At 35.3% G+C, this 72089-nt stretch overlaps 2 long non-coding RNA genes across 2 annotated transcripts in view; both read right to left on the reverse strand.

Annotated features, from left to right (window-relative positions):
• LOC104875728 overlaps positions 1-5020 on the reverse strand; it is a 6368-nt gene extending 1348 nt beyond the window's left edge. The window contains exons 1-3 of the long non-coding RNA XR_784153.2: positions 4900-5020; positions 3015-3243; positions 1351-1415 (exon numbers count right to left, since the gene is read on the reverse strand). This is a non-coding gene — a long non-coding RNA (uncharacterized LOC104875728). The remainder of the gene's footprint in view (positions 1-1350; positions 1416-3014; positions 3244-4899) is intronic.
• A 20043-nt stretch (positions 5021-25063) lies between these two features.
• Positions 25064-40145, reverse strand: LOC104875725. Its single transcript, XR_784152.1, has 5 exons — positions 40109-40145; positions 39470-39533; positions 26470-26484; positions 25861-25982; positions 25064-25480 (listed from the first exon to the last, which is right to left on the reverse strand). It is a non-coding gene; the product is annotated as an uncharacterized LOC104875725 (long non-coding RNA).
• Positions 40146-72089: the final 31944 nt, after the last annotated feature.

Consider the following 72089-nt stretch of genomic DNA (forward strand, 5'->3'; position numbering starts at 1 on the left):
CTATATTGACTTCAAAAGTGTAACAGTATATGCTGGATTAGTCAGGTTTTCATTATTATGAAAAATATCTAAGATAATCATCTAAAAAGGAGAAAAGATTTATTCTGTCTCATGGCCTTTGAGATTTTTAGTTAATGGTTGGCTTGTTGTTGTTGTCTTTGGACCAGTAGTAGCATACTACAGCACACAGGATCATCGTGGTGGAGGATGGTGACAGGGAAACAGAGAGCACACACTTAATGCCCAGCTCCATCCCCTAGGCCTCCCTAAATATTCTACCATCTCCCCATGGGGCTACAGCTGGCAAGCAAGCTATTAGCGTGTAAGTCTTTGGAAGACATTTAGGGTCCAAACCATAACAGATAGCTACACGTTGGGTCACATTGTAACATGTTATTCTGCCATTCTGTATGAAGATATTTTAAAATAGAACCAAGCTACAGATAAAAAGTGAAATTGTTGAAGCTGGGCCCTATAGCTGAGCTAATATAAATATTAGCTTCTGAAAAAATGTATAAACAACATCTACACATGATTGCGTATATGATGAGGGTTGTGGGGAGAAGGGTTCCCTTCTCCCTTGGTGGGAGTGCAGAAAAGAATGGCTTCTATCAAGAAATCAATAACAAATGTTGGTGGGGTTGTGGGGAGAAAGGAACCCTTCTCCATTGTTGGTGGGAGTGTGGACTGGTGCAGCCACTGTGGAAATCAATATGGAGATGCCTCAAACAACTAGGATTAGAGGTTCCATTTGGCTCTGCTATTCCTCTTCTGGGTATCTTCCCAAAAGAATTAAAAGTATCATACCACAGTGGTATATGCTCACCCTTGTTTATTGTGGCATAGTCTATAACAGCTAAAATTTAGAAACAAACCAATTGCCCATCAACTGAAGACTGGATAAGGAAGATGTGTTTTTTTCTATAAAATGGAGCACTACTCCAGCCATAGAGAATGAGAAACTAGAGACATTTATAGCTCAGTGGATGCACATTGAGGCCATACTTTTAAGTGAAAAAAATAAGTCACATGTGTAAATACCAAAGTTTCTCTGGTACAAACACTAAAAGTGTAAATAAGGATCAAAATGTATAATTAATATTGTGTAATAGGAAAAAAGGTCTAGAAGAGTAGAGGAAGTGGGAAGGGTAGGGGAAAGATGAAGATTTTCTTAAAAGTGTTTTTACTTTTACTTTTTGTGACACTGAGGAGCAAACCCGGGGCTTCACATCTTCTAGGCAAGTCCTCCCTCACCGAGCTACTCCCTCCACCTTGCTCATCATATGCGATTGAGGGTCTCCACTCCCCACACAAGTTGTGACTATCATTAGTAAAAAAGACTATACTTACCTATTAGCAAAATGTGTCCATATGCAGGTAACAGAACATGTGTGATGTTTTCATGTTTTAGTGAGCTTTTGAATAAAACAAAATGTTAGTATTTTAATGACTCTTCTTACAGCAGACTTTAGGTATGTTTTTATGATGCCTTTTGGATAGCTGTGACATTTTGTAATAGATGAAAAGATTCACCCCCACTACATGGAACAGCAGATATATTAACGTGGTCCTGTTTCTTTCCACATGCAATCTATCATCTAAAGTAAAATAAATGGCTTTCAACAAGGGATTTAAATAAGCTAAAGAGAAATGGAAGCTTTGTAGACAAGATTTACACACAAAGAATGAAGCCATCACTGGAGTCGGAGGTGGGGAATGCTGAATGTAATGTATCCATCCTGATTATACAGGGTTAGACTTTCCCCACCGAGATGGAGATCTGATGATCAAAGAAATGATCGGTATTTACTACTCAGCTGGTTAAACTCAAATCCACTTGGGGCACTGAGTCTCTTCTTTAACTAGTGGCTCCCTAGAAGGTGACAAGGTTTATAGGGCAATGAAAAGTAAACATCAGCTGGCCAAACTACTAAATCCTTGTGAGTGAAAGAAGGAAAGAGCCATGGGTCATGGTAGGAATAAAGAGACACTCCATTATATTTTATAATAATTCAGGAATAACCCAGTTAAAAAGCAAAATATGTGATTACCCAAGCATATCTACAATCTTCCAATCCATACTCTCTCTCCCCCTACTATCCCTAGGAGAAATATAAGGGCTTAAAATTACTTTGACTATTTCCTTTTACTTCTCTGAGGATGTTCTATTTTTGATTTTAAAAATCTTTAATAAAGTTTAAAGAACCCAAATGTTTTATAAATAATGCATAAAAGTCTAATAATCATGTCTACTTATCTTCTCTTATATAGTGTATTACTGTTCATTTTAATTAGAATTTTTCTGATCACTTAAAAGTTAAATTTGAAGCACAATACAGAGGTCAATTTATACCATCAGAATATATCGTTATACACCCTACTTTTCCAACAGGTGCTCCACAGGCCAGGAAAGAAGACAATAATCCCATATGATTTTCTCTCCCAAATTATCCTGGCCACTGCTAGCCAAATGCTCTGTCATAAACGATCTGATTATAAAATATTCATTAGAGCTGGAAAATAAAAAAATGTGAGATAATGAAAAGATGAAAATAAAGTGTTTATAGATGGGGAGGGAGGAGGGGGTGAAGGGAGGGCAGAGGTAAGGGGAAAAAATGAGAATCAAGACTTGCCATGTAGAGGTACAAGATCCCAACAATGAATGTAACTGTACTGTATCCCTAAAATGTACCAATAAACTCAATTAAAGCTGAAAAAAATAAAATAAAATATTCATTAGAGCGTTTCCCCTTTATCTGCGATTTCTGTATAAATCAGTATGGAAATGCTAAACAGAAAATCCTAGAAATAAACAATAAATTGCAAAATTAAATAAACTCATAAAGCTGAAAAAAATAAAATAAAATATTCATTAGAGCGTTTCCCCTTTATCTGCGATTTCTGTATAAATCAGTATGGAAATGCTAAACAGAAAATCCTAGAAATAAACAATAAATTGCAAAATTGTTCACCATTCTGATGAGTGCGATGGAGTTTTGCGACATCCCACTCACCCAGGAAATGAGTCTTTCCAGTTTCTCCACGCTGCATGCTGACCTGTACATTAATCCAGTAATATTCTACTCTGATGCCAGGTGGGCTCTCCCGGTATGGCTTATGTTCTGGTAATCCTTGCATAGTAGCCTAACACTAGGCCCAGTGCCTTGGCCCTTCCTCCAACCTCATCAGGTCACTTGGGCACCTTAGCTTTCCACATCATCACAAGATGTTGATGACAGCACCCTAATAAGATATTCGAGAAAGACACCATATTCACGTAGCTTTCATTACAGTGTAGTGTTATAATTATTCCACTATTTTAATTTTCACTATTAATCCTACTCTGTAAGTTAAATTTTGTCCTAATAATGTATGTATAGGAAAAGCTCAGCACATATAGGATTTGGTACTATCTAAGGATTCAGGTATGCACTAGGGGTCTTGGGTAAAAGAGAACTACTGTACATTGTTCCATACCCTTCCTTTAGCAAACTATGAAGAATATTCTTACATGAATGGTTTATAATATCTTTTCTGAAGAACCTTACATATCTTGAAATTCAATTAAATTGTTTAACTTTTTGAAAGGCTGCTGCTAAAACCGCAAACCCATATGTAAAGGTGAAAGGCCGCTTCAACCTTCTACTGTGCCAATTAAGTTAATGAATGCAAAAGAAAAACTCCCCCTAAAAAACATGGCTAAAATATGATATAATTAGATTTTCCTAAAGATGCATGAATTTTAACAAGATACTGACAGTTTCGCCTTAGGTCTTCTATTTTTTTCTTCCTTTCTTTTTTAAACCATGAAAAGTTTCTTTATCTTTTCCACAGCCTGTTGGTATTAAATCAACATATGTGGATTTTAAGAACTGTGAACTCATAGGGGAAAGACCCAGGTTAAACTGGATATATCTGTCAAGTGAAATTCATGTGGTACAAAATAATTTGACTAGAAAAATGCACCAAACCAGTTACTGTAACTTCTGAATGGACAGCAATATTTACTACAAATGTGGTATTTGATGGCAATAATGGCAATATATTACCATATGCTGGAGTACATATTTTATTGGAACTTTTTTGGTACCAGGGATCGAATTCTGGATCTTGCACTTACTAGACAGACTGTGGAACCACTGAGTTAAATCCCCGGCCCTCATTGGATCTTTTATGTAGTACAGTTTTGTGAGTTTCAAATCCCTAACCTTGCATAATACAGGGAAACTAACAGTCATAGTAATCTTTACGAAGAGTTTTTTTCTGTTTCATAGCTTCCAGATAAGAGTTTCCATCTGCTACAAAAAGTCTCTGTCAACAGAATTCATTTGATCAAAGAGTTTTTGCCAGTTAATAAAGGACAAATCACCAACTTGTGATTCTGTGTCATCTCTTCCATTTTCTATTTGTAGTTTATACAATTTTCATGCTTTCAAACTGCAACAATAGTTTAATTTTTTAAATACATTTTTGGGCACATTTTTGTGAAAGCATTAGAGGATGTTTGCATTTTTTTCTGTTCCTTTGAGGTTCATAAGTGATTTTACCACCTTCAACTCTCTAAAGGAAATGTAGCAATGCCTTTGCCTATACAGTAATTTATCATCTCTAAATTTTTTACCTAGGTCCAAAGGATTTACTCAATGGGGTTATGCAATGCTCTGCTTAGTCCCTCCCCACTCCCTGAAGAGAAGACAGTACTGCTGCTGTTAGGCAAGGGTCGTTCCTCTTTTAAAGATTCTGCAAGCCGTGACACAGTAGAAATAAAATCCCTTTTCTGTAAGTCAACGTGATATTTGAAAGAGTATGATATTGGACAAGGATCCAAACGTTTTCCTTATCACTTCTTTATAAAGTAACTCTAGAAAGCTTCTAGGTGAAGAAAATAAAAATAATCACCTGCGAAAAATGTATTTCTTCAAATGCTCCTCTTTTTCTTTTTTTTTCCTGTTTGATCCTGAAAGCATTGTGGTAAAATCTAATCACATCGATAGTCATCCACATCACAATAAAGTAAATCTTAATGCAGTAATGTATGACTTACTTGTGCATTATATTTAAATGTCTCAATTTCTGTTAATGTTATTACAAATACGAGAGATAGCTCAGCATCAAAAAGTGGACCTTTTGGACTGGGGGTGTATTCAAGTGATAGGGCACTCATGTAGCTCCACACTGAGCCCTGAGTTTGATCCCTGGCCCAGAAAAGGAAAAAGAAAACCCCAAGAATGCAAAGCATCTCTCCCTCTAGAATCTATCACTCCTGTAAAACTAAATCTGCTCGGTGTAAAATCTGACCTATCTAACAGCTCCCCATCTGTTCTGTACCGTTCTCTGTCTATTCACTAGTCACGCCCCAACTTTCTGTTCTGTCCTATTCAAGCTATTTCGGTTAGCAAAATTAACTGTACCCATCAACTTGCCTCATTTGTATACATGACCACTCTGTAAAACAAGCTCTGCCTTCCACTGGCTAGTTGAACACATTGCTATTATTATTTTAATATAGATTTTCATTCCCCGCAAAGCAATCTGTATATATATATATCTCACTTTAAAAATCTCTTGGAATTGCATGGAAAACACACGTACTGCCTTTCCCCACCTATGGCACCCACTCGATTCATAGGTCAGCATCATTACTGAGGGGCCCCAGAGAAAAATGAAAATGAAGGAACTTTCTGCTAATAGAAAAAAATGCTGTCATGGAAGATTAAATATATTTTTATTTCTTTTATGGTCTTTTAAAACTTATTTTGGCATTTTGTTTTTATTTGTTATTTGACGGTTTTTTTGTGTCAAGAAAAATTAAAAACAAATTCTTAGCATAAATTTTGCCATTCATTTTGGTGCTATACATAAAAGTATTAAATGCAAATATATATTCATTTACATATTAGTATAATGAGAAGAATTTTGTGAAATTAGTGATCAGTGTTCATATTATAAACTTTAAAATCTTTTTAAAAATTAATGTATTAGTAAGCTTTAAGTGTACAGCAAAATGCTATTCATCATTGGAGATTTGTGCCTTTAAACAATATATCTTGATTCTTATCTCTGCCCTCCCTCCCTTCAACCTCTCTACCCCTATTTTTAAAGGCTTTGTTTCCATTTCTTCATTTTCTCACACTAAATCCATTCCCTTCTTTCCTATAACCCACCCCTCCCACTTCCTCTTGCCCTTTGAATGTTTCTTCCTATCTCATATTATCTATTATACATTTTGACCCTTATTTACACTTTCAGTTTCTCACATCAGAGAAACTATTTGGTATTTACATATGTGTGTCCTATTTATTTCACTTAAGAATATGGCCTCAATGTGTATCCATTTAGCTACAAATGTCTCTAATTTCTCATTCTTTATGGCTGAGTAGTATTCCATTTTTTTAAAATGCATTTTCTTTTTCCAGTCACCACTTAATAGGCAATTGGGCTGTTTCCAAGTTTTAGCTATTACAAACAGTGCCACTATGAACATGGATGTACATATATCGCTGTGGTATGATTCTTTTAATTCTTTTGGGAAGATACCCAGCAGGGGTATAACTGGGTCAAACGCAACCTCTAATTCCAGTTCTTTGAGGTTTCTTCATACTGATTTCCAAAGTGGTTGCACCAGTCTGCAGTCCAACCAACAGTAGAGAAGTGTTCCTTTTTCCCCACAATATTACCATCATTTATTTTTGGTCTATTTCTTCATAGCAGCCATTCTTTCTGGGGTGAGGTAAAATTTCAGTGTTGTTTTCATTTGCATCTCTCAAAGGACCAATGATGTTGAACAGTATCTCATATATTTATTTGCTATTTACACTTCTTTGTCTGAGAAATGTCTGTTCATTTCAGATTCCCCTTTTTGGATTGGGTCTTTAAATTTGGTAAGTCTGATTTTTTTAAAGCTGAATATGTATTCTAAATAGTAGATCTTTGTCTGAGGAACAGCTGGTAAAAATTTTCTCCCTCATTGTGGGATGTCTCTACACTGTTGCTGGTTTCTCTTGTGCAGAAGCTTTTTAATGAGAAGAGATCCCACTTATTGATTCTTTGTGCTAGTTCTTGTGCAACTGAGGTTTTCTGAAATCTTTTCCTATTCCAATGTAGGACTTTAAAATCTTATAATGAAAAAAGGTAGTATTACAACTATATACTTAATTCTTGTATAACTGCTGTCATTTTTTTCCACTAGATGTAGTAACTGGCTTATTTTCTTTGTTTTTTCTTAATTTAATGTTCACATATTCAGTATAATTTTATGAACTTGAAATAATTGTGTTTCTTTTTGATGGACCTCAATTAGCAATTCTCTAAGCTTGTTATATGCATTCACTAGGACTTGGTTTTACATTACCCTGGAAGTTTCATCTTTCTTCCATGTTGAATCATCTGATTCCTGAGTGTACTTTCTCTTCGTTTTTTACCTTCTTATATCTTCAAGTTTACTAATCTCTGATTCTATAATGTATAATCTGTTCGTCTCTCTGAATATATAATTTCATCCTAGATATTTTGTTTTTCATTTTAAAAAATATGATTTCGATTTTTTTTATATCTTCCCTGCCTGTCCATAACTTTACAAATATGTGGATACAGTTGGCATGTATTTTAATGTCTTTGTCTTTGTCTATTCTAAAGTCTAAGTCAGTTAGTTCTGAGTCAATTTTGAATGCTTTTTTTTAACCACAGTAAGAATCTTTTTCTTCCTCTTTCTTTTCATGACCATTTTTAATTCATTGTATTGTTGACTGCTGGCTATGCTTTTATTGCTATAAAAGACTGTGTTCTTTTTTTTATTGAGTTTAGTGGTACATTTTAGGTATACAGTACAGTTACATTCATCATTGGGATCTTGTAAAACGACTATGTTCTTAGTCTTTCTTCTGTGATGAGGGAAAGTTATTTTTCTCCTTAGGGGGTGGTAGTGAGGATCAAACCCAGGCCTCACCCACACTAAACAACATTTTATCACTGAGTTACACCCTCAAGCCATGTGTTTGGTTACTTACAAAAATGATTCAGTCCTTTTGTTCTTGTTTTTAAGGGTTGCTAATTAGAACCAGAGCAAACTCAGTCTAGGACTAATTTATACTCATAACTAAAGCCAAATAGTTGTGTGTACTCTGCTGAGTTCACTACAGATCCGGAGGTTTCCTAGATAATGGGAGCAGGCACGCGGCCCAGTGGTGTGTGTGTGCGAGCACAGGGCACTGTCACATCTGATGTGCTTGGTGACTCTTTCCCGGCTTCACACTGCCTCGTGCAGATGCTTTAACCAGCCCTCAGCGGAAGACTTGATGAACCTTACAGATTCCCAAAGTGTTCCTCTGCGCTTCTGTTACCTCTTCAGAACCCTGTCCTCAAATCTGTCTGGATTATTCTATCCAGATCCTTGGTTCCTTTCATCTAGTCATCCTGTCTCCCAGGTTCTACCTGAGTCCCTCATCCCTTTGTTCCTCTTTGCATGGTGTGCGTTATCTTATCTTTCGTTGATACATGCTTTCAGATATTTTGTCCTTGTGCCTGTGGTTTGAAGGAAGAAGGTCAAATTTTGTTTACCTTCTGGACCATTCTGGACCATTCTGGAATGTTGGACCGTTCTAACAAAATCTAGAAATCTTACCTAGCATCACTCATGTGTTTTTTATTCATTAAGTTTATTGGTATATTTAAGTATACAGTGTGATAACATTCATCATTGGGGATTTGCACCTTTACGTGATATATTTGGTTCATATTTTCCCCCATACCCCTTTCCTCCCTGCACCCCTCCCTATTTATAAACATGTTGTTTCCATTTTTTTCATTTTCTCGTGTTAATTCCATTCCCTTCTTTCCTTTCCCCTACTCCTCCCACTTCCCCTTCCCTTTACCCTTTGGACCTTTTCTTACTATTTCACATTATCTTACATTTCACATTATTTTACCTTTTAATGCTCATTTACACTTTCAGTTTCTCATACCAGATAAACTATTCAGTATTCCAGATAATCTTTCTTTCTTTCTTTCTGATTGAACCCAGAGACTCACACACGTTCAGCACTTGTATCATTATTGTACCACTGAGCAATACCCCTACCAAGGGCTTTATTTTTCCCCCATAAAATTGGTGCCTTATATGTCTGAGAATCAATTTGCCTTTGTTTCTTATTTTTTCATTTCTTCCAGTAGGCAAAAAAAATTTAATTTATTGTTTTGATATTTTCCCTTCATCCTGAAATCATTCATAGTCACAATTCTCGATTCATATCGCAGGATTTGACTTCAAAGTCAAAATCCTTGAAGCTCTCTGGGAGCGTGCTATGAAAACCAGTTAGCTCCTTAGTTTTCCATTCCTGTCTTAGTCTTAGCTTTCTTTGGTAAGCTAAGTCAGTTAATAATCCAAGTAAATCCCAGAATTTTTTTTCCCCCGATTCTGGTGCCTGCAGGCCAAGAAATATGTTTTCTAATTTGACACCAGCTGAGAGCTCTGATGATTAATGTTGATTGTCAGCTTACCTGAGAGATTACTACAGCACACTTCAGGATGTGTCTGGGTGGATTTCTTTGTTACTTTTCTTGTAACAAAGACAAAACACCAGACTCCCAAAGTTAAGGGAGGAAACGGTTACTTAGCTCACATTTCATAGAGGTTTTAGTTCATAGTTGGCTGGCTCCAAGACAGGGTGGCATGGCACACACGTATTACGGAGGAGAAACAGTTCATGCAAATCAGGGCAGACAGATGGCAGCAAGTGGCAAGCAAGTGACAAGAGACTAGTGACAAGTGGCAATAGCAGCTTCTTTCTGTCCCTTATATTTCATCAAGGCTACCAACTCAGAGAACAGACAGCACTTACAACCAAGGGTGGGGTACCCTTAATCCTACCCAGAACTATGCCAAACCAATCGATGGGCTAATTTAGTAATCACACATCTTGGATCCCAGCATCACATACTCCAAATCCAGCCACTGAGGACCGCATGAGGCTTTAACAGTAGTCGTGGGTATTTGACTTTGGGACCACGTCTTGTCCTTGGCCCCTTTCTCTCTTGCATTCTTCCTTCTGTTTTGTTTCCTCCCTGCCACGAAATGAACAGTTTTTCTCCTTCCACCATGATTTTTCTGCTTTGCAGCTTGCTGGCCATGAACGAAATCCCTGAAACGGTGAGTCAAAACCAACCCCTCCTCTAAGTTGTGGGCATCAATATTTTGTCACAGCAATGGGAAAAATGACTAGTACAAACTCACGCTCAGATTCATAGATGATACCTTCTAGAAGCGTCCTCACATGGTGGAAGGAGTAAGGCAGGTTTCTGGGATTAGTGTCTCTTTCGTAAGTACGTAAATCCCGTTCATAAGGGCTTTACTCTCATGGCCTAAAAAGTCGCACCTTTTGGTACCGTTGCACTGATGATTGCGCTTCAACATATGACTTTTGGAAAGACATGGGATTTGGATTGTGCCAGTCCCTTTCTGATTCTGATTCATAATTCATTATAAGTATTAACCCAATTTCCAGCTCTCACCTCTGGTATCTTTTAGTTAGGAGAGACCACTACTTTGGAAACTATCCCATCTTCTTTTCTTTCACAAGTACATGAGAAACTATGATTCCCAGCTTCTGCGAAATTCTGATCAGAGGAATATGAGACACCCGGCATGCAGCACCTTCAGACCTGGGCAGTGATGAAGACCTGGAATGATCCTGAGCGCACTGGGCTCACCTACTTCAGAAGGGCAGCAGGTGGCCCAGCATTTCTCCGACTCCACGTCTGAGTTGACGTTGTGGAGCAAAGTCCCCCTAAATAAACCTCCACTGGATGTGGCCTGAAAGAGAAGTGCGATTTCACAGGAAAGCCCTGAGAGTTGGAGGGCATTTTACATGTGCACTGTTAAATACCCTGACTCCCAAAGGCAATATTGAGTAACCATAGCATCTGAGCCTTCCTAACTGTCATCAACCTCTACTGTTGTTTATATTCAAATGTATCTCCTCCACTAAGAGATTCAAAGCAGAGGCATGGGCCTGTATCCAAAGTCACTCCCAATATATTGGCTGAATAGATGAACAAATGAATTTGCCTTTTAGCAGAACATATTCAATGTATTTGAGACTTATAATTATTATAACCATATGAATTGAGATGATGTAGAAACATTAGCAGTAAAAATGAAGCAAGTATTTCGTTCATTACATAATACTAGGAGGGAATGCCTAACTTACCTTTCCTTTGGCTTTCTCTATTTTATTTATATAGGAAGGCTGTATTGTGTACTTAGTAATCATATGCTGTGCTTCTTGCTAGAATATTGCACTAATAATAAAAATAATATTTGAATTCAATTCTAACACTGACAACCTTATCTGGGATTTCAGGGAAAAACTGGTGCAATAGACTTTATTAGAAATGTATTGAGATATCTTTTCAAAACTTGCTGCAATGATTATAAATGCTGTTTTCTGTACTGGATAGATTATGTCCACATACTAATATAATTGTCTATGAGCTACTGGTTTAGACACTATATAGGGATAAAGGTCTGAATACATTAGTTCCAAAATTTCATGTGGCAGGATTTTTTTCTCTGTTTTCTTCAACTCCTTACCTTTCTCTATTCTATGGAAGTTAACTCTTACCACAGTAAAATACTGATTTATTCTTCAACAAGATTTAGAATTACTGTTTGGCTGACAGATTTTGATAATCTTGCCTTCATTATTTGTTTCATATATAAAATTATAAATGCTTAAGAACAAATACCACAGCATATCTTCAAATATCTGAATCTAGAAAAGCCTTGGTTAAATTAGATTAGTTCTTTTCATAATTCCTTATATTCTTATTCTACAATCAGTATTTATTGATGACACATTATGTGCACTTTGCTTTTCTAAGTGCAAGGGATGTTAAAAAGGGGAAAAGTAAAGGCAAAAGTCCCCTCCCTTATAGAGCTTGCAACCCTAGAATGTGTAAGAAGAGACTGCAACAAATACTATGGATAGAAAAGAAATAGGGAAAAAGGATGGAAACATACTTGAGGACAAAACAATGATACTGATGACAAAGACAATGATGTTAATGATGTTTTCCCTAATTTAATATTCCATCATCTCACTTTAGGAGTGATGCTCTAATAGACTCTGTCAAATAAGAAGTATGTAGACACATCATAACAGTTCAGTCTGTTTTCATGAGTCTGTTCCCCTGCCTGGTGTTTTGAAGTCTGACGTCAAATCATGGTGAATATTAGGTGACTCATAACTGTTCCTGTGACCTGTATTCTAAGTATTGTATGTTAAAAGCATCTACATAGATAGATAGATAGATAGATAGATAGATAGATAGATAGATAGATAGATTTCATTAAATGGATTATTTGAAAGCTAAAATTTTTAAATGATTAAAGGAACATCAAGAGATATAGTGTTGAATCCACAAATGACTTTATGTTTTTACAATTTCAGCAAGTACGTCAGGCACCACATGCACATAACTGTACATGTGCTTCTCAAATATCTTGTTTCTTGATATTATATAGTAAATACTCTTTAAGTTTTATAGTTTTCTTCAATGTCTATTATTTTATTTAACCTGGCTTCAAGTGATCAAATCTGGAAGAATAAATTCAGAGGTATTTTCATTCAATCATTATATTTCTGGATGGCTTGGTAACATGTCTTTTTGGAATACAAGTCTTGACCCAAGGAGACCTAACGTTTACTTTCAACCTGCTGATTTCTTGACTGATTTTATCTGAGTCACACAACCTCCTGCTCGAGTTTCCTCATCTGAAAACCAGAGATAAGAAGAGTTTCCTGCTGTTACCATTAGGATCAAAGTGTGAATAGCTCTAAAGCTTCAGCATACAGAAGAATCAAGCCATGGGGAGACAATATCACAAGACACAGTAAGTTAAAGTTCATCAGGCCCATGAAGTACTTGCCCTCTACTGTCAAAGCAATTTATTCCCCAATTCACAACTGTTATTTAAAACTTGATATTTTTTTTTCCCCTAAAGGTCAGAGTCAAGTCATCTGTTAGGTTCTGATGGGATCTCTGATTCGTTGTCTGAAGTTTTAAAGTCAAAAATAAAAACCAGTTGATAGAGGACAGCTGCATTTTGAGGAGCTGAGTGCTCCATTCCCTCCAGAAGCTTCGCTGTCCCTCCACCACCCTCCATCCAGCATCTGTTCAATCTCCACACTTACATGGGCCATTAAGTTAGAGAGCGTGGAGCATGGGTCCATAATTTAGTAAATGTGCCGACATGAATGTGGTCCTTGGGTATTGTCTATTAATTTAGGAAGCTTAATTTCAGATGGGAAATCAATGGTTAAAAAGTTAAGATCAAAATTACTGAGAAAGATAAGCTAAGAGTTCCTAATGTGGATGATACCTCCTGAAGGTGCTATTGGGTGTGTTGTTGTTAAGTGTGCGAGGATAAATTATGTCTTGCCGTCCTATTCAATTCCACTAAGTTAATGCTGCTTCTGCAACTTTTCATCTTTCCTATAGCTGGCTTTTCCCATCTCTATAAATAAAGATCTCAGCTTTTCCAATTTGAACACTACATTAAAATTTAATTTAAAAATATACCTTTAGTTATCATCACATTCTCTTTTTTTCACAAGTTTCTAACACAGCAATTTTAGACTGCAGAAGACTTCACACCTTCCTTTTATTACAAGTATTTTAACATAGAAATTTGTGTCCTAAAATAAAATATGAAATACATAGATAATAACCAGCATTTCATACTTAAAAATCAACAGAAAGGCCTAAATAGAAAGTAAATAAAAGATGTGATTAAACAATACACGTTTCTGTTTAAAAATGCTTGAGCATAACTATAGGAAACACATAGGGATCGACAACGGGCTTGCACTTACATGTGGAGAATTTATTCATGCAACAGCTACAAATGTAAACTGATAAAGATGTATCACACTAGAATTTCAAGGACTAGCACTGCTACTGGTGATACGATTTTCTGAAACAACAAACACTTCCTAGCAAAAACATAAATTCTTCTCTTGATTACTTGAATACCGATTTCCTAAAAAAGTAATCTATACTAAAATCATCCAATGGGAATACTATTTATGCTAAGGCAGTGATGTGTTAGGACAAAGCAAAATCCTAAAAAGATTCATTGTTTTTAATTTTTGTGAGACTATTAATATCCAGCAGAAATTCTGAAATTTATCATGATGCAGATAAAACACAGTTATATGGTACAGTCCTTTGAACTGCCAACTGTCTCATTTCCCTTAATTACCTTTCTACTAAATATGAGAAGTGTGTGATTAGTGTGAAAGCTCACTAGCAGAAGTACACTTCCAAGTGCCACCAAGGCAGCTATGAATATTCATTCTTTCAGAATAAATATGATATAAATTATAAAACAGTTGCAGTTTTCACCAGATAGATAAAAACATATAGAGATGGATAAATAGCTTTCAAATGCTATGGTAACACCACTAGAGTTTTTTCCCTTGGTACTGGAGATTAAATATAGACCTCTGCACTGAGCTACATCCCGAGGCCTTTTTTCACTTTGAGAATGGATGCTAAGTCACTAAATTGTAGTCAGTCTCTATCTTGTGATGTTCCTGCCTTAGAATTCCAGAATGCTGGGATTACAGGTGTGAGCTACCATACCCGGCTTACATGTCTTTCTATGAACTTTAAAAATTTTATCTCAGAAATGTCAAGGCTGAATTCTGGGTTACAGGAAAGTTGTATGTTTGCCTTTAAGAGTAGTTGCCAGGTATTTTGCAAAGTGATTCTATTATATACATTTACAGTAAAATATGACTTGCTTCTTCTACCTATTGTCATGTAATGATTTCTACATTTTAAAATTTTTAGCCAACAATATGTCTCTTTGTAGTTTTCATTTGAATCTGTCTCATGAATAATAATTTCAAGAATGTTTACTTGTATATCTTTTTTGTGCCATTTCTCCAAGCCTTTGTTCTTTTCCGGTAGTGACGTTTCGTTTATTCCCCATGTACTCATACAGTTCTTCTTTATGTATTCTAAATACCGGTATGATGAATGCATTTATAGAAAACATTTTCAGTATAATCTAATATATTATAAATGCCACTCCTCATGCTGTACTTCGGCTCTCTAGGCTTCTTCATTAACACTAGTGCCAATCTGTACCCCTCAACTTACATCTTTCCATTTCCTCCCTCTTCTCCCTCTACTAACCATTTCTCTATGCCTTCAACTTTTCTTTGAAGTGCACTTGTAAGCAAACTTACGCAATATTTTTATTCCTTTTATGGTTGATTTCACAAATGTGCTGCAGGCTAATCCATGTTACAATAAATGGCAGTATTTCTTTTATTTTTTTAAGGCTGAATACTGTTGCATTGCATATATTAGAATAATGTTGTGTTGCATATATTATAATTTATTCACCACTCATCAACTAATAGACACAGCTATTTCTGCATTTGGGCTTTTGTGACTAAGGCTACAATAGACGTGAGAGTTCACGTACACGTGTGCGTGGCTGGTTTCATGTCGTCTGGAAATATATCCAGAAATGACTCTGCTGGATTACATAATAATTCTGTTTTTAATTACTTGAGTAAGCTGCTAAACCAAGTCATATTCTTGTCGTCAACTGTTTACAAGGATTCATTTCTCTCCTTTCCTCCACAGCACTTCTTATGGTCTTTTGGTTACAGCCAGTCTAACAGTCTAAGAGGATATCTTATTGTGCTTCTGATTTGCATTCCTCTGATGACTAAAGCTGCTGAACAATTTTTCATATTCCTATTGGCCATTGATCTCTCTCCTTTGGAAAAACGCCTGTTTGTGTCATCACACATTTTTAATAGGCTATTTGCTTTTTTGCTATTGAGTTGTTGTGAATTTTAATATATTTGGGATATTAACCTTTTATCAGATATATAATTTATAAATGTTTTCTGCCAAATTATAGGTTATCTTATCAGCCATTTGTTTATTTTTTATTTTGCTGCATGATTTCTTGGTGAAAAAAATGTCAAGTTGTTACAGCATTATTACTGGAAAATATCTAACTTTTCGGGGTGAATCATACTTGCAGATTTGGGGAGATACCAGAATAGCTGTGTTGGAAAAAAAAGTCAGTGTAGCTGTATTATTAATTTCTCTGTCGATCGATCTGTTTGTTTACCTCACTTTCTTACTATAGACTCACAGGCATGTTTAAGCAACTACAATTACACCTGGAAGAAATTTTGAAGAAGAAAATTAAAGTTGTAAAAGCTCTAGATTTCATTGAAACTACAATAGCTCTGGTCCTCTGTATTCTTCTTCTCAAAATATCCAATGGGTTAATTTTGGAATTGAATCACGGTTTTCCCTAAGGCTAAGAAATCTGGAAGATTAAATTTTGTTTGTTTGTTTGTGTTAAGCCACTACTTGTAGTTCTATTATGCAAAAGAGGACAACATTTTTGTTTGTTGTTAAATATGTAGTGCCAACAGTAAATTTTTTCATAAAAGCATAAAGGAAAATTTTTTTGTTATCCTGCTATGCAAAAGTGAAAGAAATGTGCTTGGTGAATATGTAATGACTTATTTCCTGGATGATTTTCTTTTATTTATTAAATTCTTTGGTACAATTTAGGTATGAGGTATGATAGCATTTATCACTAGGAATTTGTACCTTTATATTATATATCTTGGTTCTTATTTCTTTTCCCATTCGCCTCCTCTCTCATAAACCCCTCCCTATTTACAGACTTTATTTCCTCTTTTTTTTTCCTTTTTAAATATTTTTTTTCCTTTCTCTTCTTTCCTTTTGCCTTTCCCTAACACTTCCCCTGCCTCTTCACTTTGGACCTTTTCTTCCTGTTTCTCATTGTGTATTATATATTTTGATCCTCATTTACACTTTCAGTTTCTCAAATCAGATAATATTTAGTATTTATTCATGTGTGTACCATTTACTTCACTTAATAGTACGGACTTAATGTACATCCACTTAGCTATGAATGTCTCTAGTTTCTCATTCTTTATGACTGAGTAGTACTCCATTTTATTTAAAAACAAAAACAAAAAAACAAAACCCACATACATCTTTGTTATCCAGTCATCACTTAATGGGCAAGTGGGCTGTTTCCAAGTTTCAGCTACTACGAGTGTTCCTGCTATAAACATGAGTTTGTACATTTTACTGTGGTATGATTCCTTTAATTCTTTTGGAATGGTACCCAGTAAGGGAATAGCTAGGTCAAATGGGACTTCTGATACTAGTTTTCTGAAGTATCTCCATACTGATTTCCACAATGGTTGCACCAGTCTGCACTCCCACCAACAGTGGAGAACAGTTCCTTTCTCCCCACACCTTGCCAGCATCTGTTATTGGTTGATTTCTTGAGAGCAGCCATTCTTTCTGGAGTGAGGTGGAATCTCAGTGTTATTTGTATGTGCATCTCTCAAAGGAGCGGTGATGTTGAATATTTTTCATGTGTTTATTTGCTGTTTCTACTTCTTTTTCTGAGAAATGTCCGTTCATTTCAGATGCCCATTTTTGGGTAGGGTCTTTAAATTTGATAGGTCTGATTTTTCTAAAGCTCTTTATATATTCTAGATAGTAGACCTTTTTTTGAGGAACAGCTGGTAAAAGTTTTAATTTTTTTCCCACATGGTGTGGTGTCTCTTCATTTTGTTGATAGTTTCTCCATTGGTGCTGAAGCTTTTTTATAGGATGAGATCCCACTTGTTGATTCTTTGTGTTAGTTCATGTGGCACTAAGGTTTTATTCACGAAGTCTTTCCTTACACCAATGTCTTCAAGTGTTCTACCTAACTTCTTTTCAATGTTAGTTTAGTACATGGTGAGAGGTACAGGTCCAGTTTTAATTTTTGGCAATTTGAAACCCAATTTTTCCAGCACCATTTATTAAAGAGGCTATCTTCCCTCCAGTGAGGATGTTTGGCTCCTTTGTCAAAGATTAGGTGGCTGAGTACATCTGGAGTTGTTTCTAAATTTTCTACTCTATTCGCTGATCCTCATGTCTGTTTCTTTGCCAGTACAATACTGTTTTTACTACAGTAGTTTTAAAGTAGAGCTTCAAGTTGGAAATTGTGATACCCCCTGCCTTGTCTTTGTTGCCTAGAGTTGCTTTTGCTATTCTAGGTCTCTTTTTGTTCCAAATGAATTTTTAGATTGTTTTCTCGAGTTCGGTGATATATCCTGTGGGAATTTCCATTGGATTGCATTGAATCTATATAGGATTTTTGAAAGTATGGCCATTTTCACTGTATTGGTTCTTCCTACCCAGGAGCAAGGGATGTCTTTGCATTTTCTGATATCCTTTCTGATCTCTTTTTTCAGAATGTTGTATTTTTCAGAGTAGATGTCTTGTATTTCTTTTGTTAGATTGATTCCTAGGTAATTTATCAGTTTGGGTGGTATTGTGAAAAGTATTTTTTCTCCAGTTCCTATCTCAGTAAGTCTATTGTTCATGTACAGGGAGGCTATTGATTTTTGTGTGTTGACCTGTAATTCCTCAGTGAAATCACATGGGCTGGAATGTTCTTTAGTGAAATGTTTAAAACTTTTTCTTAAATTTCTTCTATAAAATAGAATGGTTCAGTTTATTATTTGTTCCTTAGGTGAGTTTTCTAGTAGGTTATATCATTAAAGGAATAGGAATAGGTGTTAGAATACATCTCAGTGGGCACCAAACTTTGCACAATATTCTTGTATCATCCTTCTACTATCTGTTGGATTATAATGATAACTTCCCTTTTATGTCTGTGGATAATCTTTCTTCTTTCTTACTTAATGGTTTATTATGGCTAACAGATTATCTTTTTAATTGATATTTTTCAAAAATGTAGCTTTAGTTGCATAAACTATATATTGTTCTTCCATTTTCATTGTTATTACTTCTCTTTATTTTCTTCCATTTAATTATATTTAGGTTATAATTCTAATTTGGACCTTTCCCCCATTATGTAAATATTAATTGGTATGATATAAATGTTAATTACAATATAAATTTAAGTGAATAATTTTAATTACTTCCTTCACATACTAAAAAAAGATATAACGTATTTACAGTTTCATTCAGTTTAACCACTCATTATTGCTGCTGAAATTTCTCTCCAGCTAATGAGTTATCCAAAAAGATATTGTTTAGCTCAAAAATTGTTGGATATTTTCGGTCAGCTTTCGGTTAGTGTTTATTCAATTCTATTACTCTTATTATGTTGATGATGTGATTTCTATTAAATATGTTGTTTTAAATAATGTAGTTATTTATTTTGAATTGACAATATTTGCACAGGTTTATGAGGTATGCCATGATGATGATTTGATACATACATTAGTTGGGTAGTGATCAATATAGGTAATTCCAAATCTGACATCTGAAACTTGAATCATTATTTCATGGTATGTTGAGATATTTCATGTCAACCTATTTTGAGAGACATACTGCATTATTTTCTTTTGTACTGTCTTCCATAGAATACTAAGTTTTGGGGCTGGGGATTTAGCTCAGCGGTTTTGTGGCCTGCCTTGCTAGCACAAGGATCCAAGTTCAATCCCAGGCACAAAAATAAAAAAAAAAAAAAAAAAAAGAATACTAAGTTTTAAGTTTTGCCTAATCACTGATAATATAGTCCATTTCAGTAAGACTCTTATATGCATTTCAAAATGTGTTCTGCATTTGTGGGTGAAGACCTCAATAAATTTCAGTTAAAATCAGTTCATAGTATGTTGAAGTCTTTATATTTTTGCTGATTTTATTACTACTTTAAGAATCAATTGCTGAGAAATGAGGGCTGAAGTCTCCAATGACAATTCTCATACAAATTTACTCTTTTTTTCCTTTTACTTATTAAGCTTATTGATGAACTTGTCAAAATCTTGCTTCCTGTATGCTTCCCCCTCTCCTTCTCCTCTGTCTCTTTCCTCTCTCCTCCTCTTTTCTCTGTTTATTTCAGCACTTTTTAAATTCCTGTAGTTTCTATTTCTCTGCTAAAACTACTCTTCTGATCTTGTATGCCTTCTCCTCTGTCCATTATAACATTTGCCATATTAATAGATTATTTTTAAGCTTCTTGTCATATAGTGGCATCCTCCGTAACATATTTAAGTCTCATTCTGTTGATTGGTTGGTTGGCATACAGTAATTTTTCTCCTCTCTTCTTCATATGTTTTTTCTGAAAGGTAGTTAAAGTTTGCTGTTCACTAATGACTAGGGGTAAATAACCTTGTTTCTTGAAAATGATGCTTTTTTTCTGCTGGAACTGGTGTGGAAGTTTGAGTTAATTTAGTGAGTGAGTAATGGAGCTGTATTTGTGGTTAATTATTACTAACATTACTTTCATTGTTCCACAGGCTTCAAATTTCTCTAAGATGCCTTCTGTTTAAGGGTGGGGGCTCCTTAGCTACAATTCCTTTTGCTCTATATGCATGCTCTCCCCAAATCCCTTAACATCCTGACATATATTAGTCATACATCAAGTCTCACCACAAAAGTTAGCTATTCCATAAAGTCTTTCCTAACTCTCTTATGCAACTTTAAGTAGTCTTACTACAGTTTTAATTTAAAAGCAAATATAATTTTTTCTCCTGGATTTATTCATTCCTAAAAAGAATATTTTATTTGAACTTGGGAAGAAGCCTGAAAAATAATACTTTGATAAATATTTGATAACTAATGCTGTAAATATGTTGGTCAATGAATGATTTAGTCCATAGTTACCTGATTCATCATGCATACACATGGTACATGCAGTAACTAAGTGTCAGAGAAACAAAGCAAGGTTATTGTGAATTTTATGAGTCTCCTTTTAAAAACAGAAAAGAGTGAAAAATAAAAAGATTGAAACTTTTATATTAATCATAGCTAATATTTCAGGAGCATTTACTATTTATTTGAACAGCTCTAAATAACTTCTATATAAGAATTAACTTCATCTTGATATCAACCTTGTAAGTCCAATACCATAGTTACTTCCTGTCCATAAATAAACTACACCAAGAAGGGCAAAGTGATTTGTTTAAAGTCATACAATTTCAAATGAGAAGGTTGAATCTCAATTATTCCAGCACCATTCCCCCATTGTAATCACAAATAAACACATTCCCTGGAGAGCTTTTGTAAAGATAAAAAGGGAGAAAATTATTTCTGTGAAGAGTAGTCTGAAGAGTATTATTTTCCTTAATAAAACTGTTGATATTTTTCTAGTTATTCTGTGTAGAGCCACAGTTAAGATGTCTTTGCAACTTTTAAGTAGCAACTTTTAAATAATTTGTGCAGAGCTGAAATACTACAGTAAAATGTTCGGTCAGCCTCAAACTTTAATTTCCAACTTGTCTTTAGTCTCTTTAAGTTAATGAAGCTCTCCTGGACGTGTAACTGTTAAGAGCACCAGTAGATGGGGGTTGAAGGGTAGCTCAAAGTGGAGCTTTGGCCTAGGTTTCAATTACCAAAAATGTCCACATGGAAGACAGACAGACAGACAGACAGACATAGACGGAAAGAAAGGGAAAGAGGAAGGGAAGGAAAGGGGAGGGGGGAGGGGAGGATGGAAGGAAGAACGAATGAAAGAAAAAAAGAAAGAAAGGGAGAGTGAGAAAGAGGAAGAAACTTTGCTGTTAGAATTTCTACTTCTCATTCATCAAATAGCATGATATTATTTGTTGGATAGCTTTGTAGCGCTTTCACCTACAGGCAGGCTAAGTCATGCTGTCTTTCAAGTTTGTACTCATTCCTGTGACTTGCTTCAGCCTAGGGAATATTTGCCACGTGACTGGTGGAGAGGGCAGAACTGACTTTTATACTACAACTGGTTCTCTTGAAATTTTTCCATAGTTCTTCATACTTTTTACCATGATTCCTCTGCTTCATTCTGAATAATTTTTACAAGTTTACATTTGAGATTTTTAATATTATTGAGACTTTAATTGCTGGGAAGTAATTCTTTGTTTTTGTTTTTGTTTAGTTTTAGACAGGGTCTCGCTGCGTAGTTGAGACTGACCTGGAACTCACTATGTAGCTCAGGCGAACTCACAGCAGTTCTCCTGACTCAGCCTCCCCAGTGCTGGGATTACAGGCGTGTGCCACCATGCCCAGCCTGGGAAGTAATATTTTGATAATACTCTTTGTTAGTCTTGCCCATGATGCCTTGTTTTATCATGCTTACTGAATTTTGTTGTGCAAATTTGTGTTCAGGTGGATTTACTCTATGCTTCTTGTAAAAGTCCATGAAGAACGCCTCCAGAGAGATATAGAAATCCTATCAAAAGCTGTGGTGGTCTCCTACACTAGTGCTATGCCTGGAGATCACTGAGAGTCTGGGCAGCACACAAGGTCTTCAGTCCCAATGTTATCCTTGGACTAGCACTAAGGTCAATTTTTCAGACACTTAAGAAAGAGCCCAGAAAGTCTTCAAGGGAAGTCCAAGATCCATGCATATTACTGCTGTTATTCATTTTACATTGAGCTTATGATGACTCACTGTTGTGCTTTATATCTAGATGCCACTCAAGCGCCTCATGCACCCCTAGACTGGGAATTCAGATTGAATTATGGGTCTTCTAGCTGACTTGCTGTTAGGGGATGAGATCAGCTTCGAAGAGGTGGGTCAGTGGTGCTGTGGCCTGGGAGGGTTTGTATCTCTGCCCTGCTCCTCTCTTCGTGCTCTCTGCTTGCTGTTCTCCATGGCCTTCTCTTATGCTGTTTCTCCTTTGGAGCCCACGGACTCAGGGCAGAAAAGTAAGCTAAAATAAAACTCTCGTCCTTTAAACTGCGTGTGTTGGGTGTTTTGTCCCAGCAATGAGGGAAGTAGCTAAGACAATTATACTTTTCCAATTTAATTAACCATTTTAAAGGAGTTTGAGTATGATGCATATGTCATTTCTTGCTGTTTTACAGTACGACTATTTTAGAATATCTATTCCAACTTACTCCCAGAAACAAAAGTCCTAATTTGTTCTTTTATATAACTGGTGTTTTGTTTTTTTGTTTGTTTGTTTTGTTTTGTTTTTGCAGTACTGCCCATATTTTTGTCAGCAATGCTTTCCATTTAATATAATCCATATATATTTTGGGTCCTTCCCTAATAAAACCAAAGAGTACTTCTCAGCAGTGTTGTCTGCATCTGTCTTATTGAAACTTGTCTGTTTTTTAAGGTTTTTTTTTTCCTTGACACTTTGCGTACTTTCTCTCTTATGAATATCTAAATGGTGCTGCATAGATTTCACAGTGCTCTCCAGTTTATCCCCTTCACAACTTTGCAATGTGCTCCTCTTAGGCAGGCCTAATTAGGCTGCCTTTCACCTCTTTACTCATTTGTGCCATTTGCTTTCAACGATGACATGTTAGTGGTGTGATAGGTGAGGATGGTGGGAATTGTTCTTTGCACTAGGACTTGCTGTCTTGTGCTTCTGCTGTTGTGAAAGTGGCATACTACAACTACTTCCTGGTCCCAGGAGAAAACTTCAGAGAACATACTATAGCTGCCCCACAGATTCGGGATATAAGCAACCCAAGTCAAAATCATCGAACTCCCAGCAGCTGTGGGTTCAGATGATTCTGGAAGGTTCCCCCTAGTTTGTGATGATATACTTAGATTTAATACAACAGAGTGGACAATGGGATTCTGTACAATTATTTTGTTTGGCTTTCCAGCTGTCTTGAGGCTATAAGAATGGTTTTGCATTTTGCATGCAGTTTGTTTCCTTTTTCCTTTAACAGGAAATACCAGAGCTGTGTTCTGTAGACTCTGAGACTTTGCTTTGTAGAAGGAACTTACGAAGCTATCCTCAGTATACTTTTTCACATCTATTATCAAGAAAAACTTTGGACCCATAATTTCTGTTTCCAAAGTAATCACTTTCCTTTGGTGTGTTCACGCTGATTTGAATGAATCAGCCTGCATGTTTGATCATTAGTGTTTGAGTACATGATATAACAAGGCCCTAGTTCTCACTGATCTTTCTGTTTGGGGTTGATACACCTGGAGGAAAATGATCATCAATCTCTGAAATTGTCCCTCCCAATATCCCTAAATCTCCTAACTGCTCTAGTGAATCTGATCACTTTTAGGAGGATATTTGAAGTTCCCAAGGTAAGCTGCAAAAGAATCTCCAAAAATTATGTATTCCAAGGAACCAGTGTATATTAATTTTCTTTTCTCTGAGACACAATGCCTAACAACCACAACTTTCAGGAAGGAAAGTTTCATTTGCTCACAGTTTCAGTCAATGATCATCTTGCTGTAAGGCCGGAACATCATGGTAGAAGGATGTAGTAAAGCAAAGCTTCTTTGTTCATGGCATCCAGTAACTACAGCAGAAGAAGAGTGACTAGCAGAAGATACAAGAAACCAGACAGAGACCATGAGGACTGGCCCCGTTACACACACAGACACACTTAGAAGAGTGATCCACCAATCTCCAGAGTGGATCCTAAAGTCAATCAAGTTGAAATCCCACTTTAACCACCACACAAGGTTTTAACTGCAAAGTAAATGTAAGATACATTGAGTCTGACAGCAGCATCCATGTCTGTGCAGCAGAAGGACCTCAACTGCAGGGGTACCCATTTGTTTCAAGATATATTTATAGGCCATTCACAAGATTGATGTGAATCTAACTGGTCTTGTGAAACTGTAGAGAAACATATTACCAATATCTCAAAGGAAAAGACCATTGAAATCCAATGATGCTGCTTTGTTCTTTGTTACTGGCCTGCTGAGGGGAGATATTCCAAACAAGGAGCCAGTGTCACGTTATTCACTATTGGTCTTCTATGCGAAGGCCTGGCATGTTGGTTAGAGATGAATCAAAGATTCTTATTTGCTTCTGGCACAATATATATGAAAAATATAACCAAGCACTATAAGATACTAATTGCATGATAAACAATGGTCATTGCATTGATATTTATGATTGTGTCCTTCATCAAACTAGACTTTTGGAGATGAAATATTATGCAAATCTTACTGGCGATCACATGATATTGGTAGATTCTTTCAAAACCTCTCTCTTTAAGCAAAAATTCCAAGAAATTTTTAAAGATTTTAATGTTTTCCAAATGGCATTTAGTGCTACATTTAGTGCTATTTTGGAAGTAAAGGGCTTTTGATAACTAAAAATTGAAGATGCTATTGGTTCATGTGTATGTATCTCTGAATGTGAAGGCACAGTGTGTGCCAGAAAATGAGCTCGTGGTCCTCAAAATGAGTCAATGGAAAATCCGTGGGCTGGATCCCAATCTAGGCGTGGCATCGACTTTGAAGAAGTCAGCACAACTGTCACATCCCCCAGGGAAGCAGCAGTGCCATTCAGTCTTCTTGACCATCTCAACAACTCCAGCCCACTGCGATGACTGTATGTGATTGTCGTTGCCTGAGTTTGGAAGATGCAAATTCAACTCAGGCCCGTGGGTGGTGCATTTGATCGTGAGGCTGCAGCCTTCTTCAGGGCACAGCTTGGAGTATTCTGAGCACAGGAGAGGTGCCCAATAGCTGGAGTGAAAACGCATCCAACTGTTTCAGAAGTATGGACAACACAGTGGAAAAAGCCCTACTTCTTTTAAGTCATCAGGTCCCTTTTCTCTATATCCTCAGTGGTTCTCCAGACCCAGAACTCTTGGGCAGGGTACATTTTTCCAAATGTCACTTATCTTGGTGATATCATAACTCAGTTTTGAAAAGCTGAGCTCTAGGACATGCCCGAATATGAGTATTTCAAGCGTCCTTTGCAGTTCCTACTGGGTAAGTGCTCAAGACATCTCTGCACAAATGCTCCCAGTATCACCTCATCTCAGCCTGAAGCATGGGGACAGTTAGGCTCAGTTTTCTTTTGTCCATGTGCATTCACTTCAGACATACAGTGACCCATATACCTGAGGAGGCGTGAAGGGAGCATCCACCCAACTGACAGCAGGAGCCTTTTCAGGTGGTCACAGGTCACTTGAAAAGAATGGTTACCTCCAGTGCCTCTTAAACTGAGCCTGTGACCAGGAAACTGAAGAAAACAATGTTAGTTTGCATAGTTGCTTTTTTATTTGGCACCATTCATTTCATTTTTTGCATATTTAATTTTGTACGTTAAAAAAAAGTTTATATAAACCCAGACAAAGTAATATGAGGCCTGTAGGCATATGAGAAAAACATTATTAGTTTTGTTTGGACACCAAATTTTAAGTTGGCTTATCATCCACCAGGACAACGCAAGTTAGTAATTTGGGGAGAAAATGTTAATACTGATCAAATTCATAAATTAAATTGAATAAAGTTGGATCAATTAGCACAATGATGGAATAATCATAAAGAGGCTTTATAAGGTGCATCAAAGCCACAAATTCAAATGCTTATCATGCTACAAATATACTGCAAATAATGTTTCTTGTACAGGAAAAGTGAATGGCTAAAACCAAACAAAAGCAGAAATATTAGAAATCTTACCTTTATTTCTTCTGAAATATGATATATTAATATGACAAAATATATACCTTGCAATTCCATGTCTGAAATTCAAAGTAAGACAAAATACGTATTTAATTATGTTTCCTTTATAACTCATTTTTCAATAGGAACTGGAAATCTTAACAACTTTGCACCAAGATGTCATTGTTATTTCCCAATTATTTGCATGGCAAGGTTGAAGAATTCATCCTTGAATTTTTCATCTGGAGTAATGGTTTCCTAATGGGAAACAGCTGTTCATAAATATGAGTGCTATCCAAATATGTATGAGAAAGTGATTGTGTGTTGGAGGAGTGTATTTTAATTTCTCCAGAGGTACTAGTAAAAATCTATTATTTCAATGCTGTCACACCTAATTTTGATCCCATTACACTGAATATCAATTAATTCAATTTTAGTTCTTTATTTTGCTATCAATTATCAACAATGATTATGTAATATAAATTCATTTCTACAAAATCAAAACTAAATAAAAATTCACTGGATTTTAGTCTGGAGTTCCACAGCATTTGAATGCAGTAAGCCCTTCATTATATTTTCTGGAAACCAATTTCTATACAATGAAATTATGTTTTATTTTTAGCAAACATTATTTAAAAGATAACTTAAAATAGGAGTTGTTGACTGAACCATCTAATTGTAAAAGTAACCGAATAATTGAAAGAGATTTATTCAAGATTATGTTGTTTATGCCAGGCATGGTGGTGGACGCCTATAATCCCGGCACTTGGGAGGCTGAGGCAGGAGGACCCCTGTGAGTTCAAGACCAGCCTGGGCTACATAGTGAGTTCCAGGTCAGTCTCAACTACAGAGTGAGACCCTGTCTCAAAAAACAAACAAACAAACAAAAAAAGACTACGCTGTTTATATTAACTAAAAATTCTAAATGTTTGAGTAGTGTTTGGTGAAAGGTATAGATTTTTCTGTTGGAAGAAATGAACAAGCCATTTTCTCTAGTTGAGTCAAGATCAAGATTCCTAAACTTCACTTAGTAGTATATACAATTCCCTTGTGCACTGATTAGTCAAGCAAAGCAAAAATGATTTCCTGAGTGATTTATGTCATTAACGGACCAGTCCTAATGTATTCTATAGTAGTATTTTATCTTGAAGAAGTGTTTGAAAGAAATAAACTTATTTGAGTACCATAGTCTTGAAAGATATTGCCACGTCGATTTAAATTCCATAACAAGTCAGTTGTAGTTTCTTACTGGAAGATAATCTGTATCTTGCTCACTCATTTTAACTAATACATAAGTAAACATTTCTCAACAGATAAAATGTATTTCATTGCTTCCTGTTGTATTTCTCAGAAGCTCCATGCCTGTACTATTCACTAATTTATACCACAAGAGAAATATGCGTGACTATGCTGTAATTTTAATATCAAATTTCTAATTAGCTGCAATTGGATTATACTTTTACCATACATTGTTGTATCAATCTCCAGCTACATGGTACCGATCTGAGCAACAGTACTTGGACCCAGATGTTTATCTGCAGATGCTTGCTAAATTTATTTTCTGCTGCGTTCAAAGACCTTTGATTTTAAATTTAAGATCTTTACAAAATGTTGAGCTTTTGGGTATAATTAATAACTAAATAAAGCTTGTATATAATTAATAGCTAAATTGATAATATAATGGTAAGAGCAGGCAGAATAAAGAGAGGTAGAAAGGAAACAACGAAACTATGATTCTAAGTCATGACCAAAGTTACTAAATGTCATCCAAATCTATACTCTGTACCTTACTTCCTAGGCTTGATTATACACCGTACACTTGCTTATAATCCTTTAACTGGCTTGTTTTCTCTCTTCTAGGCTCATCCTACCCAGATCTTGAAAGATACTGTAGGTCTATAAATGAACCTAGTTGACAAAGTAAAAGGTAGTAGCCGGATCTTAAAATGAAGAAAGAGATGCAAGAAGTTCAAAGGATGTTTTAGGCAAAATATCTTAGATCATCTATCTTCATGGATGCCCCCAAGACCATCAATGTACCACCTTCCCCAGACCTCAGTGTGCATTTTTCTTGAGCACCTGCACTTTTATTTTCTGAGCTATTTGGTTCCTCATGATTTTCCAATATGAATTCTCCCCTAAAATTGTCACATGTTCTAATTTTCAGTAACAATCGAGAAAATAAGATTTTGGTGCATAATTTATCAATTTTTCATACTTAAAATAATTCAAATTTTTAAAATAAAAATATACAACTTTATAAGAAGACAAATAATCCATCTTATTTTACTATATAACCACAGGTCAGTAATTTTTAACCCTGGGCTGGATGCACTGAAATTTGTCTTAATTATTATATCTTGGCCTTTTAAAGGATGATTGTGAGAAAATAAATTTTTAAACTTTCCTTCCTGAGCAGATTTGTCTTCTGCAAATTTCATAAACTAAATAAAACTAAATATAAAGGATGGTAGCTATGCAGCAATTTGAAAAAAATAAGGTGACTTTTCAAACTTCTAATGCGGGACTTATTATCATTTGCACGCATAAAGGACATCTTTATTTTTCTAAATCAGGCTGCTAAGAATGATATTCAATAATAGGAGAATCATTCCATTCTTCATTTACAAGTGAATTAGCATAACAAAGCCGTTTAATTTGAGCACTCACAAAGCTCTGATTAATACATTAATCCTTATATTTTATAGTGGGACGTATTTTTGCAAATAATTTGTATAAGAAAACTCTTCTCACTCTTTTTGCTTTAAAAATCTTAACTCTTCCTATCCTGCCATTTCAGTAAAGTAAGATTTCCATGCTACCATTTCTTTCTTTCTTTTTTCCATTGAGTTATTGGTGCATCTTAGGTAAACAGCACAGTTACACTCATCACTGGGATCTTGTACCTTTACACGATGCATCTTGGTTCTTATTTTTTCCCCATACCCCTGGCCTCCCTCCACCCTTCCCTATTTACAAAGACTTTGTTTTCACTTTTTCCTTTTCTCATATTTTTTTCTTTTCCCTTCTTTCTTTTCCCCTACCCTTCCCTCTTCCCCTACTCCTTTAGCCCCTTTCTTCTTATTTTACATTATCAAGTATACAATTTGAACCTTATTAACACTTTTAGTTTTTCACACCAGAGAAACTATTCAGTATTTATACATGTGTGTCCTATTTATTTCACTTGAAATTATGGAGAAAATAGCATCCATTTTCCTATAAATTATTCTAGTTTCTCATTCTTTATGGCTGATTAGCACTCCATTTTATAGAAAAACCACATCTTCTTAGCCAGGGATTTAGCTCAGTGGTTCTGTTGCCTGCCTCATACTGCCATTTCTTGAGTAGAGTTTAAGCTTTTGGAGAGGGACCGAGTATTGAAAGACTCCCAGGTGGGGAGACATACAAGGTCTTTTCCTCTCTTTAGAGGCTTCTGGACGGTGTTTCTCATGGCCGTTGTTTCAGTAAATGCTCATGTCTGATATTACCTGTTTTTGTTCTCACAGCCAACCCTGAACTAATTACTTTCTTCTCAGTTCTTTGCTGGGTCAGTTCCAAACTCTCTTTAATAATTCCTATATTTTTCCTTTTAATATGCTTAAAGAATTCAATAATATTTCATTAGCTGTGTGGGCACACAGGATATCAAGAAGACCTAAGTTCTTGTTGGTTAATGTGTGAGTTAGTAGTCAAGCCCTTCTGCTTTGGAAAATGGCAATGTTTGGAATAGAAGTTTAAGAACTTTACCCAATACTGATGCCTTTACATCCATACTGTTACTAACAAATAATTTGACTTATTTAATGTTCATCTTTACACTTTAGATCATCTTCACACGTATCATTTAGAAGTCACAAAACGGGGTAAGCAAAAATTGTCAATTCTTATAATTTCTTTAACTCTGAGATCCTGTCTGACTGCCTTACCAGGAAATCCAGCCTCCATTGTTATGCTACTGCTTTTCTTTCCCTAGAGTCATAAAATCATTGAAAAAACTTGACTAGATAAGAAAGAATTATTAAAAAAAAACAAACCTCTACTCATCAGATCTTCAGTGACATGCTATTTTTCTAAGTCCACATGGCTATTTCATATGAATCAGAGAACAGCACCCCAGTGCAGACAAAGGGAATCTTTTCTGGGTATGGTTATGCCGTGGGTACAGCAGCCAGTCCTCTGGCTGACCTTGTGATGGTTGAAGTGTACCCAGGACAAAGATCCTCTAAACCCCATGCCCTACTCCCACTCAACTCACTCTAGAAATAGCAGTTTTCCAAACCTAAACCTCTTCATGAAAGATACCTACTAACATTTGGTTGCTCAAATTCACATTTAATTGAGAAAATTACAGGGTTTCAAGTTCTGGAATTAGAATTGGCACCATCTGATTAATTTCTGCCTGCTGTCGATTTTTTATGTTTGGATAAAATTTCTAATCTCATGGCTGTCAGTCAATACTGTATACTATGGCCATGTAAATGTACAATTGCCCATGTGGAATATTATTTTCAAGTGCTTATAAATTCTGCTATAATTAGTAAAATGAGCAAAATTCAAATGTATTTTAAAACAATGAATGAATACTGAAGAAAGTATGCATTTTAAAAAAATCAGTGAATGGTGAAAGTCAAGTTACTATGTTGGGAGAAAAATTTGTCTGGAAATTTTTTGAAACTTAAAATTAGTGTCCAAGCAGGTCAGGAAGACCAATGCTTCTGCTGCAAAAACTTTTTAAAAAGCCAGAAAAATTACAAAATAAAATTAAATTTTAAAGACATCAAAGAACTGTGAAAACAATGATGATTTGGCAAATTATAATTATTGAGAAGGATGAATCACTCTGAGTGACTTGATGATCAAAGGTGGTTATTTGCTGATTCTGAGGTTAGATTAAGGGTCAACTTGGATTGGGCAGAACCGGGGAAGTTAGACTGCTATCTAAAACTGGAACATTGAACCTGGCACTTAAGAAAAGTCAATACAGGGAAATTTGCTATGTTCTCTTGCAGTGTCATAGGCTGGATGTCTCAGCCGAACATCTCCTCAAGACAGAGTGAAACTCCCTCAGTCTTTCAATGCTCAAGAAATAAAAACACTGAAAGGAGGGAAGGTGAGTTTCAGTATGTGCTTGGGAATACACACATAACATTCTCTGAATTTTCAAAGCTTCCTAAGGCAAGAGGCTACAGATGCAGGTGAAAACCTTTGAAGATGCGAATAACATTCCTGGTGTCATTGTAAGCCTCAGGAGACAAATACTCTGAAGCGATTTTTCCCTATAAATGGAAAAATAAAAAGCAGATGAAGAAGAAGTTTCACCAAACCTACCTGCCAGCCTTCTAACAACACAATCTGATTGGACTGGAGTCTCCCCTATCCTATCTGCCTAACCATGAAAGGATGATACCCTCTCAGGTAGAGGACACTTCCATTTGAGTGCTCTGACCTTCTTGTAATCACAAAGTCTTGTACAAAATATAAAGAATACAATTAGCAGGAGACAGGTCACATGCAATGTGTCAGTCAATAGCTCCGTTTCAGCCAATGAATACATTCTGAGTTGCACGTTATTGAGATTTGCACACTGTGTGAATATTATGGAGTGTACTTGCAGAAAGGTAAGATGGCTGACTGCATAGGGTAATATAATTACGGGGCCACCATTGTACGTGGAGACCTTAACATTGCTATGTGGTATATGACTAGTCAACAAAGGCTGTAAAAGAGCTATAATTAAAGTGTTCAAAACTTGAGAAGAAGATAAATAATATGTAAGGAGAGATTGGCAAGTTCACTCTTGGGGTCATTTGCTTCAGCTTTATTGGGTGAAAGAGCAGGGACGGCGTCAGCAAGAGTGAGACAAAGAGAAATAGGAGGAGGACATGCTGTGAGCTTCTCTTGCAAAGGCCTCTGAATCATACCCTGAGCAACCTCTATGCATATACCCACACTCTGCAACTTTGCCCTTTAGACTTTTCCCCTAGTGAACGTCTATAGAAACCATCCCCTGAGGTGCCTTCATATCTGGACCAACTTCCAGACTGGCATCACCTTGGTTCCACGCAGCCCTGGCTTCCCCTTCCTCTTAGATTTGACCACAGGAGGCTTCTCAAGGACAATGTTCGTTCATGTGTTTGTCATTATTTTTGCTCCGTACTCTTGGAAGTTTTTATGTTTTGTTTCGTTATGATTTGGGTTTTGGTTTATGATGAGAAATCCAGTGTGCCACTCATTATGCCACAGAGCCACCTCCCCCTGGTAATTTTTTAGACTTACTTTATTTTTGTGGCAATCACCATCCTTCTCAGTGAGATTTAATTTCAATGTAATTTAAATTTTAGCTTCCTCTAGTGCACCAGTTCCACTTGTAAGAACCATTCGGATCTAGTGGTTGTGGAGAGTTCTTCCCGCTGAGACTCCGGGGCTTCTCCATTCCCCATTAGTCCCCTCAGCCTGCCCACATCGGAGAACGTCTGGCTGACGGGTCTGAACAGTTTGCATTGTGACACCAAGTCTTAGAAAAGAGCCCTCACAGGAAAGGGTGATTCAACATGTCTTCAGGTACTGTAGCTACCCAGGAGCCCCTAAGATTTCATTTTCTCCTTTAAATGAGAGATAGGGATATAATGGCCTGTCTTCAGAGTAATCCCTTCAAAGCTTGCTTCTTACTCATTTGATTCCCCTATTTTAAGTCCATTAAAGCACCCATTCCAGCTCTGGCAGAAGTGAATTAAACTCATTTTCTTTAAACTTATAATATGGCCACTATCATAGCCCTCTTGGGAGATTTCAAAATGTTTTTCATATTAGTTATTCTACACTGCATCTAACTTACTGCCTCAAGTGTCTTAGAGCAAGTTGTAATTTCTAAATAATACTTTTTCAAATATTTTCTCCCAAAAGATTCCCAAATAATTTCTATTTGTCCTTTGAAGGCCAACTCAATCATTCTTTGCTCCAGGAAGCCTTTAGCTGCCCTCTATCCCCAACATACTAACATGGAATTCTTTATTCATTGCTACCACAGCATCTATTATACTGTTTATCACTTTTGGTTTATTGTCTATGTTTGAAGAAGCTTAGAAGATCTTTGCATTTGGGGATTACATCTTCTTTGAATTATCTGTGCTTAGTACAGTTAACTGTCACACAAGAACAGATATTGAATAGATATTAAATAGAATTAAATAGATATTGAGTAAATGAACAAATAAAAAGGAAATAGTTATATTGCTCTAAACTCTGAATATATAAAGATGGACAAATTCTCTTCACAGATTTCATGAACAAAGATCAATCTCAAAGCATCCAATCCTTTCTATGTCCAATTTTTCTGAAATTATACAGACTTATCATACTGCCTTCCAAAATTCTGTCTTCCTCATAAAAAGATTCTACCAGAATTCATACCTTTTTTTCCTCACTATTGAGTTGGTCTGATAACATAAATATAAGCCAAATATAATGTCCCTTGATCTTTCTCTTTCCCAATTTAGAGCCTGTCTTTGGGCTTCCAAAGAACAGAGTCGGAGGATAATGGGTTTGATTGATACAGGAATGCTTTGCTTTCACTATCAATAACTTTGAGAGAGTAAAGGGAAGCAAGCTCAGGCACAAGGTAATGTTAAGTGAGTCACAGTGAAAATATGAGTTCAGCTCTTCACACAGGGCACTCTGAAGTTCCAGGAGACCCTTCAGAGGGTCTCGAATTAAGGCAAAGTACTGCAGACTCTATTTCTACACTATCCAGTCCACTGGCTTCTACCTATCCTTCTTTAAAGTATCTTTCTTTTTTTTAGTACTAGAGATGGGGATCGAACTTGGGTCCTTGTACTTGCAAGGCAGGCCGCAGAACCCAGGAGCCAAATCCCCAGCCCCTGGCCTCTACCTATCCTGGAGGAGGGGATATGATCTTAGCTGAGGAAGCTTCTACTAATGGAGACCAATTTCTAAAATCCCATGCAGCTGTGAACTCTCAGCATTCCATTTCCCACTCAGACAAGGGATGAATACATCAATCCAGAAGGAAGATTTGGATGAAAACCACAGCATCAATCTGTTACGATCCTTAGACTGACATACCTCCTAGCGTATTCAACCACCTTGTGAGATGCTCTTCAATAATCTGGGTTGATTTCTTATCCTGAGGAGACTTAAAAAGAGAAGGTCAAGAGAATGAACTACAGCTCATGCAGTTGTTGCTGGCTTCAAAGTTGGAAGTGGCTTTCATTTTCTCTCCTTTCTACATTCTAATTTCTGATTCCTTTTACCCTTGATTAAAACCCATGTCAATCAAGTGAACCACAAAGACCTTTATCCTTGCAAGGTCAGAAATCTTGGTTGTAGAGTCATTTTCTGTGAGATCAAAGTCTTACCATTTCTCCATATTTACTTTAGAAATCTTAATGAATATGATGGTTAAAAGTTAATACTTCCTCTCCCAATTTATTTACTTACTTCTTTTCCAAGGGTAGCTATCATCCTAAATTTGAGATTTTACAACATCTTAAATATTTTCTACTCCATTTGTATATGTAAGTATTAGTTTGACATGTGTACTCAAAGCATACAAGAAATCAGAATTCAGAACAAATGTTTGCATCAATAAGAAAAATGGCAAACTACTCAAAAGGAAAGGAAGGAAAAGGAAAAAGTTTAAGTCACAGAAAAATGAACTCAAATCACCAATCAACTTATTAGAAATGCACTAAGTATTATTTGAGGAATCACATGTTCAAAAGTACAATAAGATTTCATTTTTTATATATATATATATATTGGGTTATCAAAAATTAGTGAGTCCCCTATAACTTTTTCTATCTCTTCTTCCCACTGACATATTTAGACTGTGAATACTTGGATGTTTCCCGACATTCTTCTGCAAATAAAAGCCTATTTTCCCTGAAATAATGCTACTCTGAGGAAAAGAAACAAAATCCTTGCCATCTTTTCCAGTTTCTGAAATTAAAAAAAATATGAAAAGTCTTTTTAAAAAGCTCAGCCATTTTTTCAAATGATTTTCTTCTTGTATGTTGCCCATATCAATCTCTTTATGATTTAATAACTCATAAAACACTTTAACTTATAGTATCATATAAGTTGATAAGCAGTTACCATGGCCTTTTAAATATAACAGTTGTGTACATTGCTCATTATATTTTATACTGAAGGAAGGGTAATAATGAAAATAGCATTTGATTAATTTTTTCTCGCTTTTGCTTTAAAGATTAATGTACTATTCTTCATTTAATATCATATTATATCCAGGAAATATCCCCTACTCTTTATTATTTGAAATGGGGATGTAAGTAGAACTAAAATGTTGCTTGGATTTATGAGATTTTTCCAGTGAGCACAAGGCAATTCAGATGAACTTAAGAGTCTGCAGGTGAGTATTATCTGTGGTACAATCTGCCTTCGGTGTTTCTTCCAAAAATCATAACATTTAAAAGACTGAAAAATTTTTTTAATTTAATGATAAAGGTGCCTAGCAGTTTGAGCTGCATCCAAATAATTGTTATCTACAAATATTAAACTTGCCCAAAATTGGTTGGCTTATACGAGACTGACCTTAAAATCCAGCATCCACCTTTGTAAGAAAGCCAGTACCACCTCAGGGTTTGTATTACCTATTTTAAGCCTCATATGTAGGGCTTTGTTTCCTTGTCTACTGCATCCAGATCAACAGCAGGGCACCTGTTTTTGTCTTAATAATCCAGTCAGCCTCATCTCCTCTAATACTGACCTCTGCTCAACTAACCATAGCTGCTTATAAGATTCTTTTCAGCTGTACCATTACTGCCTTACGGTATAAATTAAAACAACCATTTTCTCTAACCCCTCTAAATTAATATGAATTGATAGTCAAAATGTCAAATAAATGAGAAATAGAGCTATCTAAATTTAGGGATGGAGGAAAGAGTTCACCAAGTTACAAGTTTAAAGCAAAAGCCCAAATTTTAGAATTAGTTTATTGATCCCTGTCACAGTCTATAAAAATAAAATAAAATAAAATGTATCATTAGTATTTAAGGTATTTTTCCTTCACATCAGTGAGGCAAAATTCTTAAATTCTGTAACTATTTGCCTATTTAGCATGCATGGCAAGAAGGATGATTTCTTCTGAAACACTGTTGTTTTACAATTTTTCTTTTCTTAAGGAATTATTTTTTCTGTTTAATTTTGGAAATTAATGTTTCAAGCAGTTTTGTGTTTTTAAAAAATGTATAGTTTGAATTATTGACTTAAAGATAAAATACTGTACCATCAAATTACCTGTGTTTGTAAATAAAATAGCTGAAGACATTAAACGCTCTCTTTTTATTTATTTGAGTATAGACTGATATATTTATTATAAGCTAGATATTTTATTTATTTTTTGTCAAGCTTCAAATTGCATCATTTTGAATCTATATGTTATAGGTGGAAAAATTAAACAATATCTTGCTGAAATTCCAAAACTTAGATGGTCTTCAGAAATCTAATCTTAGTTATATTTACCAAATTCATGCTTTTTTGACCACTCTGCACTACCCTGTATTTGTCAACTTTCTTGTTTCTGGGACAAGATACTTAACACCTGTAACTGAAAGGAAAAGCTGGGAAGCAAAGCCCAAGGAAGAGTGCTGTTGGAAGAGCACATCCTCCTGAGCTAGGCCTCCACGAACCTCCCTAGACACACCCTGATGTGCACTGCACACATCCCCAACCAGTTCCCAAACCAACCAAGATGACAATTGAGCTGAAACATACTTACACACCTAGTGTCCTCTAAACAGAGAGTAATGTGTGCTCAATGGCATTAGCAGGAAATAAACCTTTGCCTCCTGAGATACTGCACCTTGGGTCCCCTAGAAGTCAAGAGGCAACTCAAACAGTTTATACCCTGACTCTTAAATGGCACTACAAATGGTTCCTATTCACTAATCATCAACATTTTTTTGTTTGTTTTTTGTTTTTTTGAGACAGGGTCTCACCATGTAGTTGAGACTGACCTGGACCTCACTATGTAGCCCAGGCTGGTCTCGAACTCACAGCGATCCTCCTGCCTCGGCCTCCCGGGTGCTGGGATTACAGGTATGTGCCACCATGCCCAGCCATCAACATATTTCTTGACCTTATTCTAATCTGATGATGATTTTTTAGTTACATAGAAATGTTATACTTATAAGATACTGGTAAGTCAGTTGTAAGAGAAAACATAAAGCAAAGCGAACAACTGAAGCGGAATCAGTCTATTTGGCTGAAGATAGCTAGTTCTCCAGAGTGAAAACTTAATTTGGGGTGTGGGGGTTAATACAAATTGGTTTGCTCCGTTCAAGCTCTATTTTTTGTTTGTGTGATTGATTTCATTTGGTCTCCTCCCTGTCATTGAAAACGAGAGTCTTGCTTTCCTCTGTAGATTCTAGAATATATCTGAATATTCCTTTTAATTATTCTTTCACTGCCAGTAGTTTTCTAATCCCATATGCCCAGCTTTTCTGATCTGATTTCCAGCTATTTAACATGAAGAATTCATCAATGACAAGACTGGTCAGGGATGGGACTCATAAAACAAAATATGGAAACTAATAGAAAGACATTGATTCTCTGTCCCGCCCAAAGATAGGCCACAAATTAAGTAATAAAGCACACATTGCCACTCATGACGTTTCATTTCTGTGAGGCTGGAGTCAGCAAAGCATAAACCATAGGCAGATGCATTAATCTTGCAAACTATCTAGATAGGAAATCATATGTTGATAACTTGATCTTTACTGCTACATCACCATACCTGTTATAAAAGTTTGCATTGACAATAAATTAAGCTACAATGCAACCTAGAAAATCAAGAGGAACTTGCAGTTTTGCGAAAAACAAGTATTTATTTTGTTCTTTTAGTTTATTACATCTTGGCACCAGCTTCGTCTCTCTGAGTTCTAATTCTAATGCTTGCATTTATTCATGTAACAATGATGAACAGTGGTTCTTAAATTTAGCACTGTCCAATCCACATTTCTTTGTAATAATTTAATAATAAGGAGTTTAAATCTCAGAGAAGAAACATCTAGATCTTCAAAGAAATAGCAATTTTTGAGCATTCTCAGTAGACACTGTTGTTTTTATCAAGGAGATAAATAAAGGGTTGGGGGTGGATAGACTTCCAACCAGAAAAAATTATATACATAACAGTACAGTGTGATAAAACAGCAAATTGGCAGAGTGACAAATATTTCAATATGAGAGCAGCTTTGGGTAACAGAAAGATAAGTATCTGAAAATAAATGCAAAAGACCTAAAATGAAGGGAGATTTTAGCTCTGATATTAAAAGTAAAATATATCCTAGCGAGGATGGGAGATACCTAAATTTCTCAACCCAGGAAGGGAATTCATGGAGGCTCTAAAGTCTGTATTTCCGAGCCAATCTCTCTGCACTCAAATATTAGATCTGCCCCTGTAGCAGTGTGATCTTAGGGAAATCATGTAGCATCTCTGCGATCAGCTTTCTCACAGGCCAAAGGAAGGAAATGGAGTACATGGCTGTTGTGTGGATTATGGATATTGAATCAAATATCTAAAGTACTTTAAGCAGTTCCTGATATATAGTCAGTGCTAAAAATTTTGCTATTGTGGCTCTTGTCATTATCTACCATTTGAGTCACTTATCAATCATGCGGAGCGTTAATGCCTTTCCATGTGCATGACACTGGAACACTCACACTCTAAGAATAAAGAGAAGAGCAAGACGAGCATGTGCCCTCCAAGTTCTTAGGAAACGTAAGCTGTGTTGTGACAATGGCAGAATTCAGGCAAAAACGAGGGACTTCTTGGAGGAAAAAAAAACAACAATTATTCTTCTCAGGTGGGGAAGACAGTTCCTTTGACATGTCTTAAAAATCTGTACAATCCTCCCAGAAAGCCAGGTGGATAGGAGAGAATATCAGGGCACAAAGTGTAGTGGTGTCCTAGAAGAACTTGACTGGTTTCATAACTTGAAAACTGAGTACAACTGGTGCTTCTTAACCAAAGCTAGAGAGGTTTACCACTCAAAGGTTCAACCAATCCCGAAGAAAAAAATTTACCTTGAGGGCTCCTGAAATCCATTCTTCCTGGATGCCAAGGGACAAGTGACGCAAGATTCTAGTTCTGGGTGTAAAAGGGAGTCAATGAAAATGTTATCCAAAAGTAGGCAGGCACAAAATTCTTAAGGGATTTTAAAAATCAACAGATAAGGTATATTTATCCTTAGGCTTAGAAATATTTTTAAAAATTTTAAGAAGGGCCGTGGCAAGACCATTGCAAAGTTGTGTGTGTGTATTTAAATAGTGCACGTTTGATTATAGAAGGTTATGTCAAAAATTCAAATGAAATTGCAGCATGTTTTTGTGTGTTGAGTCAAAAATACCCATGGAGAATTACTCAAATAGTCAAATTATATCAGTTACTCAGTGACACAAACCCTGTGCATAAGTACTGAAAATAATCACCTCTGTCATTTGATTTTAATCTTATAAACAGGATGACAGACAAGGAAAACACATATGAGAAGTAGAGAGAAGAGAAAGGAAGAAAATGGAAAGAGGAGATATAGGGAGAGGGAAAAGGAAGAAAAGCAAGAAAAAGAAACAAAATCAAAATAGGTGTTCTATGTTAATATGATTGAAATAAAAAACTTACAAAATGAAATCTTGAACATAGCTGAAATAAAAATTAAAACTTACTGGGCTGGGGATTTAACTCAGTGGTTCTGCCACCTGCCTCGCAAGCACAAGGTGCCGAGTTCAATCCCTGGAGCGGAAATAAATAAATAATTATTGTAGCAGTGTAACTTTCAGCACAATAAGGACGATACTGAAAGACACACAGTAATTCTTCATTACATTTAGATCCTAAGTGATATGTTAATATATTAATATAAAACATTTAGTTTACTTGTAACTCTCACTTTCTGATGGATATGAATAATCAAAATCTACCATTCAGTAACTTAAATTTGACATTTTAGTACATTAATAACAATGAAACTAGTAAAAGTATTGTCAATACTTACACCATTGTCCCTATTCAAAATAAGACCAATCACATTTAAATTCTACCATTTCTCTCTTAAATTCCCTCAACTTCTTGGAAACATATTTTCCTCTCCGTCTTATTCTCCTTTCATACAAACCTCTTCAGCTGATTTTCCGTAGCCCTTAATAGGATATGTCAGAACAGAAGCAGAGAAGTGCCACTGCTCGGCATTTCTGAGAAGACACATCTGACACAGCTCATCAGGAGCCCGTGGTCCACAGAATGAACAACACTCAACCGTTCATTGAACAGCAAAGAAATCCTCTGCTAAAAAGCTACTTAAAAAGTGGAGTGCATGGTTGGTGGCTGGTAAGAGAGGGTTACATTTTACTTAGATTGCAAGCTTTTTGGGTAAGTATTGTTGAAGTATATAAAATGTCTTCTTGTCTTGTAAAACTTTCTGTGGGAACCAAGTCAATTGACCTGACATCCACGTTCATTCGGTTACGTGAGTAGGCAATCTGAAGTTTAAGCAGACACCAAGACCAACACAACCTGATAAAGTGGAGTTCATCAAAACAATTTGTCTGGGAAAGCACAAAAATGTGCTTGAGAATTTATGTTTCCATATGTTTAGTAAAGGGCATGGAATATAAATACAAACAACCCTGATGGAGAAAATAGAAGATTGCATTTTTGTACAACTCATGAGTCTTCACTATATATATATATATGCACGGCTTTGCAGACGTGCCCTGGGACTCAACTGCGCTGGGTCATTCATCAATGTAATCGAAGACCTTGCTGACAATACTCTTATCTAGCTCTTGTAAACATGTGTTCTTCTGTTCAGAACCATTATCATATTTTGTCATGATAATGACTGCCAAATGTTCAATGACAAATTAAAACATAAGTCAGAAAACTCAAATATTCCAGGAAGTTTTTTGTTTATTTAATACTTTGTATCATTTGATTGTTATTTTAGCTATGAATTTGCAAGGTCAACTCTCCATGGGAAACTTTGTAATTCCTCTGGGAAGAACGCTTGTAATGTGCTCAGTTATGCCTAGAAAGGAAGAATGAGATGGGATGCGGTCAAGCTAGACCATCCTGCTAGATTTGTTTCAAATGAGAGAGATAAAAAAGAGCATTACAGCAATGCCAATCAAGCCAGCAGGGCAGGAAAGCATTCATCCTAAGACAAAATGTATTTTTATTATTAATTAGTATATATTTACAATAAATGATAATTACATTCATCTTGGGGAACAGGAACACATACAAATCACATATTCATCATTTTCACTCCCCACTCCCACCACCCTCTCTCCTTCCTTTCCCAGATGGCCTTCCCATCTTCACAGGCTCTACGTCTCTGTTTCTTGCCATCTCGCCTTTATGTTGCTTGTTAAATTCTTTATATTTTGGGGCTCCCATCGTAGAGTGGATTATTAAGTTCAAAATTTATCCACAAAATGTGCGTGTTCTTTGGAAAACCTATTGCATGTAGTTTTACTCTCAAATAACTATTGATCGGGGCATTCATTGAATTGTTTTAAGAACTTTTGCAACACAAAGGAAAATTGTAAAATTTATACAAGCAATGGACACTTAAAAACAAGCACACAATTCTGAATATAATTCAATGAATTTTAAAGTGTTTTGTGATTATTATACTATCTATGTTCTAAGTAGAAAACTTTTCTTTAAACTTAGAGAACAAAAGCACAAAAGCTTTCAAGTAAACTTTGTCACTTCAGTAATTTAGAATAGCTTTTAGCTCATAAACCTTAAACCATCACTTCAAATTTACATAGCTTTGTGTAGGTTTACAATGTTACAGGTATTTTACCCAGAATATAACACTGGGTTAGCATTCTGAATATTCATAACTCCCTTTGCTTACCTGGCACATCTCTCTACCAAGAGAAATTGCTTGGAGTTGTATATAGGAGGTGTGATCAAATATACACTGAATGCTGTTGCTGAAGCCATCATGTGGAAAGGCAGAGATCTTTCTTAGAAGAAACCACAAGCAAGTGTCTCACAATTTCAATTTGTTTGGTGCAGTCAGTTGGTTAGAAGGTATGGTTGAGAGAATGTGTGTTCAGTGTACCATGAATCACAGATGAAGAGCAACATATTTTACTGGAGTCATGTGATCATGCCACTTCAGTTCCAAGGTTTTAAAGAACTGGTCTCAGGGGAAATGAAAACTGAGTCGATGGGTATAATCCTGTGATCAAGTGCCAAATTTCTCAATAGAAATTACCCAGTACATATCCTTGAAGTTAGATCTTATATATATATTTTTTTGACCTTGTTGGAATTGTGTGAGTTGAGTTTGTACCCAGGATTTATACAGTGAACTCTGTATGTTTATAGGGCATTTTAGAGCATTTAAGAATGGATGTCTGCAGGGAACAGCCTGAGAAAGGAACAAAGTTTTCTATCTTCCAACACAATAGTGCTTTGTATTACATGTTCCTTCTGGTGTGGTGATTTCTGTCAAATAAAAACATTACTGTGTGTCCTCATCCATCTTATTCACTGGATTTGTCATCTTGCTACTTTTGGCTCTTCTCCAAATTCAAGATGACCATGAAACATAGATGCTTTGAATTGATTTTGGACATTGAGGCAGTCATTAAAGCACAACTAAAGACACTCAAGAAAGAGGACTTCCAGAACTACTTCAGAAAGTGGCAAGAATGATAGGAGTTTAAAGCCACAGGGATTATTCTGAAGGAGATTAATAGCAAGGGGTCTTTTGTTGCAATAATTTTTAAAACTTAATGATTCCTCATATTACATGGCACTTCTCTTTTGAGTGTCCTGAATGATTTTTCCTCACTTAGAAGACGGCAATGAGGAACAGCATCCAGGTTGGAGACCTCATCGTTGTCTTTAGTTTCCATCCAGCTTAGGGAAACGTGTTTTAACTGATGCCCTCAAAGGTCTTGAAATAACTTTTGTTTAATTTCCAGATATTTAAAACCATCTTCTGTCTTAAATTCTGATTAAAATATATTTCAATTAAGTGTGCTTTTGAAATGTTTAGTGAAAACAGGAACTCTGGCATATTTGGTAGGTCCTCAACTGAAATTACAGAGCAACACATAATGGAAAAAGAAGAAGGAAGAGGAGGAGGAGGAAGAGGAGGGTTAGGAGCTGCACAGATTGGTCTATGAAAGCATTTCTGTATTCTGAAAGTTATGTCAAATTGTCTGCAGTATTTTCTTAGGAAGTGGTTCTGTTTTTTGTTTTCCTTTGGCCATTCTTGGTGAATAATTAAAACAAAGCAAGCTTATGAGATTCCATGCCCCTAGTATGTTTTTGCTCCATACCCGATTTTCATTATGGAAATTTTATGTTAATATCCAATTATATCAGAAGGCAGGAAAATGCAGTATATGTATACATCAGTGCATGGAAGAAAGGGACTTTTATCCTCTAATCAGATAGAAAAGAGAGATCTCTGATTTGGGGACATGATGAGGCTGTGGTAGACTATTTTGATTACTTTGTAAGACTATTCTGTAAGAAGCACAACAGACTCTCCAAACCCAAAATTCCCAGAAGAATGCTGGGGAAGAGAAGACTAGAATGTTCCTTGCATAGATTCAGTTTTTGAGGTAGCACACAACATCATGCAGGAGGATTTTTGTGACATTTCATTTTCAGTCCCTTCTTTCACCTACTTATTCTTCCACTTCACAAGCAATATGCAAATGATGGGATACAAAAGAGAATAAAATATTGCTTCATCCTCAAAATCATTATCTGGCAATCTAAGAAACAAATTATATTGAGTTAAATGAACTATTAAAATTCAATATGATCAAAATAAATTTTGTAGCAGTAATCTTTCCATCCTGTGCCCCATAGCTTAGAACTTAACTCCATATGCTTCAGATAGAGTATTTAATTAAAGAATCTTTAAATGAATCAATGGTGGCTTATCTGCACATCAAAATAAAGCAGCAAAACCAAAATGAGAATAAAATCTAATGAAAAAGCTAAATTAGCTAATTTATTCATCCCATTATTTGCCTCTAATTAATCCAAATTATTTACCTATGAAACAGTAAGAGTAATATATACTGAAGTGACAATCGTATTCCTTTCCAAAACCATTATAAAATATCCACAGTAAAAGCCAATTCAATGTTCTAGCTGACTGTCAAAGTTTCTAAACATGATGTATTTAAGGCATATATACTTGTTCATTTAATTGTATGCATAGCATGACATCTATCAGAAAACAATATAAGATTATATAATTTCTTCAAGCATTAAATGTACTTAATGAAACAACCTTTCAAACTTGAGAAATCATTAAACACTTTTAAAACATTCATTCATTCCTGAGAATATGTCCTTGGACCCCAGTGTCCTAGGAACCCATGCTGAGAGAAGGTAAAGCTCTCTAGCAATATGGAGGTGATGTAATAGGAAAGACCAGAGCCTAGCCTGGGCAATACTGATTATTACTGAGAAATCCCAGAGGACCTCTGATATCTGATTTTCTTCTATATAAAATGGGGGTGTCCAAGCCCATCAAACAAGAACTTCAGAGACTTCATCCTCAGATCAAAGTGGTGCACAGGTCAACAGCTCATTGAACAGCTATAGATATTTAGGTATAGAGAATTTAAAGGGTATTCAGAGTTACATGGGCTGATGTTTCTTGATATGAACACTAATGTACTGAAAAACAACTCCACATTGAACCATAAAATATAATGCTAGAATCAAGAACTATGTTATCATTACTTTATTCCTACTCCTGCTGGGGTTTGTATGACATTATTGGAAAGACCTACATTTAATTTCTTTCATGAATGTGTTTTCATGTGACTCACTGTGTTAGGCTAAGCTGTTACAAGAAGAGGTCCAAAAGGACAGTGACGAAAGAAATTAGTTTATTTCTCTCTCATGCTGCAGTTTAGAAGTTGGATAGTCCAAGGCCATGCTGCAGATGTGCTATTGTCAACATTTACCCTCTCCTGCAGGTTCAAAGTCATCTGTATAGCAACAAGGTGAGTCCATGGCCGATTCTTTAAAGGTAAACTGAAAAATATCATGTAAACACTTGTGTTCACATCTCACTGGTACCCATGGGAAAACTTGTGCTCTAGCAAGGTACAAAAGGGCTAGAAAACATAGTGGTTTTTGAGGTGGTGTTTGTCAGGACTCACATCACCTTTATGATGAAAGAATGGACCCTCAGACGTTACATAGCACCTAGAACTCTGCTATTTACCATTTAGTGGAAATGCAGTTCTTAAAAGCTTGCTAGGTATTCTATAACATGCAGTTTTTCCAAGTTTTTAATTTTCAAATTTTTTAAAATTTCGAATTTTCAATTTTTTTTAGTATATGTGTGTTGTATACAATAGTTACATTCTCCGCAGGATGTCGGTACACGCATATAACACATTTTTAATTCATTTGTGTCCATTTTCCCTTGCTTCCCTACCCCTCCCTTCATCTTTAGAGCTTATGAAATAGAATGATGACAAAGTGGAACAGTTCCTGTTTTGTTCTGCAAGAATTCCAGATCGAATACACAGTGACACATGCTTGTAATCAGGGTATTCTGGGAGCCTGAGGCACAAGGATCAAAATTTCAAGCCCTGCCAGGGCAATTCAGCAATTTAGCAAGATTCTTCTTCAAATTAAAATAAAATAAAAGGATTTGGATGTAGCTCAGCACGAAGGCTCTGGGTTCAATCTGAGAAACCACTAAAAAAAAAAGAAAGAAAGAAAGAAAAAATACTGACAAATTAATGATAATGCTGACCTCATTTTGTTCTAAGATTTAAATGTTATGAAGTTAAAAAGAAGAAGAAGAAGAAACAGAGACATACCCCATAAGTAATATGAAATTACTGTTGATTCTTCTGCCCAGCAATTTGAAGATCCTAAAGGGTGATGAAAGCTTATTCAAATATGGAAGCCTTTGGTGTCAGATGGGTGCTGGTAAAGATAGATTTAAATAGTGTTTAATAAGTCTGCACTCATCAAATATTCTGAAGGCCTCTCGACAGGAGACCGGCGCTGCTGCCTCTCCCTAGCACTTGCTCCCCGAGCCCGTCACTGGAGCGCATGCGCCTCAGCAGATGGCGCCTGCTGCTTTTTCACTAGTTATTTGCTAATCTTATGGGCTGGAGCTCATTTCTCCTGAGTCTGGTCGCTGCCGGGTATAGCAACCTGAAAGACTGTGGAACGTTGGAGAATTTATGACAATTAATAGGTCATTTTATGCTGGTGGGCTCTTTAGAAAACATTATAACATATATTCATATTTGAAACAACTCCAAATGCCATTTTTACTGCTTAGTGCAAAACATAATATCCTGCCCTCATTATGTCTTAGACCAAAATGAATGCAGTGATCCCAGCTTTTGTCTTCTGTTAAAAGATTCAGTTCAAACAGCCACACTGGTTAAAACTTATTTTTGCTTCTATCTTAAAAACTTATCTTTATCTTGTATCTTAAGTACTGTCTGATGCCTGTCCTCAGCACTAGGAACTTGAGCAAACTTTGATCATTTTTTTATGTGATCACTGTATACTGTTACAACATAGCATTTTAGCTTTAGAAATTCTTGGGGGATATAAATTATATGGTGTGTAATCCACAGTTCTAAATATATTCAACATTTGTCCAATAAAATGAGACCACTGGGAAAAATACAAATTGGGAAAAAAATCTTCCTTAATTCCCTACTTTCTCAACCAAATAGACAGATGTGGTGCCTTGGAAGTTTGCTTATCATCCTAAGCATCATTCTTTCTTCTGTCCAACAGAGATTGACACCTTTCCTGGCAATCTTAAGGTATTATTTAGATAATTGACTGAAGTAATGTATAGTTGCTGGCTTTAAATTATACAAAAATATTTACTGAATGGCTATTATCTTCCAGGAGTTATAATAATCAAGTTTGGATCTCTTAACATGTGAATACCTTTAGCATATTTGCCAAAGGATGCTTCAAAATTATTTCGCTCTAAGGTTTGTTGATAGCTATTTTGCAAAAGAGAAAACTCCTTTCTTAAATAAGTTGGAAAAATTGTATTAAATCAAATTTTTAAAGTTTCTTTAAGTTCTCAGAACTTTATATATTAATGTACATTGGAAATCTCCAAGATAATATAATATTCAGAATTCTCTTTTCATTTTTCAAGGATATCTCTTAGGACAATTGTTCTTTGGGTGAACATCAAGAAAATTTTGTTCTATATTCAAACCAATTATAATGAAGAAAATCTTGTGAGAGATAGAAGTGAATAGAGGGTAAAAATTTCATATGTATCTTCTCAACCTACCTGCGTAGAATCATCTACTTTCATTATTTGGGATTTTATACCTTTTTTCTAATTTTTATTCTGATATTTAAAATAATGATGTTCTATAATTTCTGTATTATTTATTTTTCCTTTCTCTCATTGAATTTTTTTCTACAGGGAATTTAGAGCTAACGGTGCTTTCATGTTAATTAATATTCTCCTTTCTTATCACAAACTCCTTAATATATTTCCCATAAAATAAGCATGAGGAGAAAAAAAACTGTATATTATATATCATTATCAGGAACCTCACAAGTCATAAAATTGAGGAATAAGGAAGCCAATAAAAATGTGGAGCACAGTGATCTGAGATAAACTATAGAACAATGCTTTATTTTGCCAAGAACATAATTGTGTTAAGCAAATATGAAATCAGAAGGAGAGAGAAGCTACACGCAGTACTGTGCAAAGGCTTCTGTCTTGCAATATTCTGCCAAGGACAAGGAGTGCACCTGGAGAGTACAATGGAACTGAAACCAGCCCACACCTGCTCGGCACCCACCGCAGCACTGAGCTCACGGACTATTCCAAGGGTCTCAGAAAAGAGAAATCACAGCAAGGAAATGAGAGCTTATCTAAAGGTAGCTGTTACATTTTCTGGAATAAGACAACGATAATCTTTCCAAGACTACACTGAAAATGATCTGACAATTTTTACTGAATGCCAAATAGACTTTGAGCAATACTTATACATTAGCCAACACCTCTAAGATGTGGCTCCCACAAAGCAGTGAAAAGATTATTTTTTTCACCATTTAGATGTATAAGTAATGCTGGGAATTTTCTTGTTTCACACAAAAGATCAGGGAAAAGAGATAGATGTAATTATATGGCTCCTTGACAAACCACTTCCAAATTAGCCCCATGCTTCATAATACCCACAATTACAGACACACAGGACTACATCAGTGACTTTATAATGAGAAAAACAAATAGTCACTTGTCAATTCTTATCTTCATTGACCTTTCATGGCATTTTAATACTGTTAAATCTCTGCCTACTTAATGAAACAACTTCCTTCCCTAACTTTCCTAAAATTATTTTCTATCCTCTCTCTGTGTCTCTCTAGTGTTACATTTTGTTGTTTCCTTTATTTGTCCTCAGATGCAGAAGGGTAAATCAATTATACTCCTCATGCCTACTCATATATTTAACATTTCCCTTCTTTGAAGCATATAACTATCATAGTTATGCACATACTCATGAGCAGGATAATGTTCGTATATTGTTTGGGATATTTTTACCACTATTCCCAATTCCTATCCCCCACGGAGGCATTTATTACCTCTATTCCATAGCCAAATCTACTAATGTGTTTCATATTTTTTTATTGAATTGGTACACGCAATTTGATTCTGTTATGGCTTATGTCCTGATGTCCTCCCCAAGTCCCTCCAAGGTCTTGGAGGCCAAGTAGTATGCCCAAGGGGGGAGTGCGTGAGGCTATGAGTGTAAAGGTGCAGTGGAGACCACAAGTCTGGAGAAGCCAGGAATGTGGATTTTCTGAGGAAAACTGCAAGGAGGGAGTAGAGCCTACCTAAAAGAGAAGCCATGAGGGCTACAGCCACCAGAAGAGCCACAGGGGAGGAATCACCCAACCTCTTTGGAGTTCACAACTTTCCAGATTGCAAGGGATGCTGGAAGCAGAGCTATGGATTTAATGTTTGCCCTGCTGGACTTTGTATTTATTTTGGTCTCATTCTTTTGTATCCCACTGTTTGTAACTTTTGGAATGGAAACATCGATCTTGTGCCATTGAATGTTGGAAGTATTTAATTTTCCTTCCAATTGTGCAGGAGCTTGCAGCTAAGAGTTTGCCTTAAATCTCAGAAGAAACTTTGGACTTGGCATTTTCAGCAATGCTGAAACTTTTTGGACTTTTGCAACTTGTTAAATTGGACTAAATGGCTTTGAAAGGGATGTGCATGACTCAGGGAAGTCAGGGACAGAATGTTATGGTTTGAGTCTAGGTAAGCCCCCAAAGCCTCATGCAGTCAGGTGGCTTTTTCTCAGGTGACTGAATCTAGAATGTGTGATTGATTCACAGTGCAATGCTAGGCTCAAGGGCACTAGGATTAAGAGCATGAGTGCTGCCTTCTCTAAGCAGTCTGGATAAGAGAAAAGGGTCAGAAAGAAGTTGTTAGTACCCCTCGTTTCTTTTCCTACTTGTGGGTGCCATGGACTGTTACTTCTCTGTGTTGCTCCTCTGCCATGTGGCGCTTTGCCATGGAGCCTGTCAATTATGGACTGAGACCTCTACCAACTGTAAACTAAATAAACCATTTCTCCATTAGCTTTGAGTATAAGGTGCTTTGTCTCAGTCAAGAGAAAAGTGACTGATACAATGCATTTTTGTCTTTAATTTACTTAATTAATATTGCATTAGACATCTCACATTTTCCTTCCTTTTTCCACTCTTCACTAGCTGCTAAAGATCAAAACTTGTTGTTTTGGGTACATTGTTTAGTTTCATCTAACTATAATATAGTATTCCACAGAGTGTCCACCAGCTTTTGTGGAGTTGAACTACAATAACACACATCACCTGGTTTCTAGTAACTTATAAAACCAAATTTCATTCTCAATTGTGTTGCATATAATCTGTGTCTTTGCTCTATCTCAACTTCACCCCAGGATCTAAGCTTAAGGAAGGGTTCCTGTCTAGGATGTGTAGCCATTCGTGGGGCAGAAGGAAAGCTGTGCAGAAGAACTACGCTGCATTTCTTGAAGCTTCTGCTTAGAAAGGGTGCATATCACTTCCACTCGTACTGCAATGGCCAAGTTAAGTCACAGCTCCAAGTGTAACAGGAATTAGGCGGAACTTCTCATGGAAAGGGCCCAATGAAGAGGATCTTATAAGGAATACAGCGAATGATTCAATAATAGTACTACACATGCTAGGTACTGACCACATTAAGCAATTTCCATTGATAAGCACTTAGTTCGATCACATGGCCCCCTTTCATAAATGACAATTGATAAATATCTTCTACTTCCTCCATCCATATTATATTTATTCTTCTATGGGCTGAATTCAGAAGTGGAATTACTAAGTTATAGAGTAAGCAAACACATAGTACAATTCAGTAAAAACTATGAGATTGCCCTGCTAAGTCACAAAAAGATGTACTTTCACTAATAGTACATCAAAGAACTTGAATTCCTCCACTGCAAATATCATTAATCATTATCCACTTCTCAATTTTGAAAATTTAAAGGGTAAAATGTGTTAACTCATTGTTTAAATGTTCATTTTGCTTCTCCTAAGTGATTTTGAACATCTGTTCATATAATTTTTTATCTTCAATTCGTATGTGTTTTTGCTCATCTTCCAAGTAGAATGTATTTTTTAAATGATTTTATTATCCTAGGTTTTATTCTCCAGACTTTTGATTCACCTACTGACTATTTTCTGTGTAGGCTCTTGTTCCATTCCCTTAAAGTCAATACACAGTACAAATAAGTGTCATATGGGTCTCTTTCTTGCACTCTCAATCACTAACAATCAATTTACTTTTAGTCTGTTAATATTAATTGGTCTTCCTAGTAGGTCTTCATTATCTCTGGTAGCTCCATAATTATAATTTTCCCTTGGGCACTGGCCCCAAATTTATTTCAGAAAATCTGACACTGATCATATTGTTCAGTTTCCTTAATAACATTAATAATTGTTCACTGTCTTTAGGAAAGATATAAAATTCCTTGGCCTGGGGCACAAACCTACATGAGTTTAAACATTCTTCTCTAGGCACTATTCCACAGCAAACTTTCCATAACTGAGTGATATAGATTGTTTCCCATACCCTAAATCAAGTTATATCGAAAGATGGTCCACAGGGCAAATCTAGCACAGCACCAGCTAAGAAAATTCTTTGGGATGACTAATCATTGTTATTTTGGTTTTTTCTACAGCTGCTTTCATGGTACAAGAGAATATCTATAGTAGACATGACCATATGGCCCACATCACGTAAAATACTTACTATCAAGAACTTTTAAAATATCGGTTACCATCTGCTGCCTAACTACTGCCTGTTTTCTTATCCATTAGTAGTTCCTGATAGTATTTATTGTCTCTTTTAAATTTGGCATAATCCTACCTATCATCTAAATGTTAAGACTTCAGTCGATCTTTCTCTGACTTGGAGACTGCCTCTTTCATAAATTTAGTGCATTTATTATTGGAAAAGTTCCATCTCATTCATGTTTCTTCTTGTTTTTAATTTCTAGATTGTGAGTTTTAGTTATCTTTTTTTCAGTTTATAGAAGGATAAGTTTGAATACTTGTTATGTGAATAAAAATGCTAGCTCAGAAAAGTAGTCTGTCTCTTTTTTGGGTCAAGAGAGCATTTGCTCTCACCTGTTTCATCTTTCCATATTTTCTGATTCCACATGTACAATGTAAATCAGAGGGATTGACTAAGAATGTGATGCTTTGAGAATAAATTTGCATGATAGTCTTGCTGAGGATTTGGAGAGATTCAAGTTGAGAGGTGCTGAATTATCTAAAAATGTGTGGGTAAAGAAAGAAGGAAGCTGGGCTGGGGATTTAGCTCAGGGGAACCACACCTGCCTGGTAAGCACAAGGTCCTGAGTTTGATCCCTGGTACCAAAATTAAAAAAGGAAGGAAGGAGGATGTTAAGACAGATGAAGAACTAAATCTCTTCAAAGCATCATTCTAGAGTGATTACACATGGAATTAAGTGATAAAAAATCATATCATGAAAAATAAATATTAGAAATCTAGTATTAAAGTGCTTCAGAAAAAGTGCGAGATGTTGTGGGGCTGCGGTATGGTATTTATTCTAAGGAATCCACTCACATGGTTAAGAAAGCTAGCAAATCCAAAATCTGCAACATAAGCCAATAAACTAAAGGCTCAGGGGAGCCAGTGTCCTAGTCTGAATCCAGAATCTGGAGGCAGCTCTAGTACCAGAGAGGTCTGATGGTGTGGTTAACGTGTGCAAAAGCAGTTTGCTCGAGAGTTCTCTCTTGCTTGGGGGATGCCAGCCTTTTTGTTGTTTAAGCTCTCAAGTGATCGGAGGGGCAATCTGTTTTACTCAAAATTCATCAATTTAAATGTCAGTATCATCCAAAACACCTCAAAGAAACACACAGCTGTTTGACCAAATAGAAGGAGTGCCCAGTAGAATACCAGTGACACACATGGAACTCACTATTACCCTATATATCTGCACCGATGCCAGACAAGGCAGAGTTTTTCCTTAGAACATTCCTTTAATCTTGTATCATTCTAGGGAAGAAATTAACGTTTACTTTGCATCTACTTTGGACACAGCTTATTTTTTAACTTTATTTTTTATTACTACATATTTGTCATACATATTATTGATCACATTCCTCCTATGGAATTTGTAACTGTACATAAGAAAAGAAGTATAACCAGAAATGAAGAGAATCACATCATTATTATGAAAGAATAAATTCAACGGGACGATATGATAATTTCAAATACATATGTTCTTTTTTCAAATTGATGAACAAAAACTATTTTTTTACGCATAAAGATTGATGAAAAGCCATTAGTTGCCTGTAAAAGAAAACCCAGAATTTCAACTAAAAAGAATAGTGTCTAACTTTACTCATTAAATACTATTGACATTTTCTAAAACAGACCTTGAAAACATTCAGCATGCCCCAATGCATGTAACGTGGATACTTGGTCATAAATCCTTTCTACTGAGATTAAATATATATGTTCTTAATTACAAAATTTAGAAGACATTTGTAAAACTGACAAAATATAGCACAATCTTAAAATTCAAAACCATAACTACATATTTTAATAACTCTATTTAACTTGACTTATTTGATTATGCTTGAATAATATAAAAAATAAACTAAAGAGTACATAGTTTCATATAAAAAATGAAAAGTAAAGGAAGTAGTAAACATTTGGTTAAATCAAGACATTTTTCATTTTTATTTATTATAAAAGATAGTCATTTGCAAAAATATCTACAACTGAGAGTTTTTCATCTATGTACAAGATATACATATAGAGCGTCTAAAAAATAACACAAAGAACAGGTAAGAGAAAATGGAAGAAGAAAGTTGTAAGTATTTTACACTAACCATATCATATGAGGTTACTGGATGCTATTCTGTAATTTAAGGATGTTAATCTATTAAACATCGACCATAAAAAGCACTCATAAATGAAATTATTAAGGCAGTGACTTAAGTTAAATGTAATATGAAATTAATAAATCCAAACAGTGGAAAGGGTGAAAAATTAAACAGAGAGTTTACATAAAAAGTTTTTTTAAGTAGAAAGATGATTGATAGATTTAAGCTTTATGACATTCACATTCTGTTAAATATACTACGTCCAAATGTTTTAATTAAAAAAGATTGTTTTGTTGGATTAGTAAAAAGATATGCTTTCTAACCAATTGGTTTAAAATAAAATACAGATACCTTAATAAATAGATAACAAAAGTAGTTTCTGTCAAACTCTAAGAGAAAGAATGTAGGATAAGTTAATATTAGGTAAAATAATCTTATAAAATGTTATGTCATTAAATAATGACAAGAGTTTTAGTTCATAAGATTTAATAATCCTAAATGTATGCACACTTGACACAATTTCTAAATACATGAAGCAAAAAATGACAAAAGTAAAATTAAAAATAGGTAAATTTACAGTTCTTGGTGATTTAATGTCGCTTAAATGGATGCCATAAGTAAATGGAAATAGAATTATATTATTAGTCAGTAGCCAAAGGATATTTAGAAAAATGTAAATAATTGTAGTTAAGCATACTTTTAAAGCAAAAATGAAATTAAATAAATGATTCTATTTACATTTATTCCAAAAGAATGAGCTATTATGACTAAACAGAACAAAAGATATCAAAATTAATATTCTGAATACCACAAAACCCTGTTAAAGGAAATAAAGAAACCCCAAATTGGAATATCTATTGTTACAATTATGAACAATCTGACAGTTTCGCTTCTGGGTGTTTACCCAAGAGAACTTGATACGTAAGTAGATACAACAACATGTACACAAATGTACACTGCTGTCAATCATTAGAGCCAAGAAATAGAAACTACCGCAATGCCTGAATGGATGGACTGTAGGCTATCCTTACAATAAATTGTTATTAGGAAGTACTTATTCTACCACATGAATGAGCATTGAAAACATAGCATGGCAAAAGAAACCACTAAAAAATAACCTTATGTCTATTACATTATTTCATTTATAATCAAGGTCTCCAACAGACAAATCTACAGAGACAAAATACAAATTTGTCATTGCCTAGGACTAGTGTAATGGTGAGAATTGAAATCGAAGGTAAAAGTTCAGGGAGTTGAGGTTTCATTTGGGGGATAATGAAAATATTCTATAATTGATCTTGATGATGGATGCACCACTATATGACTATAGCAGAAGCCACAGAGTGATAAATTTTAAATAGGTAAACTATTATGCGTGATTTATGTGTTAATAAAATCACCAATACTGATACATCCTCTGAGATATGAGAGAGAAGAAAATATTAAATATTTTGAATATATAGAAGCCATACACACCATGTGTTTTGCCTATGCCCTGTATTTCTCCTCACAGTACTAAAGTTAAGGCATTTAGCTCAGTGGCACCACTTCTGCCTCGCAAGCACAAGGTCCTAAATTCGATTCCCAGAACTGAAATAGGAAAAAATAAATGACAAAGAATTAATCATTTCCATGGCATGGTTCTATCATTAGCTCATTTGGGCCAGTTTTAAGAAAAATAAGGGCCCACACAAACACTGCAATTCAGGGACAGGTCAGCTAAAAACAGATTGGCTACTATGTGAGTGATGATTGGGTAGGGCATACACCATAGATATGCGGGACAAAAGAGAAAAATGATTTATGTCCCAGGCGAGACACAGCTAGAGAATGCCAGATTGTATCATGCTACTCAGAACAACATGTGACTTAACACTGAGACTTGGTTATTTCAGGAGTTAATAATTTCAGTAACTGAAACATGTGAATTACAGTTAATATAGATTTTAGAGATCAACTTCTACCTTAATGGTTACCTTATAAAAGAAGAAAATTCAAACAGTGATCTAAACTTTAGGTTTGGAAGGTAAACAAAGAATTACAATTTAAATCAAAACTTGTAATACTTTTGAGTGTAAACTGGTGAAATAGAAACACACAATCATGAGGAAAATCAACAGTGAATGTTTGAAAAAAAAAAAGATAATGAATTAACCTTCATGTAGATTGATCAGTAAAAAGAAAGGTAAAATATACATTACCAATACCAAAACAGAAAAAGAACATTGCTGCATTTGCTTGAGCTTTGTGAGAAATGAATTCTTTTTGCCTGCTGATGTGAATATAAGTGTGAGCTTAGGAAAGGTTTTCAGCTTGTCAATTTCCCCTGCTATGCTCCACGAAGGGTTGTGGCCTGGGATTCATAACCTCACTTACAGATCTCGGCATGAGGTGCAGATCCTCCAGGGGGTGCTGTGGCAAGGTGGAGAGTCAATTTATGACACTTGAGTCGCCTAAACGATCACAGTCAGCCCTATTTGATTTTTATGGACCCAGTGGGAGAGTAAAGGGGATAATGCTGGAGAATACTTTGCATTTAAATGATTCCTTTATTCAAAGGATGCTACAAATGTTCTATCATTAAACAAGGTTCCCTTTGAGAAACATTAGAAGCAAATACAAAATTGAAGCCCCTGTCTCACGATGGGACAATACTGTGTCACTTAAGAAGACAAGCTTATAGAATGTCATACAAGAATACTGCACACTAATCAACATATAACAATAACAACTTGTGCGGTTTTAATTGTACCGCCCTCTAGAATTTCCTAAAAATGCTAGATTTGTATTTTAAGTTGTCATGAGCATCAAACACAACAATGTTTGAAGGATGAGGATTTCCAAGGCACATAACCATAACTGTTAGCCTTAAGTTTTTTATCTTGAGAGACATATCAGCATCATTCACTGTGTTTCAAATAGAAGGATGCCAAGTACCAGGGTACTTACCGGGATTGCTAAATAAAACATAAATAGTGACAAGTTTGAAATTAGATCTTACATGATGGGGATTGAACATTTACAGGATTTTTTAAAATTCTGACTATAAGGGATTCTAATTTAGTTTAAGGATAGCTTTTAAAATACTTGAACAATGTAAAGAGATTTTAATAAAATAAGCATTAATCCAGAGCCCTTAAAAGTCAAGCCCGAAGAATAAAATGACAGAAAATAACAAGTTAATGTTTTTGCTCTAAAGGAAGAAACTATAAGATGAAATGTACTTGTACACATATGTGAGGGTAGTTATTAATTTTAAAATTAAGGAAAATAAATGCATTTGTAGAAGCCCAGGAATGGCCTATTAAATTATCGAAGGCCATAGGAAATATAGTTACAGAAAAAATAACACTATTCGATAACTTTCCTTTTTCCTAGATCCAGGCTAATTAGGAATTTAAATAGTCTGTGTAAAGCTTAAACTTCATATATCTGGTGAAAAAACAAGTATATTAAAGAAATACTGAGGCTATAGGTCGGAGGCAACCTATTTACATATAACCTATTTAGCGATACCATTGTTTCTAAGAGTCGTGAACACACTAATTTGGAAGTTCACGGTTAAGTTACACTTTTTGTTAACCATCTTTTGCTTATGGGAGCAGAATTTTTGTAAAGTACTTCAAGTCAATCACTTGTGACTGTAAGTCATAAACATTCATTCTTAAAAGTCTAAATTTCAAAGTTTTAACATTTTAGAATTGGCCAACTTCCGCTTACAAATTACTCAGAATCAGTCATTCAGTTAGCTGAGCAAAGGCCAAACAAGATGGAGAATCCAAAGCTTGCAGATTTGGAAGGTGAAATGGATGTCCTTCATCAAATCCATTTGGAACCCTGACTGTGAGTTAGGTAAGGAAGGGGAAAAGCAGAAAATTTGCCAGCAATCAGAATTAGAAATAGCCAAAGCATAATTGAAGAATTGTAAATTTGACTTTGAAATCCTTGATGAAAAGGCACTATAGGAAACATAATTATTAGCATACTGTTTAATGTTTTAATTGGATGCAGTTTTCTGTGCTGTGCCAAAGTGTTTTTTGAGGTTGATTGCGCTTTTGCCTCCCTTCCTATTCTTTAAAGCTCAGCCAACCTTAGCAAGAGAAAAAGGAGGTAGAATACATTAAAAGAAGAAAAAAAGCTAATGATATAAGAATGTGTGGTTTTCCCTGTCATGAAACATGACTCTTGAGTTGCTCATTTGGGGGCAACATCCAGTCTTTTACAGAGAGAAGAATATTGCATTAGGCAGCAAATCTTTATGGTCTTGGGTATTTAGAGGAATTCTGCTTGTTATATTAAATTATCCTGGCATTTGTACAATACACCACTGGCTTTGATTATAAAGGCCTTTAATCATTGATAGCAGTTATTTGTTAAGTGTGGCTTCCATTATATTAGCATAAGCCAAATTGTTGGTTATTTCTTATGGAGCAAAATAGTCAAAATATTAATGAAATAAAAATTTCACTTATTGTATTAGAATTCAATATTTATCAGTATGGAGAATATGAATTATTTCCTGAAAAAATAAATTTGATGAGCACATCATTTTGTATGCTGAATATTTTTATCACATGCAAACAAAATGAAGTCAATAGAGACCACTTTTCTCTTTCAGCCAAGTAGATTATGTTTTGCCAATCACTCAGGGAAAAAAATAGTCTCAATTCATGTGAAGCTTCTTTGATCTTCATGTAAATAAATAGGCTGCCTTCCTCTCATAGCAATCTCTTTTGAATATGATTTCTTTCATCAAGCAGTTTGTCTCATTCCTGCGAACATCAAGGTAGTTTGCTTCAGAACTTCAAACAGACATTTCCTACACATTTACAGGAAATATATTAAACACTGTAATGGCAAAACTTCCTCTCCATTTCCTCAGAAGATGGGGGGGTGATGTTTTTAGGTGCACCCCAACTGGTAGTAGGCACCTCTTACAATGTAGCCATGATACTCCAGCAATCTCTTCCCTTGAAAGAAGGCCGGAAAACAATTGCTGAGGAAGGTAAGCTGCCTTGACTGACTCTGGGAAGACAACCAACAAGATAAGACTAAAAAGAAGGCCATAAACTATGAGGACTCCGAGCTTTAAGACTGTATGTTTATTACAATAAGAAAGTTTCAAAAGAAAATGTGGTGAAATAGGCCCACTTGTTAGATATAGTATTAGTTTAGCTAGAGAAGATCAATATGGATTTGATCTGTTTCTTATTTTTCCAAGCGAGCTCTAATTTTCCTGAGTTCTTTAACTCCCAGTTGGCTCAGCAATTTTATGTGATTCTTGGCACTGTGTGAAATGCATTTTTTCTGGTCTTTCAAAGTTGACCGATTTCTTGCTGAATGAACTAATCAGCCAGCTGTGAAGCCGATTTTCCTAGCTTCAGCAGGCAGGACATCTTTGTTATTTATTTTTCCACAAATTGAAAACAAATTTTTCAATTGACTCCAAACAAGGGTAGGGGATGATGATATTTTCATATCTTGGCACTTCAAATCTAAAGCGATTGTCTTACTGTTTAACTCATCAATAATCATACGACGATTGATAATATGTGTCATTTGCTCGGCACTTACATTATTTCCAAATGATTTCATCAGACACCAAGCTAGTAGAAGTAAGGCTCTGCAGACGAAAAAGACGCTTAAGGTTCTACTCCTCTTCTCCAGGCAATCACACTTTAAATAGGCAGATACATGTCTCAAAAGAAAGAAAGAAAGAAAGAAAGAAAGAAAGAAAGAAAGAAAGAAAGAAAGAAAGAAAGAGAAAGGAAAGAAAGAGAAACTCTTAGAAGGGGATGGCACTATCTTCATTAGAAGTTTTACAAATAATTTTTATAAATTATTCTAGGTTTTGTAAATCAGGACTGATTTACAGTAGAGATCGCCTTTAGCATACATTTGAATGTAATATTTATCTACATAGGTAGATATTAGAGATGTAGGTAATAGAAACAGTTTCAGTAGAAGGAAACCAGTAGTTATGTTACATATAAACATCCCTGGCTACGAAAATATTGTTCCCATGGGTACATGTATTTAGAAACATTTTCACATGTGTGATTTTTCAGTATTAGAAAACCAGTGTAGCATACTATTTAAAGGCTCAGGTGTGATGTCAGAGAACTGAGTTAGGATCTTTGTCCAGGACTGCTCATTGTATAGGCCTGGGCTATGTAACTTGGTAAGTTTCAATTTCCATAGCCACAAAATGGTGGTCAGAAGACTTAGAAATTATTTTAGAACAGATTAAACAATGGGGTGAAGCATGCTGCAAGACTCCTGAACATAATACAAAATCAGTTATTATTATTATACACTTAATTACCTGAAAACTATGGTAAAATCTTGTGTTCTTTTTCATTTTTTTAAACATATAACTTCTAAATGGTGTCGCTGTATTTACCTGGAGAAATAGGATCTACAGCTCCTGTTTTCAAACGCTGAATGTCTAGATGGTTCCACTAAAATTATTCACCACTATGTAACTTTATGCTTTCCATTTTCTTAATGAGGAATAGTTGCAGTGTTGCTTTATTCAGATTATTCATATGCCTGGAATGATTTGCTCTTTAAAACATTATGTTTTCCTTTCTAATTAAAATGACGATATCTAGAAAAATCATTGATAACTTTTCTAAAGAGAAGAACTCTTGTTCTTTCATTTGAAACTTTGAAAGTCAGAAAGTAAGAAGATCCTTATGAGAGGCTGAAGAATGGGCTAAGGAATTCTCTTTACATCTAAGACCAACACTTGTGATACAATCATAATAGTCTGTGTTCCGGGAGGCAGTTTGTCTATTCATACACAGTCCCACACATTGACTCATTTATTTTAAAAATAAATACTAAGTATCTTTTCACAGAAGGATGTTACATTGCCGTGAGAGACATAAGCAAGCATTTAATCTTTTGAAAAACGAGTTTAGCTACTAATTAATAAAGCACATTGGGTGTCATTTGCTAAAGAAAAAATTTCATTGGGAGCATAATCACATGATTAAATCAAAGAAATATTAGGATAATGTGTTTATATTATCATTATATTTATTAAAATTTGGGGAGCAGAGCAAAAAATATTTCATTTCATAAGAGATTGATTTTGAATTTCTCACTTGAGAAAATAAAGAATTTCCCTACTTCTGGTTCTATAGACATCTTTCTAGTTATTTGTCTTCTCTTGTCTTTTCATCTGTTTCTATTCAAATACTATGTTATTAAATTCAATATTTCTTTCTAGTCATCACTGTTGCAGACTTCTGCCATTCCAGACCAACTCCAATCTTTAAAATTACTTCATCATATAAAGTTTCTCTTCTCCAAAGATTCCAACATTTCTGTTGAAGGTACACTTCACTCCTGAACTGCAATATTTTTGAACATTTGACGTTACCAAATTTCAGTGATACAATTTCCTTCTAATGCAGTGAGTGATATGGAACTCTTCTGTTTTCAGAATAACAAATTAGAGTTGTGTTTTTCATACTACAACTTTTTAAATGCATTTCTTCACTAATCCTTCATGGATACTCACATTATTTAACCCTTCAGCAGGATCCCCTATCATACATAGGAATTTAATCCACTGATTCATTTATTCTGGCCAAACTGACATTTGAAGCAAATTTCCATTGTAAAATTGGACTTTCATGCATCCTCTTTTTATTAAGATCTTCTTCAATTATTTGGTTCTACTTGTGTGGCTTAGAAGGAATGATTTTCCTAGAAAATTAAAAATCCCTGCCTTGTCGCTTGACTCTCACAGTTTTATGATTCCAAGGATGCTCTACTAGTAACTATATGCAAACGTATGATACAAAAACATTACCTATTCACTAAATTTTTAAGATCAGGACACAGTTATCATTTGTTCTAATATGTTAGAATATAACTTCCATGTTATTTTGGTTAGCCTTTGATGGCAAGTGATATTTGTTTAAAAGCTACAAATATTTATTTGGAAAATATTATGGGTGCTTGTTTTTAGTACATTTTATATATAAAAAGTTAGCTTTTTCTCCTCAGTGTTTAGTTTCAAGTAACTCTTATTGATAGTTCATAATTATCAAATACCTTCTGTAAACTAGAGTGCAAAGAGAATATATGAAATATAAAGAAAAAAAATTTCCTAGTTCACTACTTGTTGTCAACATTAATGAATTTAATTTATATTTTCACTGCTAACTATAGCTCTATATAAACAGAATAAAATCATATGATATAAATACTTTTCAACTCATTTTCACTCAATATAGTGTGGACATAATACCATTTTTTAGTTTTTATTTTTATTTTGGTAACTGGGGTCAAACTTGGGCCCTTGAGCTTGTGAGGCAGGCACCGGAACCACTGAGCTAAAACCCCAGAGAGACATAATACCATTTTAACGCATATTTTGCATTTGATAAAAAGTATTCACCTACATCATAATTTATTTAACCATTGTAATTATTGTTGGATATTAAAAGTATAATTTTATTAACACCAATCGTAATCATTTTGACATAAATGTACTTCAAATACATATATTTGTTCAAATATCTGAATATTAATAAATAATGTTAAATAGGTTGGAAAAAACTACAAGCAGCTCAGACTGTTTTATATCACAGAGAATGGCTATTTGGGCCATAATTTCCAGAGCATTCAGTCTGCATGATTCGTGGCATCACCCACTTTGTGTCAGGTGTTAAATCAAGAACTTGACTGAAATGTTTTTTCGAGTTCATTGACGATTCTTTAGATTGCCCCGTATTATGGAGTCTATATATGCTACTTAAGGTGCAATTGTCTATACCTACCAGTTGCTACCACACTATGCCTAGATTGTCATTTTGAATGACAGCCTTCATACTCCTATGGCCATGCGAGTAGCTGGACGTGACTTCTTTCATTGGAAGACAGTTGACCTCTTATCCTGGTGACTTTTCTTTTTCATGACTCATCCCCTCTCTCTATTTCACTTTTTTTCCTGTTTATTTTTCTTTTGTCTCTGTAAGACTATCTGCTTTGTTTCTACCAGTATATTTCTATCATTATTATTCTTTATTTCTTGATGCCACATTTTGTAATGCTGAGCAAAAGTTGATTCAGTCAAGTAGTCCTGATTCTATACGGCATTTGTCTAATGGGTAAGATGTCTTCAGATAATCACACAAGTTATTGGATTTTTACAAGGTAAGCTGATAAATGTTACTTTTGGTTACAGCAGTGGTCTTCAAAATATGTCAGTAATCAGAATCACAGAACTAAACCTGAAAAGAAAAATCTTGAACGGTTTTAGAATGGAGCTAAAAACATCACTAACACTTGGAGTTCCAAACACCATTATAAGAATCTTCATCGCTTTTTGACATATTATCATCTAAATGCTCTATTAGGTGTTCCTGTTGCCCTCTTACCCTTTACAGTATCTTTGTATTTCTTCCAATTACCTGAGTTTGATACCTAAGAAACCTACTGCACTTTAATGTAAATTTAGAGGTGTTAGAGGATTATATATTATTGATCACACAGACCTCTTCTCCCTCAATTTCAACATAGGAAACCCAGCATTTTCAATTGAATACATTTGTCTTGGGGTGTCTGAGTATAGCATTTATGATTCTCTCCTATCAACTCTATTCAACTCAGTGTGTCTCTATACTTATTTCTGGCATATCTTTATTCAGACCTATGGGAATAAAAGTCTTTTTCCCTAATGTGAAGACTTTACCATGAACTTTGTATTCAATCATCCATTCCTTTTTAGGGCCCATTTTATTCCAGTTGTTATCTCCATTTCTTTTTCCCAGAATTTTCTTTCTTTTTTTTTTTTTAAATCATCTATCAGCTCCTGTCAACTATCAAACACACACCACTGGATTCAGCTGTTTCTGTGGCTAGTGTCTCTACGGTTGTTGAATTTTTCCCCTGAAGCTTTGTGCATTGACTGATTTTACAAAAAAGAACTTTCGCTATGATATGGTACGTTTTGTGGGAATTTCTGTTTTGTTTTTTTTTTTTACTTAGTGTGAAATGTGCATAGTCTGAAAGTTAGTTGGCACTCATTTTGCAGGTTGTGACACATCTCATGCAAAGAGGAGCTATTTTTGCATTTCTTTCCCCACACTAAAGGCGGAGGATTAAGTCATTTTAAGAGCATACCTTGTGTCACTTCCCAATATGCTTAGTTGATTATCATGACAGAAGACTAATGGCTGGGGGTGGTTTTCCTGTATTCTTACTTCGATTACTTTGAACAATAAGGAAGATATAACATAATAACAATTTTTTTCTGCTGTACAACTTTGACTGTGGCAAAGGGTTAAGACAGGTATATTTTTATTGCCATTATGAGCAATAATAAATGCCATCACAAAATCTGCATTGCTAATCATACCCTTTTCTTCAGTTGGTTCTTTTCAAAGTGTTCTTATAAACTGTGAGTCAACACCACAGTGTCTTCTAAAATAAATTTTCAACTAAATAAAATTCCTTCATTACTTAGTTTTATTCTTTAATATCCCATTCTTCAACCACACACATATTAATTCTAGCTGTTTTGTTCCCTTCGTCTCATGCACTTACTCTGAGACTTTCCCTCCATGAATTAGGACTTTTCTCCACGGATAGGCCTTAAACTCTGCTTTGATCTGAGACTCAGGGAATATTTAAACAATTTGCTATAGGAATGCCAAACTTTCCATTTTTGTCCCAACACTTTACAATTATGATTACATTCATAAAAAAATATTTTATTCATCATCGGTCTCTACTAATAAATCTAGACTTGGGTTGGTGGATTGGGCAAGTATGCAATTACTCAACTGCACAATTTTCTTAAACTTATGTCATAAAACAATCATCTACTATGCTCAGGAACTCTGAATGTCAAAATTTGGAAAGATAGGGCCGGGGATTTAGCTCAGCGGTTCGGTGGCCTGCCTCGCAAGCGCAAGGACCGGAGTTCAATCCCTGGTACCAAAAAAACTTTGGAAAGATTATAGCTGGGATTCTGCTTCTATCTCAGTGTTTGGAAGTTCATCCAGAAACTTCTGGTGGCGATAATTAGAGTTCTCCCTGGTACCAAAAAAACTTTGGAAAGATTATAGCTGGGATTCTGCTTCTATCTCAGTGTTTGGAAGTTCATCCAGAAACTTCTGGTGGCGATAATTATCTGAAAGTTCACTCACATTTTCAGGGAAATAGCAGACACTTCAATATGCATTTATTTATTAATGTATGCTAAAAACTTCATCTTAATTGTCTCTTTTATCTGTTAAAGAGATAATTTAATTTTAATTTACAAATGAGAAGTCACAAAGGGCTACCCATTATTTCCAAGATAACGTCTATGAAATGGCAGACACAAGCTTTCAGTCCCCAGTGGCAACTCAGAAACTACATGGTTAACTCTTCTCAAGATTGCTTTTTTTTCCCTTAATTTTCTGTCTTCCACTTCCAGTCCATTCTCTCTAATAATTCTACCTTGAGAACCCATGAATATCATCGTAGTATTGACTTCCTTTCTAATCACCCCTGTACAGTTTTTATTTCTCTAGGATAGGGATATAGTAAGCCCAGAGATTGTATCTTTGCCATCTTCCAAAAGGCCTGTTCAGTACTTGTTGCTCAATCATGTCTGTTGAATAATTTTTTGGAAGGAATGTAATACTTCTAATTTTTCTTAACATGCAACATTCAAAAACATGGTAACCATCCTCCTTTCAAACATCTCATCTGTATGATGCATGCAGTTTTGCACTAATACGAGGATGTAAAGAAAACAAAAATAATTTACAAGAACTCTAGCCACAATATTCATAATGCCTTTTGGATTTGAAGTGTTAATCAAAACTGAGCATCAGTGCTTCTGATAGTGTTGAAATATAAATAGAAATCTTTGAATTTAAGTTTGTTTAAACTATAGGAAACTAAATATTATGACTATATTGGATTTGCCTTTTGAAAAAAATCATATTTATCTTACCTTACATTTAAATAAACAATGATATCCTTCTTTGAGAAAACTCATTTCTATTGTTAATACCATGTATGCTTTGATTTAACAGAGTGCAATATTCTGTGTTTCACTAATTAAATTATTTTTATTATTTTTGCTTGAAATATTTCAGCACTATTTCATGAATAAGAAAATTTATTTCTACTTTGAATACTGAAAGAAAACAAATAAGTTCCTAAGCCTTTCAATGAAACCTCATGAAGGATAATAAAACAGAAGTAAAAGTTCATATTGACCTAGTTTTGGGTAGCAGAAAATGCTCAAGTGTTTCAAAAGATGTAGTATATGGCACAAATATTTTAGACCTCTAAATTTACTTTTTGAACACTATCTAATGGTCATAATACAACCTTGCATCCTGTTCACTTCTCACTGCTATCAAATGTGTGGCGTGACAAACTCAGAGGAACACAGTCAGACATTCTCTCATAATTATACAATCTTCTTGCATCACAAGGCACAGCCAAGATCAAAACCCCCTATTGCTGACATGGACATATGTTTCCACAAGTTCAGACACAGAAATCACTGACTGGCTATTTCTTAGCATTGCTATTTCCTGATTTCTACTGACCAATGTCTGGGTTGAATGGTTAGGTCTCTGGAAGTTTAATTCTTTCCCAAAATATTACAAAACTCAAGAAAAGACTGTGAAAGGAACTATTCAGGACCAACTTTCAGGATTAGATTCTGGAAGCCGTAAAAAAGAAAAATATATATACAAAATAGGGACAGCTTTCAGATGGAACCAAAATTACAAGCAGAGTAAAAGATGGAATGCAACGTTCTCCCAGGCACAAAGGACTCTGATTAAGCTCAAAAGCTTCGGGAGCCACTGACTATTGAATCAGAAGAATACTGACAAATGTTTATGGTTTCTCTTAGGGAAAAATGTGCAAATCATTTCTTACAGATTGTCATCTGTGAGTATGTATGTAGCTTGACATAGAAGAATTCTGGTACATTTGACTATCACTAGTCCAAGCTTACTAAGTAATACTTACAGAGGAAAGAGGAGGTAGGAGGGGAGGATTTGCTTTTATTTCATATATGTATTAAGTAATAACCAAAGTTATTTGGTTATATGTTACATTTTATCAGTTCAAAATCTTAGACAGGTTTTTGCTCTTATTTCCAATTGGTAGAAACTGGTATACCTGTAAATATATATGAATAATTTCATATGATGTTTTCTCTCCCACATTTGATGACCTCTTTTTTCCTTTACTTCCTACTAAAATCTCTTAATCTTATCTTTATTATTTGAAAGACCCATTCCATCCACCAACCTTTCAGACCCTACTTACACCTATGAGTTGAAATGTCATCATGTAATTTTTTAGTCTTCCACATGCTGGCTACATTCTGACTACTGTAGGACACCTGAGAGTGACCTTATTGTCACCATCACTTATTACTTCACTTTTGTGTGCATATTTGTAGGCAGATGTGCTAACGAAAGTTCATCTTAATATTTGTAATCCTCAAATTCCTTTATCTCTTCACCATAACAGCAGTGAACAATGGGACATTCTCTGCTTTGATGGAAGATATGTGTTTCTATTTAAAACATCTTTATGTTACAACGGCATTAACTCATTACTGGCAGAAATATTTTTTTTTTCCAAAATTTATCAGCCTGTGAGTCCTACAACTCTAGGAAGAACCAATTTATGAGCTTCTGGATCACAGGCATTTTACATTTAGAAACCTTACTCTAGAAAGAACATATTGGATCATCACACTGACAAAACAGTTTATGTCTAGACAAGCAACAAAAGTATTGGGATTGTTTTGGGTCTGCAAAATAAAATTCCACTAAGAACTCATATTCTGGTTTCCAATCTAGTCGTTGTGTCCTAATGTTCTTCCCTAAGAAGAAAATAACATTCATGTTGTGAATTACTGATCCTAGGCTCTCACTGCTCCCTTCATTGCTTTCCACATGTTGGCAAAATACAAAGAACATCAGAATTGGAGTCAGAAAACATGATTTTTCTGGTCCTCACCTGCCACTAAAAATAATCAAGGAACTACAATTTATAAACTCATTGCTATGTGTCAGGCATAGTTCCAGGTGATTCACATATATTACAGGACAACATTTTAAAACATTCATTTATACTACTTGTACACCAATTATTGAAGTACTTTATTTAACATAGCCATAAACACTCCCCTCTTCTATAGGCCCCAAGCCAGACGGTAAAGTTTCAATTGCTTTTTATTTATGAAGAAGGATGTTTCTTTGACTCTAAGTTGGGATTTGCAAATATCTAGGATTTCCTTTTCATTCTGTAATAAAAAGAATCTCGATGCATGCTGGCCCATGATGGTACTCAAAAGCATTGCTTACAGTTGTCAAGACCAAGACATTCTAACCTTCGGTTGTGTTGTTCTTATTATTTGTCCACGTTCATAGTCAGGCAGTGGGTGCTCTGCAAGCAAGCATTACATCAGGGCTCAAGTCGGGAAGAAGAGGAAAAAGACATAATGGCCATGTCAGATACACCTTCTCTTTTTAATCAGAAAAGTAACAGCTCATCTGGAAGCTTCACTGATTTGACTTTTACCTGTACCTTAACGGCCATATTTGAAACATAAAGCCAGGGTTGGGTTGAAAGGAAATCTAGAAAGGTGAAAAGGGATTTACCTGGAAAAATCAACAACCTAAATTTTTTTGAAATTTGATTATAATGAAGAAATAGAGAGTGAATATTGTATAAGTAATGAATGCTGTCTGGCATATTGTGTAAATAAAAAGCACAATGAGAATGAACACTTGAATTTTATCTTCCAAGTCAAATTATAAGAGGGTAAAATATTATGGATCTCTATAAGTGTGTGTGTGTGTGTGTGTGTGTGTGTGTGTGTGTGTGTGAAAAATACTCCTGAAGTAAATAAAAAGATTTTATGGAATGAGGAAAGGGAAAGAAGAGCGTCGCGTAATTGAAAGACCTTGAACATCAGAGAACTATTGTCTTCTACTAGCACCGAACTGTTACTGTCACTTGCAAGGCAAGTCAGTAAAGAGTTATTAATGTCACTACTGTCTCTGCAGAGATAATGTGTTGACAAGGACCAACACATTGCCATGGATTCTATGACAGGAAGGCCATTTTTCAGTAGTTAGAAAAAAAATTTTTTCAGAACTCTGTCAAGCCCATTCCATGTGGGTGACCCCTATTAGTCTCTTAGGGAATGAGTTTTTGTTGTTGTTGCTCTTGCTTTTTCCCAGAGAGGTAAAATGAAGTGAAGCAAAGTAAAGACTCCAACTTATGGTTAATATAATTTTGAATTAAATGAGCTTGAAGACAGTGCCCAACCCCACCACCACTCCCAAGCTTGGCAATGAGTCACAGTGCTCTTCAGGTTTGCTCTTTCTTATTTTCTCCTCAAAAACTACAAAAGCAATACTATTTCAGGAATCTATACATAAGTAAGGCCTAGGACTTATAAAGCTAACCTTGCTGAAATCAAAGATACATCTAGAAAATCAGAAGGAACGTTGGTAACCATTACTTTATCAAGGCCCCTAAGCACCATGCTATATTACCACATGGACTTCAGTTTACTCATACGTAAATATTGTGGCTGGAATGCATGATTGCAAAGATTTCTTTTTGTTTCATTACAAGGATTATGATCAAGATATCTTAGGTTGAATGGCATAGACAAGAGATTATGGGGAATTGATAATAAGGTACAAATCACACCTGATTACTCTTTAAGACCATCATTTTTTGCCAGGGACCTTCCATGTACAAAAGGAGATTGTAAAAATAAGATCACAATGAGATGAGAAGATATTTCAAAACATAATTACTCTACCATATTAAAAATATGGTAAGATGGAACTGAATCATTCCTTATGGAACATTTCTGGCCAAAAACAATTTCTTCCACATTTCATATATTTTAGCTCTTTAGAAACATGGGAACTACAAACAATTTACTATAATTTTCTGGAGCTTGGTTGAGGTATTAGAGTGAGTCCAATTTCCGACTTCTTTGGAAGTGTGACATTGAAATTGGTCTTTCCTCAAGTTTAAAGCCACTCAAATACAGGAATATACAGTTTTTTTATTTGATCCTCTTTTCTCATTTTTTTCTCTTATCTTTGTAAACCTTACTAAGTACCTGATTATTCACAAATACAGGATGCTCTTACAAAAGAAATAACAATATGAAGAGTTTCTTGCCATTCAAAATTATAATAATAGTGATAGTCTAAGCTACAAACATCATATTTATTCAATTCAACACAATAAGAAAACAAAGGGATATTTTGTCCTTGGCTTCTTTGTTAAGAAAACAAACCAACAGTATTAATGCTAATCTATTCACACAATATAGTTTGCACTTGACAAGTTAAGGATAAAAACTGAATTTAGAGAGATTTTTCCTTCATTTTCTTTATTTTTGCAGAGGTCATTAGAATTCAGAAAGATTATTTGCAGCAGAGAACCTTGTTGTGATTGCAATACATGACATTACTAACAAGTAAAAACTGCTACTTTATTTTATATATTTTAATAATTTTGAACTCAACACTAGATTTTTTTCTTAAATATTATTACATAAAAATGTGACATTGTTTTTCCAGTAAGGTAGTCTGACCCCATAGTCTACTGTCTTGATGCTACACTGGTCTTGTAACCCCATATTTTAATTATACTTAATTTTCTCTTTTTTTTGAGGGGAGGACAGGATCCTACTATGTAGTTCTGGCTGAACTTGGACTAGCTATGTAGCCCAGGCTTGCTTCAAACTTGCAGTGATCCTCCTGCCTCAGCCTCCCAAGTTCCTGTTATTATAGGCATGTGACACTATGCCCAGGATAAATTCTCTGCATTAAAGTTTCCACTATCATCCAGCATAACCACTGTGAGGGCCAAGCTGACAACACATGGCCATTGAGGGAATCACTCGAGCTATGTCCCAGGTGTAGCAGAGGGTTAGCAATATGGTTCTGATATAGAATGAGAAACTGGTAGAAAGTTCTAACATATACATGAGCTTGAAACACAAATAAATGTTTAAAACCAGGGGGAAAAAGGGAAAAGGCTGCCATGCCTGGTCACTGAGACATTCATACAGCCAGTTGACCACCACTTGGCAGATATTGTAGAAGGAACTCAGGCATTTAAAGAGAGCCTAGATTAGTTGAATTTTAAAGCCTCTTTGAGATGTAAATGCCCCTTTTCCAATTTAAAAAAAGGATTGTTTTTTCTTTTATGAAAACTTTCAAGTATTAATAAAGCTTACAAAAAGGAAACAAATCGTAATTGTTCTAAGTTGCAAAAAATTTAAAAAAAAAAACCCTCTGGGAGTAAAAAAAAGATGGAAGGAGGTAGAATGAAGGGGAGAGAAGGGAAATAAAAAGAATTAAGACTTGTTATGTACATGTACCAACTTGGACGTAGTCATTGTGTGCTACAAATATGTATGCACAAAAAATGAACTTTATGAAATAAAAAGAATGCAAATCTTAGCACTTTACAGTTCCTAGGCTGGGAGCATTTTAGTGAGACCCTCTGACACATGGGTTGGTTTATTTATGTCCTTGTACTCTAACAAAATTATTATTGTGAGTTTTCAATGTATGCCTCTTTAAATACTCCTATGGTAGCTACTGTATTTTATAGTTAAAAATGTGATCAGATTCTTGCAAGTGTGTGACATGAGAAAGTAGGCTATGGAAATCAGTCCCAACTGAAGACAGATTTTTTCTATAGCGATGCTATTGTAGAGAGATCCAACTGTCATTATTTTCCTCATATATTTCTTTAAAACAATGTTGAGCCTCAAATATAAAAAGAATACAACATAAAACCAAAATAAATCCAACTTTTTATGACTAATGATTGGTGTTTTTGTTGAGATTGTATCTTAGAAAATGTCTATTTTATTCAGTAAGGTGCTTCATGCATAGCTTTTGTAAATCATTTGCAAATTCTAGCCTTTCATCTTTTAATAATGCAGAGTAACTCCCCGCTCATTGGATTTGTGCCTGTCTTAACCTATTTAGGCTGCTATCCCAAAATGTTATAGGGTTGATGAGCTATAAACAACATAAGTGGTTTCATACAGTTCTGCAGGCTGGGAAGTTCTAGATCAAAGAGCTCACTAATTCACTCTTTGATGAGAGTCCACTTCCCGGCTCACAGATGGCTGTATTTTAAGTGTGCACTTAGTTGGTGGAATGGCCAAAAAGTTATCTATAATTTCTTTAA

Source organism: Fukomys damarensis, unplaced genomic scaffold (genome assembly GCF_012274545.1).
Source record: "Fukomys damarensis isolate Sample0158 unplaced genomic scaffold, DMR_v1.0_HiC HiC_scaffold_30, whole genome shotgun sequence".
In the NCBI taxonomy this organism is placed as follows: Eukaryota; Metazoa; Chordata; class Mammalia; order Rodentia; family Bathyergidae; genus Fukomys; species Fukomys damarensis.